Source organism: Aquarana catesbeiana, linkage group LG05 (assembly GCF_042186555.1).
Source record: "Aquarana catesbeiana isolate 2022-GZ linkage group LG05, ASM4218655v1, whole genome shotgun sequence".
In the NCBI taxonomy this organism is placed as follows: domain Eukaryota; kingdom Metazoa; phylum Chordata; class Amphibia; order Anura; family Ranidae; genus Aquarana; species Aquarana catesbeiana.
Window position 1 is genome coordinate 148,785,860 of NC_133328.1, and position 72,089 is coordinate 148,857,948.

At 43.6% G+C, this 72,089-nt stretch overlaps 1 protein-coding gene across 2 annotated transcripts; it reads right to left on the reverse strand.

Moving 5' to 3' along the window:
- Window positions 1–50,749: 50,749 nt before the first annotated feature.
- EOMES (eomesodermin) lies at window positions 50,750–58,770 on the reverse strand. 2 transcript variants are annotated; one of them, XM_073630276.1, is made up of 6 exons: window positions 57,717–58,770; window positions 56,614–56,768; window positions 54,906–55,027; window positions 54,041–54,199; window positions 53,858–53,919; window positions 50,750–52,744 (listed from the first exon to the last, which is right to left on the reverse strand). In XM_073630276.1, exons 1-6 carry the CDS (start codon window positions 58,493–58,495, stop codon window positions 52,063–52,065), a joined length of 1,959 nt encoding a protein of 652 aa, XP_073486377.1. In that variant the 5' UTR covers window positions 58,496–58,770; the 3' UTR covers window positions 50,750–52,062. The 2 variants fall into 2 exon arrangements, with proteins under 2 accessions (XP_073486377.1, XP_073486376.1); XM_073630275.1 differs by having other exon boundaries at window positions 50,750–52,801.
- Between the last annotated feature and the right edge of the window lie 13,319 nt (window positions 58,771–72,089).

The following is a 72,089-nucleotide window of genomic DNA, read 5'->3' on the forward strand; positions in this document are numbered from 1 at the left end:
TCCATAAGTAGGAAGAAATTATAGGCAGGGAGTATCGCGTCCGTCGTTGGTAGTTATCTTATGTGGGATACATGCAGGATAGAGAATCAGTTTTACAACTCTTGGATCCCGGACCGTACGTGATATGCATTTGATATCGGATGAAGAAGAGAGCCCATCTGGCTTGTCTGGTCTGAGACGTTTGGCTGTACGGAGACATTCCAAATTCCTATGATCAGTGTAGATAAGTATAGAGTGCAGGGCTCCTTCCAATAGATATTCACCATTCTTCCTGGGCCAGTTTAATAGGAAGGAGTTCCCCGTCCCCTACATCATAGTTCCTTTCAGCTGGGGACAACTTCCTGGAAAAGAAAGCAACAGGATGCAACATGGCTGTGGTTTCGTGGCACTGAGAAAGGACTGCTCCAACCGCAGTCTGTGAAGAATCGACCTACAACACATAAAGGCAGGGCTGGGTCGTGATGACGAAGGACCGGGGCAGAGGTGAATTGCTTCTCGAGTTTGTCGAAAGCCGTTTGTGCTGAGGGGGAACACAGAAAACAGCTGTTTTGCTTGGTGAGTTGTGTGATAGGTGAAATTATTGACGTGAAGCCTTTGATGAACCTTCTATAAAAATTGCCGAATCCCACAAACCTCTGGATGCTCTTACTGTCCGAAGGTACTGGCCATTCAAGAACTGCAGTTACCTGGTGGTCCATGGATATGCCAGAAGACGAAATAATAAGGCCAAGGAATTGTATGGTATCTTTCTCAAACTCGAATTTTTCAAGCTTGAAGTAGACTTTATGGGCTCGGAGGCGAAAAAGGACTTCTTGCATGTGGATGTGATGTGCCTCGAGGGAAGGTGAAAAAACAAGGATGTCATCTAAGTACACTATCATGAAGATGTCAAGAAAATCCCGAAAGATGTCATTCACCAAGTTGAAAAGTTGCTGGGGTGTTACACAGCCCAAATGGCATGACCAAATACTCAAAATGGCCAAACCTGATACGAAAGGCCGTTTTCCATTCATTGCCCTCTCTTATCCGTATTAAATTGTAGGCCTCCCGTATGTCCAATTTTGAGAAGACCTTGGCGGTTCGGAACCTCTGAACGAGCTCAGGGACTAAAGGCAACAGGTATCGATTCTTGATTGTGATACTGTTCAATTCTCTGTAGTCGATACATGGTCTTAAAGAATAGTCTTGGTATGGTAAATAAATGGTAAATAAAGCAGCTGCAAGCCCCAGAGTCAATAATGGCTGCTACTCAGATTATCCTTCCCGGTATCTGCAAAGGGAGGCAGAGAGTGAGATGCGAGGATTTAACAACGTACGGTGAAACAGATGGGGGTCCGATCCACTTACTCGGCCTAATGGGACATCCCTGAAGAAAGTGACCTGCTCCACCACAATACAGGCGTAGATTGTTCAGGCGACGACGTTGTTGCTCTTTGGGTGTGAGGGGTACATGAACTTAGACGAGTTGCATCGGTTCTGCATCATGAATTGGGGTTGATGCGTGGGTCTCAGGGGTTCTCAGGTGTGGAGCCATGGGTACTCGTGGGAGCATCCATGTGGGACGGGACATACTGGATTGTTCCCTGTGACATTCTCTGAGTCCGCGATCAAGCTGGATAGCCAAATGAATTGTAGGTTCCAATGTATCAGGGAGCCCCACTCCGGCTAATTCGTCTTTGAGGGGCTCGGACATGCCCAAGCGAAACTGATGGCGCAAGGCAGCGTCGTTCCATGCAGTGTCTGCAGCCCACTTGCGGAATCCTGAAATCCCGGAACTTGTGGTGAACCCCTGAAAAATGTTCCGGCATAGGAACCTATGGTTCAGGAGCTGGAGTAGAGATGTGCTGCTCCATAGCCATAACAGGTGGCTCAGACCTGAGGTATTGGCCATTGCAGTCAGCCGACCTTCCAGTTGAAGGTACTCCTCTTGTACAGACGCCAGGGCCTGAGACACAGAGGTCACTTGTTGGCACAGGGCCTCAAAGACGGAAGCACTCCCCTCAGTCTCAGACATGGCTGGATTATTCTGTCATGAGGGCCACGTACCTGATGTGAGACCAAAGTAGTGGGAAGGCCTCCCTTGCACCTCAGGTCTTTGAAGCTTCTGGAGATGGAGACAGAGACTTGGTGGACACCGAGTGGCAGGGGTGCCAGGGGTGCGGAGCATTGTGCAAACCTTAGTCAGAGATCCGAACCGAGGTCAAGTCCAGTTTGGCAATGAAGTATAAAAGGGTTAATCAGAAGAAGAATGGTTGAGATCCAAGCCGGGGTCGGTTCCAATCTGGCAGCTGAGTACAAAAAGGGCAAAGAAGTAGAATGGTTAAGGTACAAATCCGAGGTAAATGGAAGGCAGCAATCAAGAAGAGTAGTCAAATAGGTTTCCAGGTCACAACAAGTTCAAACAGATCACACATTAGCACAGGAACAAGGGGGAATGAAGATAAACCAGTAATTTGGCAGTGTCTGGGCTGGGCTTATATAGGTAAGTTTGAGGTCACTTCCTGTGCGCCTCCTGGGAGGTGCAGGTGCAGGTGTGGGTTGGCACACTGAGGCGTCTTTGGCGCATGCTCAGTTGGCACAGATTTCCTCTTGCGGCAACGCCTTATTAGTGCATGCGTAGTAAGCCATGGACTCTTACACAATCACTTTAAGCCTTGCAGTGCAGGGGGCCCAACTGCAAGAGTACATTATTTTTCTAATTCCTGGAGCTTTAAAAGTCCTGTACCTTTACTGCAAACTAGCATTCTGTCCCATGGATGAAGGTCAAAGTCTGACCTTTCCAACTCTCCTTCCGCCACCCATGACCGGTCTTTAACTAACTGTTGGACTTCAGATAAGCATAATTTTCACTCCTGAATCCAGTATGTTGGAGTGTGTTCAAGGTCTCAGGGTGGGCAAAGTGTGGGCACTGTGGCTCATACTGTAGGTCTGTGGGTCCTCCGAAAGTATGGCCAAAAATAAAGTGGTAGGGTGAGCAGCCTGTCAGGGAATGAACTTTATGGTTGTATTTCCAGACCACTTCAGCTAAGGAATGGGTAATTTTTGGTTGTTTCTTATCAGTTATCCTCTTAAGCAGTTGTATCTGGGTGTGATGAAGCCTCTCATATGCCCCATTGACTTGTGGATGGTACATGGTAATGTACACCTTCTTAATGCTTAATGAGTGGCACCATTCACTTTCACATCAAGGTCCCTGGTCTAAATATGTCTTCTGTGAACAAAAAGGAAAGTGGCTCCACAATATTTAGGTGGTGGTCTTTTTAGTCTGGTCATGGGTCGGTACTGCTACTGCATACTTGGTACAGTGGTCCACCATGACTCTGACATATCAAGTGCAGACGTATTGCCAAGTCAGAGGTGGAATTCTGGCCTTAGTGCAATTTGACAGTGAACAGACTACACGGTGTTGGTAGATTTGTTCAACCAAGTGGAACTGACCCACAGGCGTTACTTGTCTCCAACCAGGTGAACATTTTGTGGACACCCCAGTGTCTCATTTACACATGGACTCTCTCTGTTATAGAGAGGCCCTTACCCTTGACAGTACAACCTGTCAGGTCACTAATAAGTCATGGGGAGCATTTGTGGTATAGTATACCATCCCTCAGGAAGAGATAGGACCTCTCACTCAGAAGTTTTTTGGTTTCTGGCAGTAGCATGGATCTCTTTCTAGGACTGGACCACTGTCATAACTATATTGCCACTATTAAGGGACAACCCTCTCTTTGCATCTCTGCCTAGTTATACTCATTTAATACATGGAAGAGGTTCACCTGAGGCCTTTTCAGGCCTTCCTCCACTCAAGTCAGGGAGTTCAATTTCTCCCCTTCTTGCCCCTCGAAAGAGTATTTTTCTCTGAGCTTCAATGCTGATAACTCTTTCTGGAACTGCTCCATTCCTTCTGTCAGTTATTGGATGACCACCTCCCATGGAGCTGTCTGGTTGCAGATGGTTCCATCAGTTTCCTTTACAATACAGCCATGGGTGCATCTAAACCCATACATGTCTGCTCATGCTATGACTGCTTCTAACAGTTTGTGGAACTTCAAACTGGGGTTGCCTCTGTATTTTCTTTTACAAGGTTTCTCTGATATTGTAGGACAGCAGTACATCTACAAATTGTTCCTTCAGCCACCACTTCTCATCTGAGTCGGCTTTCCTTACTCAGTACCTTTTACTATGACTTATTACTGCTGCTATGTCTTGCAGTTCCAGTGAGTGTTGCAGAATGGATTTTCTCATGCTCTGCTTTCTGCTGAAGGAGTGGACCCTAAGGTTCCCTAATGTTGCAACTTGGATATTGCTTCTAAGTGGTTAATTATCTTGCCAAGGGAATTCTGATCTTTCTTCCTCCTCTAAGGCAATAATGCCCATTTCTGCCTCCTGAGTGTGTGGGATTCTATAGAATTATATCAGGTCCCACAATCTCTTGAAACAGTTACCCAAAATCCTGACCTGGGCCTGTGTACTTAGGCAATTGTTGCACCAAGAAACTTTCCTGCTTCCCTTTCATGCTACTCCTATCACCATTGTCAAGTGTAATGATCAGACAGAGAATAACTGGAGTTTGCTCCCAGTGAAGTCCAGGATAGCTCTGGTGACACAGGTGTACAACTTGAGGGATCCAAGGCACAAGGACAAAACAAATATTGTGATAAAGAAGGCGCCAACCTAATAGCAATTAATAAATAAATTAATACATTAATAAAGTGCAGGTGCCCCCTTAAGTGTGAATCAAACTAAAATCTCATATATAGTGTAAAGGTAAGTGCTACTCCTCAAATGATAATATTGATTATATCATATCTTCACATTTCCACAAGTACAATAATAAATAATGAACAATTTTCATATCAGATATAGAAAACTTCTAATCCATATCAATAACATCCCAAACACTGTCTTTATTAGTCTTGTGAAATTAATTTTCAATCAAATCCCATAGGGTGCTCCACCACATGCAGAAAAATGTGCACTCACCCACCGCATAGGGTCACTCAGGACCTACATTGCTTTTCAAATGAGTACAGGTAGGAGGCTGCAATAAATCCACAATCACCAAGAACTTTATTAAGAATCAAGGAATTAAAATTCTGAAATTTAGACACACACATTTGTAAGGTGCTTTGAGAAGCAGAGTATTGCAGAGCCAGCGTGCATTCCAAAGGACTGGAGGTCAGGGCCAGATCTAGCCTGTCTGATGTGGGGGTGCATTAAAAATGTCAGGGGGGCAGAGGATGGGAGGTCAGCAGGGCAGTGTACAGGGGGTCAGCAGGGCAGAGAATAGGGGCAACAGTTTGTAGGACAGTGTACAGCGGCCATTAGTTTGTATGGCAGTGTACATGGGTCAACAGGGCAGAGGATAGGGGCCAGAAGGGCATTGTAGGGGGTCAACAGAGTGGAGGACAGGGGTCAGCAGTAAGTGAGGCAGAGTTCGGAGGTCAGTAGTAGGTGAGGCAGAGTTCAGAGATCAGTAAAAAAGTGACACAGAGGATAGAGTTTGCCTAACAAAGGGAGAGGCTTAAAGAGGGATAATTAAAAAGAATCTGTGCCTAGTCGCTGTTTACACTGCACAGTCCTTGTACCCACAAAATACTGCTACCTACTATTTCACAAGTTACAGTCTCATAGATCATTTTTAAAAATGTAACCGTTTCTGCCACATATACTTTTCTGCACACAAAAAGTGATAATTTTGTCTGTCTGAGCCTACCTTAAAGGAGAACTTCAATCAAACCAGCAACTGTTGGGACAATGAACACCTTGGTCAGGAGTAATGTAATGTACAACATGATGTATAGAGTGCAGGGTTCAGGTGGTAAATAACATGCAAAACAACATATAGGGGTTGATTTACTAAATGCAAATAGACTGTGCACTTTGCAAAGTGCAATTGCACTCTGAAAGTGCAGTTGCTCCAGAGTTTAGTAAATGGGGTAAAGATTCCCTTTGCAAAGAATACCCAAACACATGTAAGGAAAGTTAAAAAAAACAGCATTTTTGCTTGCACGTGATTGGATGCTGGAAGTTATCAGAGCTCCTGCTCATTTACTAAGCTTTAGAGCAACTGCTGTTACATAGTTGGTAAGATGGAAAAAAGACACAAGTCTATCAAGTCCAACCTGTGTGTGTGTTGTGCTTTTATGTCTATATTATATTGTATATTCCTGTATGTTGTGGTCGTTTAGGTGCCTATCTAATAGTTTTTTTAAATTATCTATACTCCAAGGCACATGCGCGGAGGCTGCCAAGATGGTCACGACCACCTGAAGCTCCGCGCCGTCCCGGTCTATTATCACCTGCCACAGCCAACTGAACGCTCGTTCCGGGCCCACTCCACGAGCGACAGAGACGGGAACACCCCATGATCACCCTGATGTCAGCAGGCTCTCCAGGTGGGACTTATCCCGATCACTGAACTCTGCCCCTGAACCTCACAGCAATTCCAAGATGGCGGCTGCGATCACACAAGGCAGAGGGACAGAGGAGGAAGACTCCATTGTGGACCAAGACACTCCTGGAACCGTGGCTCGCATACCACAACTGAACACAGTGAGTGCAGCCCACAGGATGACACCCTCCCCTGCATCCACTGAATCCCTAATTTGGAGAACGCTTCAATGGTCTTCTCCTGATTCCAATGTCTGACCCCATGACACCACTAGAGGCCTGTGAGGTTGCACTACAGGGCCTTCCACCCACACCTATGGACTTTCTTTCCATGATGTCGGCATCCTCCAAAATGCTGTCTAGGGGACTAGCTCACAACGCTGCTCAGATAACCTCATCTATCCATGCTGATTTACAACAACTGGGTATGCGGATAGAGCACATTGAAAGAAAAGTTGATCAATCAGTAACTAGAATTAACCAAAACTCTGCAAGAATCCAGGATGTACAGGACCAACTAGAGGCTGCATTATCAAAAATTGATGACTTGGAAAACAGATCCAGGCATTACAACTTTAGGGTTCGGGGACTCCCTGAAACAGTGAAAGAAGTCCAGTCGGCAATCTGGGCACTCATCAAGGACTTAATCCCTGACATCCCAGAACATCGCCTGGAATTTGACAGGGCCCACAGAGCTTTGCAACCTCACGCTCGGACGGTCTCCCAAGGGACATCATTGTAAAACCGCATTTCTACACAGTGAAAGAGGTAAAGAAAAGGTCACAAGCAGCAGAAAACCTGATGTTCCAAGGTCAACCTATACAAATCTTTGCAGACCTCTCACCCTACACTGTACAGAAATGGAGAGCCTTAAAAACCCTGCTCCAAGTCTTGACGCAAAATGAAGTTACCTACAGATGGTCCTTTCCATTAAGCTTAAATTTCTCATTTCGCAACAAAAGTTATGGTTTCTCATCATTTGCTGAAGGATTTATTATTCCAAGATCTGCAGCCCTCAGTGGCCTGCAAAGCGGCCTGCAAAGGCACAACATCCTCAGCGAAACACCCTCCCCCTGCAAGCCCTCTCAAGCTGGCGTGGCAAAAGCACAAAAGTTCTCTCTAGGGGGAACTCTAAAAGGACTCTCTACCACCCTGAGGACTGTCGGACGGATGCAGCTATAATCAATTTGATCTGAACACCCTACTTTGTTCCTCCGATTGTTGTTGACCCCATCCAAATCGAACTTTACTCATCTTGCGTTATTGAGGGGTTGATCCTTTGGGAAAATTTGAGGGGGGGGAAAGGGACACCCTTAATGGTTCCTCTCTGCTATCTGATGCACTACTTAACATTCTACTTTAGTTACAGTAGCGAGTTATGGCCGCTTTCTAGTGTCTCTCTCCTTTAAATATGTTCCGGTTATGAATTCTACATGTTCCTGAAGTGTAATAAGGCCCAGCTCTTCCCTTTAGGGGGGATACTCCAGAAATGTACTAATTCTTCCCATTATACAGTTCCTTTATGTTATGTTAAGCCTGTTGGTCCTATTATCTAATTCATGTGAGGTATGGGAAAGTGGCTGCTTTGTGGGTCAAGGCCCTCACAGGGGGTACCCATGTCCTAGAGGTGCTCCTGGCGGGGGGGTCTGGGCTGGCTGAGAGAGAGATAACGAGACTCTGTTCATTTGCAATTAATATTATTTGTTTAATGGCGGTTAGACCGTGGAGGATGCAATAATGCACCTCCACCAGCCTTTGAGGGGTGTTTATTTTCTCTTGGAGGCTGACAGAGCCTCCCCTACCCAGGGGACCTCCGACCTTATGGTTATGGGACAGGAAGAGGCTGGCCCTTTCCTGACCTGGGGGGGGTTTGGGGAATATAGCCTGCGCTATAATGCTATTGTTCAGTTTGTCCTTCTCATATTTTCTCTTTTCCCTTTGCTTTTTATACCCTACATTTTTCTCTATCCATCTGTCTTTTTCTGTAGGAGTCCTGGGAGGTCCCATGTCATTTACTCCCCAGTCCAGACTACAGCACCCATCGACAGTACCCATTGCCACCGATTGACCCGTCTATGTTGGGTAAGGTACAGTATGTATCCGAGATACCCCACACTCTGATCCATTACTAGCATGACCCTTACCAACTCAACCTTGCGCATAATCTCTCATAACACACAAGGGCTAAACTTGTCGGTCAAAAGGTGGAAACTGTTCCGACTGTATCAATCTATGAAATCAGATATATTACTCTTGCAAGAAACCCACTTCCCCATCTCCTACCAACCCACCTTCCTACACCAACGATACCCCCAATTCTTTCTCGCCAAAGTGGACAACAAAACCAAAGGAGTAGCAATTTGCTTTTCAAAACATCTAAATTTCTCACCATCCAAGGTTCTTAAGGACCCTGCATGGCACTATGTGCTAGTGGCAGGCACCATTGACTGAGAGACCTGCACTTTTGTCTCCTACTAAACCCCTAACAAAGGGCAGGCAAAATTTTTTGACTCCCTGACACACACAATATGGAAATACTGTCAGGGCACAGTTCTCGTGGGGGTGACTCAAATATAGCCTTTGACCTCTCTTAAGACAAAATGGTGACTGGGAAACCTAGATCCAAACGCCCCTTTAGACGAAGTTTAAAAATCGCCCAGCTACTATATTCAGCTGGATTGGTGAACATCTGGAGGGAACTCAACCCACATATAAGAGATTATACACACTTTTCCGCACTACATAACACCCATGCCAGGATTGACCACATCTTTATGCGATCAAACTCTATTCCATTAGCCCTTTTCGCCAAAATTACAGACACATCTCTCTCAGACCACTCTATAGTGGTACTTGGGACCCAGCGCCCTTTAAGAACATCGGACCCTTTTAAATGGCGACTTAATGAAGCCTTACTAAGTGATCCGGTGCGGTGCATGATACTAGAAAAGGCATTGAAAGACTACTTCAATGAGAATGATAATAACACAGTTAAACCCAAAACCCTATGGGAAGCCCACAAATCAGTGATTAGAGGGAAACTCATTCAGATAGCGTCCGAACTGAAACGCGAACATGGAACAGATATCCAAAAACACACACTGAGCAAGATCCACAAACTAAAACCCCACGCATGATACCCTGTCCTGCTTAGACACAGCCCGAATTAATCTTAATTTAGCTTTAACAACCAAAGCTGAGAAGCATCTTCAATGGACAGGAGAGAAATTCTACTTTCAAAAAGATAGACCTGGCTCCAAGTTAGAAGCCAAATTAACTCCCAAACCCCGCACCCTAGCCTTTCCCAAAATTTGCACCCCATCAGGCGACCTGACCCAAAACCCGATTTGGATTATGAAATAGTTTCAACTGTTTTACTTGCAACTTTATAAAGTGGACTCTCCTTCTTCACCTACTGCGATTGATTCTTTCCTTAAAGACCTCCCCATTCCCATTATCTCGAAGAGTCATAGAGACCTGCTAGAAGACACTATATCCACTGCAGAGGTACTGGAGACAATCAAATCCCTTAAAACTGGCACCTCCCCAGGCCCAGAAAAAAATTTCAATTTGCTACTAGAAAAAATGTGGCCCCTCCTTAGCCCCCTATATGGCCCGGTTTTTTAATTCGCTCAGGAATGGAGCCCCATTAGATAAGGACCTAAACCAGTGGCGGCTGGTGCTCAAAATTTTTGGGGGGGCGCAGACAAACTGAAAAATTCTGAAAAAAAACCATCATCAATTGCAGTCTCACTGTACCATCAATTGCAGCCACTGTACCATTGATCGCAGCCACTGTACCATCAATCGCAGCCACTGTGCCCATCAATTGCTGCCACTGTACCATCAAAGGCAGCCACTGTGCCATCAAACGCAGCCACTGTGCCCATCAATTGCCGCCACTGTACTATCAAACACAGCCACTGTGCCTATCAATTGCAGCCACTGTGCCCATCAAACGCAGCCACTGTGCCCATCAAACGCAGCCACTGTGCCCATCAAACGCAGCCACTGTGCCCATCAATTGCCGCCACTGTGCCCATCAATTGCTGCCACTGTGCCCATCAATTGCCGCCACTGTGCCCTTCAATTGCCGCCACTGTGCCCATCAATTGGTTTTTTAATTCGCTCAGGAATGGAGCCCCATTAGATAAGGACCTAAACCAGTGGCGGCTGGTGCTCAAAATTTTTGGGGGGGCGCAGACAAACTGAAAAATTCTGAAAAAAAACCATCATCAATTGCAGTCTCACTGTACCATCAATTGCAGCCACTGTACCATTGATCGCAGCCACTGTGCCATCAAACGCAGCCACTGTGCCCATCAATTGCCGCCACTGTACTATCAAACACAGCCACTGTGCCTATCAATTGCAGCCACTGTGCCCATCAAACGCAGCCACTGTGCCCATCAAACGCAGCCACTGTGCCCATCAAACGCAGCCACTGTGCCCATCAATTGCCGCCACTGTGCCCATCAATTGCCGCCACTGTGCCCATCAATTGCCGCCACTGTGCCCATCAATTGCCGCCACTGTGCCCTTCAATTGCCGCCACTGTGCCCATCAATTGCCGCCACTGTGCCCATTAAACGCAGCCACTGTGCCCATTAAACGCAGCCACTGTGCCCATCAAACGCAGCCACTATGCTATCAAACGCAGCCACTGTAACATCAAACGCAGCCACTGTGCCCATCAATTGCCGCCACTGTGCCATTAAATGCAGCCACTGTGCCCATCAATTGCCACCACTGTGCCATCAAACGCAGCCACTGTGCCCATCAATTGCCGCCACTGTACCATCAAATATAGCCTCTGTGCCATCAAACGTAGCCACTGTGCTCATCAATTGCCACCACTGTGCCCATCAAACGCAGCCACTGTGCCCATCAAACGCAGCCACTTTGCCATATCAAATGCTCCCACTGTGCCATCAAATGCTGCCACTGTGCCATCAAATGCACCCACTGTGTCATATCAAATCCTGCCAGTGTGCCCCCCGCCCGCCGTCTGCACTTACCCTGTCTCGGTGGGACAGCTCCTTGATGTCTTCTCCCGTCCTCGCTTCCCATCCTCTGCTATGATTGGAAGCCTGATAGGCGTACAATCACAGCGTCTGTCGTTTCAGCCAATCAGGTGAAGGGTAACAGATCCGAGCACCTGATTGGTGGAGAGGCAGTTTAGTGTTAGGAAAGCGAATATTCTTTGGCTTTTCTGACACAGCTGAGGTCACCTTTTTTGATGCCTACGGTATTAGAGCCTATGGCTCTAATCAGGTGCTTCAAAAACACCCCCCCGCCGCTGTAATTCAAATGCCCGGTGCCCGAAAAGGGGCCGGGCGCCTAAATAGGGGGTGGCAGTGGCGGCCATAGATAGATTGATGCAATGCATGAATCTATCTAACGGTGCTAGAGGGGGTGGCAGGAGAGAGGGGGCGGCGCCCGTGCGCCCTTATGGATGCACTGCCACTGACCTAAACACTGCATACATTTCTGCTATCCCCAAACCAGGGAAATGCACGACTGACGTTAGCAGCTACCGTCCGATATCCCTTATCAATAATGACCTCAAAATCATGACGAAAATCGTTACATCCATAAAGACCAGGTAGGCTTCATCCCTGGAAGACAGGGCCTGGACCAAATCAGGAGAGCCATAGATATAATTCTTCATACTTAACTCCCAATCAGATGGGGGCTCCCCACAAAAAGGATTCCTGCTCTCTATAGACCCGTAGAAGACATTTGACTCGGTGTCATGGCCCTACCTTTTTGAGATCATGGAAAGATGGGGCTTCGGTCCCATCGGAGGTATAGTTACCTCTCCCTACTGAACTCCCAGTGCACAGGTTCACTTGATATGCAAATACTCAGAATCCCTCGAGATTAGAATAGGGACAAGACAAGGGTGCCCCCTTTAATATTTGCCATTGCTATAGAGACCCTAGCCATTGCAATCAGATCTCACCCTGACATTAAAGGGGTCCTCTGTGGCATTCAGGAACATAAATGTGCCTTGTCTGTGAACAATTTGCTTCTATTCCTCAAGTTCCCTTTCCACTCCAAATTTTTACAAACTGCTACAAGAGTTTGGTAACATTTCGGGCCTTAAAGTCAATGTCTCCAAATCTATTGCTCTAAATGTGTCTGTCCTACCCCAATCGGTAGAGCAATTGAAGCAGCATTTCTCATTCACTTGGGCATCCGACTCCATACCGTACCTCGGGATTAAGCTTACACAGAATATAGGCAAACTGTACGGAGCTAACTGCCCTCCCATATTCCATAAGTGTGGGGAGGACCTGAAGATTTGGTCAAAGGTTGGTCTATCATGGCTGGGCAGAATAAATGCGGTCAAAATGACATTATTGCCACGTTTACTTTACCTCTCTAGGTCCCTCCCGATATCTATTTTAAAAAAAGCCCTCCTTGAGGTCCAATCTCGAATTACGCGTTTTATATGGGGTAAAAAAGGTTACAGATTCTCCAAAGACACTCTTTTCCATTTAAAACGCAGGGGGGTCCTGGGTCTCCCTAATATTTGGTGGCAGGGGCGTAACTAGAATTCATAGGGCCCCATAGCAAAATGTTGTATGAGCCCCCCCCCCCAAAAAAAATGAACTAATGCCATTGAACAACAGATTACCACACCCATGTAGCACAGTACCCAACTTATATTAATTTCGAACAACAAAATATGCCGTATACTGTACAGACACCCCCTACCTCAGTGCAGACCCCCCAGCAGTACAGACACCCCAGCAATGCAGACACCCCCCTTGGTACAGACCCCCCAGCATTACAGACCCCCCTTCAGTGCCGACAGCCCCCTCAGTGCAGGACCCCCCCAGCAGTACAGACACCCCCCTCAGTACAGGCACCCCCAGCATTACAGACCCCCCTCAGTGCAGACCCCCCCAGCAGTGCAGACACCCCCCCCTTAGAACAGACACTCCCCCTAGTGCAGACCCTCCAGCATTACATACCCCCCTCAGTGCAGGACCCCCACAGGCAGTACAGACCCCCCCTCAGTGCAGACACCCTCCTCACTGCAGACCCCCCTCAGTACAGACACACCCCAGCAGTGCAGACCCCCCTCAGTGCAGACACCCCCCCTCAGTGCAGGACCCCCCCAGCAGTACAGACACCCCCCTAGTGCAGACACCCCCCCAGTGCAGACCACCTCCCCCAGCGCAGACCCCCCCAGCATTACAGACCCCCCTCAGTGCAGACACCCCCCTCACTGCAGACCCCTCCCCCTTAGTGTAGACCCCCCTAAGTAGTACAAACACCCCCCAGCAGTGCAGAAACCCCCTTAGTACAGACACCCCCCCAGTGCAAACCCCCCAGCATTACAGACCCCCCTCAGTGCAGACACCCCCCCAGTGCCGACCACCACCTCAGTACAGACACCCCCCCAGTGCAGACCCCCCAGCATTACAGACCCCCGTCAGTGCAGACACCCCCCTCACTGCAGACTGCCCCCTCACTGCAGACCTGCCTCAGTAGTACAGATCCCCCTCAGTACAGACACCCCCCAGCATTGCAGACACCCCCCTCAGTGCAGGACCCCCCAAGCAGTACAGACACCCCCCAGTGCAGACCACCCCCCTCAGTACAGATACCCCTCAGCATTACAGACCCCACTCAGTGCAGACACCCTCCCTCAGTGCAGACCCCCCTTAGTAGTACAGACCCCCCTCAGTACAGACACCCCCCAGCAATGCAGACACCCCCCTCAGTGCAGGACCCCCCAAGCAATACAGACACCCCCCAGTGCAGACCACCCCCCTCAGTACAGACACCCCTCAGCATTACAGACCCCGCTCAGTGCAGACACCCTCCCTCAGTGCAGACCCCCCTTAGTAGTACAGACCCCCCTCAGTACAGACACCCCCCAGCAGTGCAGACACCCCCCTTAGTACAGACACCCCCTAGTGCAGACCCCCCTCAGTACAGACACCCCCCAGCAGTGCAGACACCCCCCTTAGTACAGACACCCCCCAGTGCAAACCCCCCAGCATTACAGACCCCCCTCAGTGCAGACACCCCCCCAGTGCCGACCACCACCTCAGTACAGACACCCCCCCAGTGCAGACCCCCCAGCATTACAGACCCCCCTCAGTGCAGACACCCCCCTCACTGCAGACTGCCCCCTCACTGCAGACCTGCCTCAGTAGTACAGATCCCCCTCAGTACAGACACCCCCCAGCATTGCAGACACCCCCCTCAGTGCAGGACCCCCCAAGCAGTACAGACACCCCCCAGTGCAGACCACCCCCCTCAGTACAGATACCCCTCAGCATTACAGACCCCGCTCAGTGCAGACACCCTCCCTCAGTGCAGACCCCCCTTAGTAGTACAGACCCCCCTCAGTACAGACACCCCCCAGCAATGCAGACACCCCCCTCAGTGCAGGACCCCCCAAGCAGTACAGACACCCCCCAGTGCAGACCACCCCCCTCAGTACAGACACCCCTCAGCATTACAGACCCCGCTCAGTGCAGACACCCTCCCTCAGTGCAGACCCTCCCTTAGTAGTACAGACCCCCCTCAGTACAGACACCCCCCAGCAGTGCAGACACCCCCCTTAGTACAGACACCCCCTAGTGCAGACCCCACAGCATTACAGACCCCCCTCAGTGCAGACACCCCCCTCAGTGCAGGACCTCCCAGCAGTACAGACACCCCCCAGTGCAGACCACCCCCAGCATTACAAACCCCCCTCAGTGCAGACACCCCCCTTAGTACAGACACCCCTTAGTGCAGACCCCACAGCATTACAGACCCCCCTCAGTGCAGACACCCCCCTCAGTGCAGGACCTCCCAGCAGTACAGACACCCCCCAGTGCAGACCACCCCCAGCATTACAAACCCCCCTCAGTGCAGACACCCCCCCTCAGTGCAGACCCCCCTCAGTACAGACACCCCCCCAGCAGTGCAGACACCCCCTTTAGTACAGACACCCCCCTAGTGCAGACCCCCAGCATTGCAGACTTCCCCTCAGTAGTGCAGACCCCCCTCTGTGCAGACACCCCCCCTCTTACATACCTCAGAACCGCGCTCACAGTCTCCACTCTCCAGATACACACAGCGGTTTTTGTCCCTCGAGCGCAGGCTCCTCCTCCTCTGTGGATGTAAACAGAGAGGAGGGGAGGTGGCTTATGTCCGCTCCGCTGAGGGACACAGCGGCACGAGGCACAGCTAATCAGGGCAGCGAGCGGTGTTAGTGGTGCGGCTGCCGCTACCTAAGGGCGTCACCCCTCTGGCGGGCCACGGGTGTCACCCGGTGCGGCCCGCACCGCCTTGCAATGCCACTCACCGGGCCCCGCTCGGCTGCGGGCCCCATAGCGCCCGCATGGGTCGCTATGGTGGTAGTTCCGCCACTGTTTGGTGGTACTATCAGGCAGATCAGTTAGCACAAATATCAGCGGTATACTCCAGAAGACCCAAACCTGACTGGGTCGCTATAGAAAGGGGTGCAGTTCCCTGACACACAATTGACTACCTGCTGTAGTGTAGTCCGAAAGCAAGGCCCCCCATCTTATCGCCCACTCTTTCTCACTCAATGGCCCTATGCGATACCATACACAAACATCACAAGTTAATCTCTATTATGCGCCCATTGGCTCATTTATTCAATAACCCTGCCTTTCCCTCCCGGGATGAACATTCAAGCCTTTCGTTGGTGGCTGAACAAAGGCTTATTCCGAATAGGACATTTCCTCAATTCTACAGGCCCACTCTCCCTGAGCTACTGCACTAGCCAACTGGGAATTATAAAGTGAAAAAATATGTCACCTGGGGCAAAAATTATGTTTAAAATTAGAAAAAAATCCGCTGCAGTTAGAAATTTTCTACCATTGGTTAGAGGATAATTGATATTGTATAAAAAATGTAACTGCGCTGATCATAAAGTTTTTTTCTAGGCTCTGATGAGTGACCATTTCAGAAGGTGGCGGTGATGCACGAAGTGGTGAAAAGGCTTCCAAAATAGCACGGATGTGATTTTGAGCACACTACGCACATGGGATTTAAATGATAAAAGTGGACTTTGGGAAATATTGTTAAAAACCTGTGTCCTTCAGATTTGATAATTTTGCAATTTTGCACTTGATAATTTAATAATTTGCACTATAACTTTTCACTATAGAGCTATATAGTTTTGATGTTTGTGCACACTTCATCAATACCGCTTTAGTGGGAATATTATATAAGCACTTTATGATGAGCGCAGTTACATTTTTTTATACAAAGCCAACTGGAAATGCCCGCCTCTGAGAAGTTTAGGCTCACCCAAATTAGGCACTATCTAAACTCAATTTAAATCAAATAAATTGGAACCCCCAAATCTACTCTCTAGGAGCAAAGGTGTACTAATCTTAAGGATGTCGGGGGGTATCTCGATCATATACGCCTTGTTGGCATACAGAGATGACAAGCCTTCATATGTCCAGGAGTGGGAGCATGACATGGAGATTGGAGATTTCATGGGACAGCAATACATGGTTTCAGGCTTTACAGCACTCGCATAAAGGTATCCTCAATGTATCACTAATTGAAGCCAATGTTAAGCTCCTTACCAGTTGGTACCAGTGGCGTCACTAGGGTTGGTGTCACCTGGTGTGGTAAAATACCATGTTTTACCGCACCACCACAGCTCTCACTTCCTAGCCTGCCACAGTGCTCTGTCCTGTCACTGTGGAGTGACAGCAGAAGCAGGACAGAGCAGTAGGCTCTCTCCTGTCTAACCTGCCACAATGTACTTGATGGTGTCACCCAATGCTCAACCACGCCCCCACCACAACCCCCCCCCCCCCCCCACAGGGGGAGAGCACACCGCATTAAAGGGAAGGTGTGACCAAATTGCACTGTCAATGGGAGGGCAATACAAAGGCATTGTTAAATACCATGAGTGCATTATGCACAGGGTTCAGAAGTACACTACATACAGAGTACAGCGTTCAGGAATGTGATACAAACAGGGTGCAGAAGTTTGCTATGTACAGGGTGCAGGGCTCAGAAGTTTGCTATGTACAGGGTGCAGGTAGGGTGACCACATTTCCAAACTGCCATTCAGGGACACCCCCCCTCCCCCGCACCCACCCAAAAAAGATGGTTTTTGATACTTTTTTTTTTTGCCAATTTTTGGGAAAAAAAGCAAACAGTGGTAACCAGTTTAGACAGGTGGTATGGACAGCAGAACGGAGGGGGACAGCAGAACGGAGGGGGACATGGAGGAAGAACGGAGGGGGACAGCAGCAGAACGGAGTGGGACATGGAGGAAGAACGGAGGGGGACAGCAGAACAGAGGGGGACACGGAGGAAGAACAGAGGGGGACAGCAGCAGAACAGAGGGGGACACAGAGGAAGAATGGAGGGGGACAGCAGAACAGAGGGGGACAGCAGCAGAACGGAGGGGGATACAGAGGAAGAATGGAGGGGGACAGCAGCAGAACGGAGGGGGACACAGAGGAAGAACAGAGGGGGACAGCAGCAGAACGGAGGGGGACACAGAGGAAGAACAGAGGGGGACAGCAGAACAGAAGGGGACACGGAGGAAAACTGGAGGGGGACAGCAGGAGAACAGAGGGGGACAGCAGCAGAATGGAGGGGGACATGGAGGAAGAATGGAGGGGGACAGCAGAACGGAGGGGGACACGGAGGAAGAATGGAGGGGGACAGAGCAGAATGGAGGGGGACACAGGGGAAGAACAGAGGGGGGCAGCAGAACGGAGGGGGACATGGAGGAAGAATGGAGGGAGACAGCAGCAGAACGGATGGGGACACGGAGGAAGAATGGAGGGGGACAGCAGAACAGAGGGGGACACAGAGAAAGAACTGAGGGACACAGAGGAAGAACGGAGGGGGACACAGAGGAAGAACGGAGGGGGACACAGAGGAAGAACGGAGGGGGACACTGAGGAAGAATGGAGGGGGACAGCAGAACAGAGGGGGACACGGAGGAAAACTGGAGGGGGACAGCAGCAGAACGAAGGGGGAGCATGCTCACTATAACAAAGTATGAGTGTAACACAGTACACTAACCTGTCCTAGAAGTTTGTCAATGTCTGGCACTGCAGGTGGCAAACTTGCGGACCTCGTGGGCGGGAGCCTGGAGGAGGACTTGGAAGAGGCTCAGGCTGCTCAGGAGAGAAGTTGAACTGTTACTTCTCCGTGCGCTGCTGGCAAATGGCAATGTGCTGCAGAGCAGCGGAGAGCGGCTGCGGGCAGCGGTAGTAGTCGGCGGCGGCCCCGGCCGGGACTGGCACTGACTGGGCACAGGCTGGATGATCCTTACCAGCAGTAAGTGACTGTGGCTCTGTCTGGTCACTGGCGTGGTGTCACTCTGTGCTGGCTGGCTGCTCTCTCTCTCGGAGGCTCGCGCTGCTCTCAGCCGTAGGGTGCGGGTGCACTACCCACACTGACTGCCCACGTGTGAGCCCTCAGGCCTCAGCTGACGTCACTAGTTGCTAGACGCGGGGCAGCCCTAGCCTAGCAACCAGCCTATGATGTGTCATGTGTGAGACTGTGTAGTGTTTATAAGGGTGGCGGCGGAGTCGGCGGACTGGTCTGACTCTGGCGGTGTGGTTTTATTTTTCATTCCGGGACACTGAAATCAGGGACAATCCCGGGCAATCTGAAACACATGGGCACCCTAGGTGCAGGGCTTAGAAGTTTGCTACGTACAGGGCCCAGAAGTTTTCTATGTACAGGGTACAAGGATCGCTATGTACAGCCAGGGTGCAAGGATTGCTATGTACAGGGTGCAAGCATCGCTATGTACAGGGTGCAAGGATTGCTATGTACAGGGTGCAAAGATTGCTATGTACAGGGTGCAAGGATCGCTATGTACAGGGTGCAAGGAACGCTATACACAGGGTGCAAGGATTGCTATGTACAGGGTGCAAGGATTGCTATGTACAGGGTACAAGGATCGCTATGTACAGCCAGGGTGCAAGGATCGCTATGTACAGGGTGCAAGGATCGCTATGTACAGGGTGCAAGGATCACTATGTACAAGGCCCAGAAGTGCAAGGGCCCAGAAGTTTGCTATGTACAGGGTACAAGGATCGCTATGTACAGCCAGGGTGCAAGGATTGCTATGTACAGGGTGCAAATTGGGTGTCCAAATTGGAGACCCAATGGATCTATAAGGCCAGAACTTACAATCCTCACAGTATGAACTTGGAATGAGATGTTAATGCATTCATCAGTAATTCATGATGAATGGTATAATTGGTTGATGCTGAAACATCCCATACCTTTTAGGTAGTTTGCCATTAAATAATGTCTTTTATTTTTCCCATTCTTATATATTTTTAAGTATTATTTTAATGTTGTATGTGAAAATCCAATTTTATACATTGTATTCATGTGTTTGTATTTTTATATGGATGAATGTAATTTTTCCTCAAACCACAAGATGGCGCTGTGTCCGAGTATAATATTAGTTTTTTATAAAGATCCTTTACAATCTGTATATTATATACTAGCATTTTATTTTGCCATAGTGTGTTTATAGTACTTTTGGAACATTCCTTTTTGATTAAAGGAGGTGTTCTATTGTTAACAGAGGATGCAGACTTGGTTGCTCATATATCCGTCAGCAGTGTTGTCACATCCTGTATTTGGAGCACATCCCACTTCCGCATATCAATTACTGTGTCCAGCATATATAAACTACTCGAGCGTCCGTTTAGCTACACCCCTGACGACGTGACTCTCTCACGAAACGACATAGGGAGCATGCTACTGCATGGTGGGACACGGCGGCCATCTTTCTAGTGGGGAGAGGCTGTATACATACAAACAGAGCTTGCTTTTGTTTGTCAGCAATGTGAGTGCAATTTCAATTGTTTTTATCTGAATAAATACTGTTATGATATACTGCACAATGAGGATTATCTCATTTTGTCTGTATGGGATGACATATATTTGATGATACTGGAGGGTAATTTTTGAACAAGGAGATTCGCATCCAGGTTTGCTGCATTCATTATCCGGTCTGCTGCCACTAAGTGTGTGAAGATTAATGGGCTTCCTTCTTATCTGAGTTTACTTTACATAAGCTGATGTGACCTTTGTGATAAGGGTCCACCACATGGGGTAAGCAGCTGTATTATCGGGTGCTGGTGACGGGTCTCCCTATTTCCTGTTTATCGCAGATTGAACTACTATTGAACTTTTGTTCCCGGATTGTCCTTTTGGGATTTAAAGCGCTGCACACTTACCATATATATATCCGCCCAGTCTATGTCTGGGTAATTAAAATCCCCCATTATAATGACACTTCCCATCCTTGCCACCATTCCAAACTGTTATAGGAGGTTCGCCTCCCCCTCCTCCCTCAGGTTAGAGGGCCTATCGCATACTCCTAGTATTACTTTCTCCTTGGTTTACTTCCTTTGTAACCCTACCCATAAGGATTTCACCTCTTTCTTTGCTCCATTAGTGATGTCATCCCTCACATTCACCTGTATATCATTTTTGATATACAGGCATACCCCTCCCCCTTTTTTACCCTCCCTGTCCCTGTGATATAGGGAATACCCTGAATACATCTGAGTCCCTAGAGTCCCTCTACTCACATCAGGATCCCCAGAGCTGCTCCCCAACATTAAATCAAGGTCTGCAGAGTTTCCTTACCCCCCTTTGCAACACAGTTCACTGCTTTACATTCTCAGTGCAGCCAGCAGCTACACGAGAATACCGGGAGGTGGGCACTGGCCAAAGGTCTAGAGGAGGAAGTTCTGTTCTCCTCTCTGAATACTGGTGTGGAGCAAGCACTTGGTTGGGTGCTAGGTGATGGGCGGTCTTAGCAACCAATTACTATAGCTGACAGCACTGGCAGCGGGTGCCACGGGTGGTGGAGCCATGCCAGAAATTATGTCAGATGATACCCGGAAGTGACAACAGCAAAAAGCAGTGCCGCAGCCTTAATGCATTTTGCATGTAGTGCCTCCTCAGGAAGCCTTCAAGGGCAAGGACAAAACACCATACCACAGCAACTGCAATCCTTTAGTAGCAATAAGGGAGGTACCCCCCACAGTAGCTGGATCTTTTGGAGAAGCTGCTTAGTATTAGGCTGCTGTCCGGCTGCTCACATACCAGTTCTAACAGTGGAAGGCTTTCCACCTGCCTACCTCTTCTTCTTCAGGTGTAGCCTCTGTGAGTTGCTGAGGGAGTGAAGCAGAGAAACATATCCTCCCTGGGCATGTCCAAGGACCCAGGGAGCTGTTGGGAAATGAGGCAAAGGAGCCCGTGTCTGCATCTGAGCATGGTGAGTAAATGGGCATTCCACTACAGTAGGGACACTTCAAATCTTATGAGACTAGCATTCAGAGACAGAAGTGCCATAGATGATCTCACACTGCAGTTATACAGCAATTAGGCTACAGAACAGGAGTGCCCAGGCACAGTCACATTTCAGAAAGTGCACTGCTATTTTTCATGAGGAATTCAAGACAAAAGGTGGATGGGTGAATGGTGCGGCGATTGGTGGTGTGGTCTGTCGCTCAGACCGACCGCATCTCTGATCCCGGTAAAGAGCCTATGACGTATAATGATGATGATCAGTGCATTGATTATCAGTGCAGCCCCATCAGAGATGTCTGCTAATGCCCACCTGTGCCCACCAATGGTGCCCACCTATGCCCACCAGTGATGCCAATCAGTGCCCATCAGTGGTGCCAATCAGTACCAATCAGTGATGCCAATCAGCTCCACCCATCAGTGCCACCCATCAGTGCCCATAAAGGCTGCCCATCAGTGCTGCCTATCAGTGCTCATCAGTGCTTCCTATCAATGTCCATCAGTGCTGCATATCAATGCTGCCTATCAGTGACCATCAGTGCTGCATATTAGTGCCTCCTTAACAGTGCCCATCCATGCCACCTCATCAGTGCCACCTCATCAGTGCTGGACAGTGCAGCCTATCAGTGCCCCTCAGTACAGCCTCATCAGCACACATCAGTGAAGGAGAAAAATTACTAAAAAAAAACATATTTTTTCACATTTTCTGTCTTTTTTCATTTGTTTAGCAAAAAATAAAAACCTCAGTGGTGATTAAATACCACCAAAAGAAAGCTCTGTCACAAAAATGATTTTGCTTAGGTACAGCATTGCATGACTGCGCAATTGTCGTTCAAAGTGGGACAGCGCTGAAAGCTGAAAATTGGCCTGGGCAGGAAGGGAGTGAAAGTGCCCTGTATTGAAGTGGTTAGGCAACTTTGATTGTGGATACTGTTTAAAAGGAGGAGAGATAAGTCAGCAAGATCACAAAGTAGAGATGGAGCTGGAGGCAGTGGGACCAGATTGTGGGAGAGGTAAAGGAAAGAAGCAGTGAGAGTGAAGTGGAGGGGGAGAGAGAAATCAGTGGGTCTGTATAATGGAGTCATTGAGACAGTATTGTGATAAAATATAGTGAGGCTAATTTATTAATCTGCAGACAATAAATTGTGTAAATATTCACTTCAATTATCCAGATAACTGTTTATGTACAGTATTTCATCTGCACGTTTGGTTAATTGAACTGAACATATGTAGTAAATCTTCACTTTAGTGAAAACTGTAACCTAAAAGCTTCATTTTGATCCAGATATGTACAGTATCTGAAGATATATGGAAAAATTCACTTTTTCCCAAATAGGAAAAAGATTCCAAGACCTGCAGGATCGAATGTTTAAGGTCACCACATCCCAAAATTAATAGAGAAAACACCTTAGGTGGGTGGGACTTTTTAAGTGACCAAAAACAATACTAATAAGTTAAATTAGAATAAAATTGCATAAAACACAAGAAAATGAGCACCATAGGTCACGTACCAAATATGGGTTACTGATATTCTTTAGTACGTGACCTATGGTGCTCATTTTCTTGTGTTTTATGCAATTTTATTCTAATTTATCTTTGAGATATATATGTATTGTTTGTATGAATGCCTTTTTAATGACGTATATGCTTCTCTAATAGATACCTGGCTCTGTATGTTAAAAAAAAAACCCTGAAGAAGGGCATCAAGCCGGAAACATCGGGTTCATCCATTAAGCCTACATGTGTCTGTATATGTATCATAATCCATACAAATGTTCATGCACTTTTTTGTCCTTGATGACTTAAAGTCTTTTATTGAATATACTATTTTGTAATAAATTTCTGTTTTATATGGTAAAGTATTGTTTTTGGTCATTTAAAAAGTCCCACCCACCTAAGGGGGTTCCATATTTTCTCTTTTTCTCAAATAGGCCCACTTTAGGTTGTTAGGAAGTATGTGTGCGCAAGGGTGTATTGGCTTTCGAAAAATAATTCACCTCTAACGCTGGGTGTCCTACATGTGTGCATGTTGCTGTATTATGTAAAACTATTAGTTTTGTTTTTTACATTTTAGAATGGGGTACCTTGTAATTGTGCAGGATTTTAAAGGGTGCCTTGACAGAAGAAAGGTTGGGAAACACTGCCTTAACTATTTGCTGTTGATTTTCATCATTCTCGGGTTTGACCACTAGATGGTGCAGGGTATTCATCTTTTCTTTTTTGTAAAATTTAAGTAAACTGCAACTGCCAGTAGATGCAATTTTCTCAACCAAGGCTTGAAATTTTCTAACTAAATATAATATTTTAAAACATATAGGTATGTGCTATAGCATGTAAATAATGCTTTAAACTCTGAATTTTAAATCAATTACCTAAAAATACATGGTTGAAAATCTAAAATGATGTTTTACTAGTATAATATGAAAGGTTATAAATAGTAGTCATCTTTCCAAAAATACAGTCAGTAGAAAATACAGCCTTACAAACTCCAAATACATCTAGCAAAATAAAATAATAGAAATAGATTTTACCAAAATACTGTATTAGTAAAAATATAGTAAAAAAAAATGTGACAATACACATTACAAGCAAATTGTACAATATCTAAATATCTTATAGATTTAGAAAGTTTGAGGTAAAACATCAGCTCCTCCACATATGGATAAAATCAATATATTATTTAAGTCCTTAAAACATCATAGCTGTTGCATAAATACAAGCAGATAAATTACGCATTTTGACCTGATGGTCATTTTCAAAATAAATAATCAGCACCCCCACATATGGATAAACTCTAATTTTTATTTAAGTCCTTAAAAACATCATAGCCATTGCAAAAATACAGGCAACTAGATTACGCATTTTGACCTGAGGGTCATTTTCAAAATAAATTATTCAGCACTCCCACATATGGATAAAATCCACTTTTTATTCAAGTCCTTAAGTCCTAAAATAAAATGTGATTTTATTCTCGTGTGGAGGCACTGGTCATCTCTTGTTCAAAGCTTGCAATGTATTACATGTGGATTGTGTGCCCCACTGCATTCAACTTTCTTCCAATCAGGAAGGCCATTGCTCTTCAAAGCTGTTGTTACATCAAAAGGCTGTTGTGTAATTAGATTAGAATTGTGTGTGGTTGGCTTTAGGAGACTATTCCACTATAGATATACAGGGGCATTCAGTGTTTTTTTTTTAATGTACATCAGCTAATCTTGGAGATAACTGTATTAGTAAAGGGAAGTAAAGAACTTATACATATTTGCTGTTGTACACATCCTGAATCAGAGGTGTTTATTTATAGTTGTGACTGTTACAGCATGTAATGAATATTGACAAAGTTTGCATGTATGCAATAAAGACAATTAATGTAAAATAGTTTTAAAATGAACTGTCATGGATTGAGGTGGATCATTTGCGTCACTACTATCAGGCAGTAGAAGGTTCTCACTGATTTGAAGACTCTCGCTCCACCTAGTCCTCTCCTGGGGCTGCTGGTAGTCTGGATGTTGCACTGCAGGCAGTTTGGGCATCCTATGGGCAATCCCTATTTTTGCCTAGGTAGTGACAGCTGATGGTATCAAAACCAAGAACCCAATCATAAAGCAGTAATGTCAGGCTGTAGGTCACAGCTAACAGTAGGCAGTGAAAGGACATGCAAACATGAAGCAGATTTCAAACTGTACCACAGGCATCCAGAAATAGAAGATATCCAAATCTGGCCATACACAAGAAGAATTTTGTGGAGCAGGATGGAAATATTTTCTTCATTGAACAACATTGCAACTGTGAATGTAGTTTTTGTCTAGAAGAAAAAAATGTACATATTGTAGTGCACAAGCACATGTTCTAGGTACAAAAGAAACTTGTTTAACTACTTGGCTATTGGGCACTTTTACCCCCTTCCTGCCCAGGCTAGTTTTCAGCCTTCAGTGCTGTCGCACTTTGAATGACAATTGTGCAGCACTGCAACACTGTACCCAAACAAAAGTTTTACCATTATTGAGACAAATAGAGCTTTCTTTTGGTGGTATTTAATCACCATTGTGTATTTTATTATTTGCTAAAAAAATTAAAAAATACAGAAAATGATAAAAAAAAGTTTTTCTTAGTTTCTGTTATAAAATTTGGCTGCACTGATGGGCACTGATAGGTGGCACTGATGACACGGCACTAAAGGGCACTGATGAGGTGGCACTGATGAGGAGGCACTAATATGCAGCACTGATTGGCACTAATAAGCAGCACTGATGGGCACTGATAGGTGGCACTGATGTGCACTGATAGGCATCACGGATAGGCATCATTAATGAGCGGGCACTGATGGGCACCGAAAGGCAACACCGAATGACATCACTAATGGGCACTGGTTGGCATCACTGGTGGGCACTGACTGGCATCACTGGTGGGCACTGTTGGGACTGCACAGATAATCAGGGCACTGATAATCAGTGTCCTGATTATCTGTGTAGATCTCCCCTGTAAGGAAATGCTGCTGATCGGCTCTCCTCTGTCAGTGTGAGGAGATGAATGCAGATAACTGGCATTTCCTTGTTTACATGTGATTAGCTGTGATTGGACACAGATGATCACATGGGTAAAGAGCCTCATCATCGGCTCTTTACCGAGATCGGTGATGCACCGTGTCCCAGGGACAGAGCACACCACCAATCACCTGCATGCCCGGGGGGGGGGGGGGGGGGGGGCGGGGGGCGGGGTTGCAAGCAAGGCAAGAGTGGGACAATGTCATATGACATTGTCCCAGAATGAGAAAGCCGCCTCCCGCCTGTCATTTTACAATACGCCGGGCAGGGAGCGGTTATTATGTCTTGGATTCCATTCATGCAGCAGTTATGTATGAAATTTTAAAGACTCTTGAAATAAATTAGTTGACTCTCTATGATGGCAAGATCAAATGTTCTGACAACTGATTTTTCAGAATTTCCATCCAAACAAAATTGGTGTATGGTCAGCCTAAAGCCTAGTACGCGGGCTGAATGTCAGTCGGTTACTATTGAACCAGCCGATGTCACCCGAAATTCGTCCCGCATGTACTAGGCTTAAGATGAAAAAATTAAACCATTCATCAATTGATTCCTGGTCTGTTTATGCCTTATCTGTAACATTTCATATTTTACTTGATCATTTTATGTATTTTTTATATACTCTATTAATGATATGCATGACAATGATCCATTATAACCTTAGTTGTAAAGATAGATAGATGTATATTATGTTATCAAGTTATAGCACATCTTTACCCAGAATTCATGCTATCTATCAAGCTATTACAGTGCAATGAGGTTATTATATTGACTATATCATTCCCGGTATCCCTAATCTCGGATTAACATCTTACTCCCCTTAGGGGTTAATGGCACCATTATTAGTAGCACAATTGTTCCACTGCTATATTGGCCAAAAAGACCCACACAGATGTGATTTAAACATCGGCGATCTTAAACACACCTCCATGGTATGGATGAGTCATCAGGGCCGCCATTGGGGGGTACAGGCAGTACTCCTGTAAGGGGCCCCAGAGTCACAAGGGCCCAGCCGGCCAGCCCGCTCCTCCTTCGGCAATACTGAAAAGAAACTCTCATGTGCCGGCCGGGCCTGTGCGGCACCCACTATAGAGAAGGAGAGAGAAGCCTCACTATAGGGAAGGAGAAAGGAGCTTAGTAGTCTGAGCCACCGCCGGTTTTCACTAGCAGCAACCCTCCCCCTTCCACCAGTAAAACAGACTCTTTTCCTCAGCTCAGTCCACCCAGTGAACAAAAGCAGCGATGTTACAGGGGAGAGAGGCGAGCTGCGGGCTGTCAGTGTATCTCCCCCGCATGCCCCCTCCTTTCTCCTGTCAGCAGTGAAGAGAGAGTGACTCTCACCTGGTTTGCCACTTAGCTCGTTGCTTGGCCTGTTTCCCTCCCCATTGGCCACAGCAAATCCAATCTGTAGAAACTAGGGTCTAGGGGAGCATCATGGGACATGTAGTCCCAGAAGATTGACTGCCCCATTGTTGTGCACAGGCAGCAGACTTCAGCCCCCAGTATGCACTCTGCTGGGGGGAGAGAGAAAGCCTGGAACCCCAGAAGAATCTGAGGGAGTGATTGCTACAGGAGACAGGAAGAAGAGAGGACTGTGCTGGGGGAAGCCAGAGAGGGAGCCACACTATACCCGTGCCATTGAAGAGGGAGCCACGCTGTACAATTGCCATCAGAGAAGGAACCACGCTGTACCTATGCCATCAAAGAGGGAACCACGCTGTACCAATGCCATCAGAGAGGGAGCCACGCTGTACCCATTGCCATCAGAGAGGGAGCCACGCTGTACCCATTGCCATCAGAGAGGGAGCCACGCTGTACCCGCGCCATCAGAGAGGGGGCCACACTGAACCATTGCCATCAGAGAGGGAGCCACGCTGTACCATTACCATCAGAGAGGGAACCACGCTGTATCATTGCCATCAGAGAGGGAGCCACGCTGTACCCATTGCCATCAGAGAGGGAGCCACGCTGTACCCGCGCCATCAGAGGGGGGCCACACTGAACCATTGCCATCAGAGAGGGAGCCACACTGTACCATTACCATTAGAGAGGGAACCACGTTGTATCATTGCCATCAGAGAGGGAGCCACTCTATACCATTGCCATCTGAGAGGGAACCACGCTGTAACATTGCCATCAGAGAGGGAGCCACACTGTACCATTGCCATCAGAGAGGGAGCCACGCTGTACCATTGCCATCAGAAAGGGAGCCACACTACCCAGCACCACCAGAGAGGGAGAAAGACCGAGCCACTGCCATGATACAGACATGCTACACTACTGACCAGAGTCAGTCTGGGCAACCCAGAGTGAGCAAACATCCAGCCGGAGGGATCACTGCTGCAGTTTCGCTGGGACTGGTAAGGGGGCCTGTTGGCCATTATCCATTACTGCTCCTGGAGACTGAGCCATTAGGAATTGCCTAACCTGCTATCCTCTAGGCCTTATTGACCGATGTGGAGCGCGCCAACGAGCTCCAATGTAGGACTGCCATGCCGAAAATATGGGGGGTGACACCATGTTTTGCTACACCAGGCGACACCAACTCCAGTAATGCCACTACCCCCTGTACTTTATATTTGGACTTTATTTATTTCTCCTTCTCCTTGGATGGGACACCTGAGGCTGCCAAGCTGGCATGATGGAGTTGCATTGTGAAAATGGATGAGGATGACTCTGGGTGGAGATGAGAGTTACATAGTGAAGAATCTCTTCACTGTGTAACTCTCATCCCTACCCAGAGTCATCCTCATCCATTTTCACAATGCAACTCCATTATCTTCATCCTTACCCAGCATCACCCATCCCTCCCTCCACAATGTATCCCCATCCACGTCCAGCATCACCTATCCCTCCAGTCTCCACAATGTATCCTCATCCACGCCCAGCATCACCCATCCCTCTCCAGGATGCTGGCCATGGATGGAGATAAAGGTATTGTGCTTTAGTCAGTCAAAAGTTGTTATATTGATTGATTCATGTATCACACCGCACCGAAAGGACTCAATGGGATGGCCAGTGTGCGGATCCGGTGGGACAGTCAGTGGCAGGCCCTGGGGAATGTTGATGGTCAGGCCCTGGGGGGCCAGGCCTAAAGCTCTGTAAGGGGCCCCAAAATTTCTGATGGCTGCCCTGTGAGTCATTTGCATACGTAAAGACTACATGAAAATGGCTGCCACGGGAATAATATCATAGACAAAATGGCAATGACATAAGTAATCTCTGGGCTACTAGAAAATGGCTGCCGTCACAGACAATCAAGTATAGCTATATAAGTACAACATCAATGCCCGCTGCTATCCCTGAAGAAGTCACGTGGGCGTAATGTAATATGTAGGGCGTGAGCAGAGTGACATCAGCGTTTGTAATGAGTTTGGCACTCGTGGATTACTTGTGTTTTTTTGTTGTTTCAAATGTGAGTAAAAGCTGTTTTTAGTCTAAATACATCTTTTAAAACTGTAATAAACTATGGTAAGTCTTTTTCACATATTTATCTAATTAGGGATGATACTGAGAGTGGATACCCAGGATTACCTTAGAGGAGATCACACTTACCATAGAGACTCAATGTAGGCTTAAGATGAGCTGTAAATAGAAACATGTGACATAAATTTGCAATGCAACCTACAGCTGGCCATAAATAGATCAAAATTTAGCCAGTTCAGCAGGAAGCCTCCCCGCTGCACTATTGTATTCTGACAGCGGGGAGACACAAATTAGCGCTGCAGCCTATTGCCTAGCTGATAGAGCAGCTTTTATCCAACAGAAATTGATTGGTAGATCGACTTCTGTTCAACCGCAGTGGCCACACTTGGATCAAAATTTGGCCAGTCCCTGCTGAACCAGCCATATTTTAATCATGTAAGGCCAGCTTTACACAAGCCAATAATTTGACAGCTTCAATACAGTTTTTTGTAAGATCGAATAAAAAAAAAACACACAGCAATTTTGACAAAAATGGTAACATTTTACCACTAGGTTTAATCCCTGAAATTTTGACCCCACATCCTTTCGGTCGATTGAAACCAAACCACCTTTTTGGGTTCTAATTGCTTTTTTCTAATAAAAAAGTTAAACGATCAATCGCTCTCTTAGATTACCACATGAATGGCTAGCTTAAGCCCTCATTCACACCTGAATGTTTTGTGGTGTGTTACCCTACGCCCTATGCTCATCAGATTGTAATGTGATGTAAATGAGATATTTTTGAGTGTAATCAGGTCATTTTTGGCCCCATAGACTTCAATGGCGGTGACATCACATGCATTTTTGTGTGTTTTTGAGCCTGAAGAACTGATTTCCTAACACCAGAAATGCCCAGCCCAACAAACAAACACCCAAAGCTTGATATAGTGCAAAACACTGGCACAAGGCTTGTAACATACTTGTTAAAAGCTTTCAAAAATGCCCAAATAACACACCAAGCATATGCTCTGCTCAGGTGTAAATGCAGGTTGATAACAGTGTTCTTATGTTGCTCTGGAGCATCCATTAAAAGGTACAGAATATGAAACTGTTGCACTAACTGTCCTCTAATAGATTTCTTCATAGGAATTTATTTACCAATTTAAGTTGGTGACAATAGCTTAAGTGAAACATAATGGGATTGATTTACTAAAACTGGAAAGTGCAAAATCTGGTGCAGCTGTGCATGGTAGCCAATCAGCTTCTAACTTCAGCTTGTTCAGTTAAGCTTTGACAAGAAAATCTGGGAAGTGATTGGGTTCTATGCAGAACTGCACCAGATGTTGCACACAGTTTTAGTAAATCAACCCCAATATATAGGAATATACTTATGGCCTTGTCATAATTAGGTTGACTACTAAAGGAGTTGAGACTCTTCACTCAATACATTGTGTGGCTATTCTCTTCAATTATGCAATCATGTGAAAAGCACATTTTCAATTACCTATTTCATCTGTATATAACTTGAATGACAGGAATTTGTTTTTCAAATAATTAGATACTTGACATAAATATCTACATAATTGGTGGCAATTCTCAACTCAGTTCAGACCATTTAAAGGAGATCTTCACCCTCAAATACATTATCCCTCCTCTTCACCCCTCTTCACCCATACTTCGGTCCTCTGTATGAATAGCATTTTCTTTTTATTAATTTACCTTTTTTGTGATTAAATTGTCCAGGCACGCCTTGCACGTCATTCACCTATCTTCCCTTTGCCTTCTGGGATATGCACATTACATACCCCAGGAGGCAAAGTCTTTAATTCAGTAAAGGAGGAGGGGCATCATTGGGAGGAGCTCCACGCAATAATGTACGTTGCGATAGGCAAGTCATTTGCTGCCTAACACACCAAAATGCACAGACAACACAGTGCACCACAATGCATGGTAGTGTGTGTTGAAGTGCCTTAGAGGTTACTGCCACAGGTTACTACAACACAACAGTGTGAATCTGGCCTAAATCTTTGTGGCTCACTGTAATACTTGGACACCTCCATTCACTCTTGTAGATCTGACCCAGTGACTAGCACAAACAAATGACAAAGCTCCTGATGTTCAGGAAGATATTAAACTTTCTGAATTCATCAAACAGCAACAATACCACCTTTCATTTCTGCTGGATTGCTACAAGGTCTGAGATCTGATTGAGAGCTACTGAGAAATCTCAGTGAGGGGCAGGTAAGCCAAGTATTTTGACAATTTTGGCAATTTATGACTATGTGACAATTTTGACCATAAATGACTATGGTATGAAAAAGTGGGCATAACTGTTTTAGTAACTTACATAGGTCGTTAACCAATCTATGTCACATGTTGGTAGAGTGACTCTTCTTCTCTAGACTGAGTAAGGCCGGCCATACACGGTTTGAATCTTGGCCGGTTCAGCAGAAACTGGCCAAGATTAAAACAGTCAATGGGCAGACTTGGGTACAACCAGCCTGTCATATTCTGTTACGATTATCGCTAGCGCCTGCTACAGCTACTAAAGATAATCACTGTCTTCTCCTGAGGAGATTTCCCTTCCTGTTCCATAGCCACAACAGAAAGTGAGAGGAAATTCCTCCAAATTTAGGGAAATCACCTGTAGTGGCCAGGGTCACCAGAACTAGTGTCCACATTGGAAGATTTCCCATCTGTTCCTGTTCTGATGATTGCTTAAAAATCTTTTACTTTCACTTTAGGTGATAAGGGTCACCAAGACAAATAAAGAAGGTGACTTTCCCTAAGGCCGGCCATAGATTGTTCGAATCTCGGCCGGTGGGCACTGACTTGGTGTATTTGATGAAGATCCACAGCTGATGAAAACTCTGCAACATCTGATCCACTTGCTGATATGTTAGATGCCTGGGCTCCCATTGTGTGCTTTGGTTTGATCTGCCAGCCCCTATGTCACTAAGGCTGGTTCAAATTTCAGACGGTTTAGCAGGAACCAGCTGGTATTCCAACTGTGTGTGGGTAGGCTGAATGTACCAAGTTGATTGATCGATCAACTTGGGTACAACCATCTTGCTGTTTCACTTTCGATTATCACTAGTAGCTGCTAGCGATAATCACTGTCTTCTCCCGGTCCGGGTGGGGACAGCTTCCCCTCCCCCCCCCACCCCCACCGGGAGCAGACAATTGCTCGGCAGGAGGGATTCCCCTATCAGCGTTGATGGGGAAATTGTGTGAATTTCTTTCCTGCAACCAATTTGCACCATGTGTGGCCAGCCTAACTCTATAGTACCTCTTTTTCTTTCTTCTTCAGTTTCACTGCAGGTAAATAATGGATCCCAAGCACAGACTAGTCTATTTTTCCAGCAAGTTCAAAGGCACGTTGCTATTGAACAAAACATATTTATGGAAAAGAAAAACACTTCAAGAAAGCATTTCAAAAAACTTGATTTTTTTAGCTTTTTTTTGGTAAAATACAGAGTGCAATTCTGATCAAAGAATTTCTCTATAAAGGTTCACACTTAAAGAGGAATTTTAGATGATTTGCAAAGAATTGGGAGGAGGTAGAGTTTTTTTTTTTTTCAGAAGAGACTTTGCATGTCTCTTCTTCTTCTAAAAAAAAAAATAGCAAATTTAAAAATAGTGCACACTGCCTTGCAGTGCATGAGTTATGCAGTGTATTCACTGGCTTTTCCCTGGTCTTTGTAATAACCAATGCATTAACAAGGAAAACATTGTAACCAGAATAGACCCAGTTGAATGATTAAGTTATTAGCATTACCAGCATGATAACTGGATTATGGGAATCTTCCAGGACCCCACAGGTCAATTTACTATTACTAAGTATCTGTCAACACTGGGTTTATCCAGGTGGGGCTTGAAGCTTATGTTTAGAGGCTTGGGTAGTGTTGCTACTCGGCAATAGGTTTTTCATAGAAATGGAGACAAACCCTGAAAACTCTAAAGATTCCTTGGCTTGTTTTGTTTACTTACTTTAAACACTAGTAAATGTGTGATGGAGGAGACATATTCCCTATAATCTGATATCAATGTTTTCTTTTAACTTTTGCCCTGTTAGAAGATGGGGAAACTCTTCATCAGTTTTTGTAGAAGTTAGAAATTTGCCAGCTGAACATATTTTTGGTTATGCATTAATCTTAAATTATAGACTTACAAAACACAGATTTTATTACGTATAACAGATGCCTGCAAATCCTCAGTTGTTATTCTAGGGTTCTATATACAATATAACTTTGGACTCATAGAGGCTCCATTTATAGAACCTAATTTTCCAGTTTAATGAACTTCAATAATAATTATTCTTAGATCTTAAAAAAAACTATTTTAATCAGGCCATATTGCACAGAATTGTTTTGCATAGAGCATATTACCTATATCTCCCAACTGGGCCACCCTACAATGTCAACCAAACCCTGGAATTTCATACATCTGGGCTGCAATGCCAAAGCCCAGTCCCGAAACAAGTTCCACCAGATGACTTTACTAGTTCACCTTGCTGTGGTGGGCTAGCGCTGAGCACCCATGCACGTACTCCACACCTCCTGTGGGTTGCCCTGGGTCCCCAACACTGCTTTTACCCACTCCACAGCAGCAATCATCTCTCTCTGCCAGCTGTCTATTGCAGAAATACACTTCAGAGCAAAGGAAAGCTTTTCCTGGGCATCTCCTCATTTCTAATGTGTATTATTCATGAGAGGAGAAGGGGCCTGTAAGGAGTGACATCCCGGTGCATTGAGCCACACTGATCTGAGGTCTGTCAAATCCAAGGAACAGAGAATTGCATGGTAGTGGGGTCAAAACAATGATTTGTGCTGGTGATGGAAGATTTATGCTGGGAGGAGTGATGTGGGGAGTAGGAGGATTTTTGCTGGGGGGCTATTTGAATTTTAAGTTAAAAGTGGGTGCATGGGGGGAGCATTTGTGCTAAAAGGGGGGGGGGGAGAATTTATGATAGAACAGGGGTGAGAGATTTGTGCCAGGAGGGTGAATTTGTGCTAGAATGGGGGGGAAATTTGTGAGGAAAGGGGGAAGGGGAGGACTAAAAGGGGAGGACTAAAAAGGGGGGATTTGCAGGGGACCTGAGAGGATTTGTGCTGGGAGGGCAAGAGGATTTGTGCTGGGAGTGTGGATTTGGGGGGGGGTTAGTGCTGGGAGGGGTGATTGGGGGGATATGATTTGTGCTGCCCTGGGGTACCTCAAAAGATGAGGATAAAAAAAGAGACAGAGGCCTTGGGAGAGTTGCTTATGGTGTAATAGCTTAACAGATAATTGAATGAAATATATGAAATATATTCTGAGCTCCCTAATGGGGGATCACACAGTCTGGAGTGACTTCTTACTAGGATTTGTGCTGGGAGGGGGGTTTGGGGGATGCAAAGATTTGTGCTGTCAGGGGATTTGGGAGAAGAAGAGAATTGGTGCTAGAAGGTGCTAGGAGGGGGAATTGGAGCAAAGGAGGATTTCTGCTGGGGGAGATTTGAAAGGGAAAGGGATGTGTAATAGAGGGGGGGTTGGGGGAGGGGGATTTGTGCTAGAAATATGGATTTGGAGGAGGAGTTGTGCTGGGGGATGATTGGGGGGGGGATGAAGAATTTGTGCTAGGGTGGGTGTTGGGGGGACAAAGATTTGTGCTGTCAGAGGGGATTTGGGTGGAAAAGAGAACTGGTATTAGAAGAGGGATTTGTAGGGGAAAAAAATTGTGTTGGGAGGAGGGATTGGAGGTAAGGAGGATTTGTACTGGGGGAGATTTAAAAGGTAGGAGGATTTGTAGTTGAAGGGAGATAGAGGGTTAAGATTCGTGCAGGGAAAGGAAGAGATTTGTGTTGGGAGTGGGAATTGGGGGGTTGTGTTTGGAGGGGGGAAGGGGGGATTTGTGCTTGGCGGGGAGATTTAGTGGGTGAAGGAGTATTTGTGCTGGGAGGGGGGATGGGAGAGGGGGATTTTGCTGGGAGGGGAGATTGGAGGGAGTGTGTAGCAGAAAGGGGGAGAGAATTGGGCTGGGGGGAGAAAATCAGAGGGGAGAGATTAGTGCTAAGAGGAGGTTTTCTTATGGGAGGGGGAATTGGAGTGAAAGAGAATTTGTGCGGGGGGAGTTAGCAGGGGAGGGGAATTTTACTAGCAGGGAAGTACAGCTGGGAGGGGAAGAGGATTTGTGTTGGGAGGGGGGACTGGGGGGAGACAATTTGCATTGGGAGGGGGGATGAGGGGGATTTATGCTACGAGGGATGGATGGGGGGGGGCAAAGATTTGTATTTGGAGGGGTGAACAGATTAGTGCTGGATTTTTTTTGAAGGAAGAGTGGGGTTTGTTTGCTAAAATGTAAAATGGGAGCAAATATTGCTTGTGGAGAGAATTTTGTACTCTCGTGGCCACTGCATTGTACATTACACACCCCTGACCCCTGCACTCTTTTCATTTTGTACTCCTAATCTCTACTCTCTGTATGATATTTTACTCCTAAACCTGGCACTGACTGTAAGCACTCTGTTACATACTCCTGACCCTTGAGCTTTTTGCATTACACTCAACATGCCCCTGTACTCTGCATTACATAGTCTGGACCTCTGCACACTAGACTATGGATAAGGTTGTTTTCACACTGCTTTTGCTCTGGGGACACCTGCCACAAGTATTATGGACTATTGCCAGAGACTTTTATGGACTCAGTTATAATATAATATACACTATATTACCAGAAGTATTGGGATGCCTGCCTTTACTTGCATGTGAACTTTAATGGAATCCCAGTCCTAGTCCATAGGGTTCAATATTGAGTTGGCCCACCCTTTGCATTTACAACAGCTTCAACGCTTCTGGGAAGGCTGTCCACAAGATGGGAGTGTGTCTATTGGAATGCTTGACCATTCTTCCAGAAGTGCATTTGTGAGGTCAGGCACTGATGTTGGATGAGAAGGCCTGGTTCGCAGTCTCTGCAGTTTCTTGCAGTCTCCTTCCCTTGTATAAGCAAAATTAGTGTGCAAAAAGGAAAATCCTGAGCACCCCCCCCCCCCCCCCCCCAGAGTAGTACAGTGTTGTTTTAATAACACTGTGTTGCTATCATCATAGTACTCAAAAAAAAAGAAAAAACTTTAATTTTTTTTTTTACATACTGTCCCCAGTCAGTGTCCCGATCACTGCCACACCAGTTATATGATATGATCATGCTGCACTGTACTGGTGACAGTATGTATAAAAAAAATATTATTTTTTTTTTCCGTTCTGTGATGAGTAAAAAAATTGTGAAAAAAACTATTTCTTAATTTTCCAGAAAATTGTGACGAAAAATTACAGCTTTGAAAAACTCGCCATGCCTCCTACTAAATGCCTTGGACTGTCTACTTTTCAAAAAGGGGTTGTTTGGGGGATATTTGTACTGTCTTGGCATTTTCAGCCCTCAAGAAATTAGATGGGAAGGGTGATTAGAAGAGTGTCAGTACATCAGGGTTGATCGATTTTCATATATATATATATATATATATATATATATATATATATATATATATATATATATATATATATATATACCATAGTTTGCGTTTCCAACAGACTAAATAATATACACTGATTTGGGTTATTTTCACCAAAGAAATGTTGCAGAATACATTTTGGCCTAAATTGTTGAAGAACGATTATTTGCAAAATTTTATAACATTTTCTGTATTTTTTCATTTATTTAGCAAAAAAATGAAAAACCCAGCGGTGACTTAAATACCACCAAAAGAAAGCTCTATTTGTGTGAACAAAACAATAAAAATTTCATATGGGTACAAGTGTTCGTTTATGAAGCAGTGAAATCTATTCACTGCTTCATTCTCCGGCACTCACAGTGAAGATCTTTCTCCTCTGTGTGCCTGTTTATGAAGCTTTGTAGATGCTTCACCTTTGGAAGAGTGAAGAGATCTACAAACGCTTCCAAAAGTGGGGAACGGCCCCTGATACTGGAATCTCGTGAGACTTTACGAGATTACAGTACCAGAAATTCACAGAAACACAGAGATGTCAGTTTATTAAGCAGTAATAAATTATCACTGCTCAATACATGGACAGACAGCGTGGATTAATGTTAATGAAATAACGAGTCCCCCTATATTATATACATATGTATACACACACACATTATATATACATGTATATACACACATTATATATATATATATATACATATACACAATATATATATATATATATACATTAACACAATATATATATATATATATATATATATATATATATATATATATATATATACACATAAATATGACAGGGGGACATGGTTACAGTGTTGGGGGGTCTGAACGAGGCATAAAGAAGTTAAAAATCTTCCTCCTTCCCCCTCAGATCCCCCGGGATTCTCTCTTCACTCCCCGATTCACCAGCTCTGAGCTGGTGAATCGGGGAGTGTGAATTCTGACACAGATCGCTAGTGAAGCGGTGAGATCACCGCTTCATAAACTGGCCGTTACTGTGTCTTTCAATGAGGATTCTCCATGTGTAGAGATAATCGGCGGGAGAACAAGTTCAAACACTTCTCCCCCCGATTATCACTGTTTCATAAACTGTTTATGGACTGTGATCAGCGCTGATCACTGCTTCATAAACGGACACCAGAGTGTTGTATGACTGCACAATTGTCATTCAAATGCGAGAGCGCTGAAAGCTGAAAATTGGCCTGGTCAGGAAGAAGGTGAAAGTGCCCTGCATTGAAGTGGTTGAAAAGGAGTCAAAGTCTTTATTGAGTAACTATAGACCTGTTAGTTTAGCTTATATAGTCAGGAAGATACTGGAGAGTTTAAAAAAGACCACATAGATGGTTTTTGTTAGACAAAAATATATTAAGCCATAGTCAGCATGGATTCATGAAAGACAGAAGGTGTAAAACAAACCTGATTTCTTTTTATGAGGAAGTAAGCAAAATGTTAGACGGGGACAGGGGGGGGGGGGGGGGGGGTGGACGTAGTATACCTGGATTTTACAAAAGTGTTTGACACAGTTCCCCACACATGACTTATGTGTAGGGTAAAGTCTAATGGATTGAAATTAAATGGATAAAAAAACTGGCTAAAAGATAGAATTCAGAGAGTATAGGCTAGCCTCCCTGGCGGTATGATTATTTCGGATTTTAGGTGCTGAAAGCGGTACAATTATTTTGCATGGAAATTTGGCGTTTTATATTGTAGGTCTGTAAATCTTAACAATAACACACTTAAATCTGTCCAAACCAGAGTCTAGTAGATATCCCGGGTATGATAAAGTTTGAAACACAAAAACATAAATTATAATATAATAAATAAAAATAAATAATTAAAAAAAATTTAAAAAAATAGTAATAAAATAAATTTCCCCACAATTCACTATCACTCAATTCTGCAAGTGTTCTAATTTACTATCGCTGTTTTCTAGCTGGTCTAAAGCCACTTTTGACGTAAAGGGACACTTTTTGGTTGCTATGGACAATCTCCAGTTTCCAGGCAGAAAGAACAGTGTATATCATGTAAAACTGCATGCAGGGCATGGGCCAGAGCACTGGGGACAAAAGGGATGTGAAATCATTTCATACAGTACTGTAATCTGTAAGATTACAGTACTGTATGTGTTATGATTTTGACATTTTTTTGAATTTGCCGCCAGGCTCCGCCCCCGTGCGTCGCGCCGCTCGCAGGGAACGGAGCCTGGCACGGAGAGGCTTCGGAGGAGGACGGAGTCCTCGGACACTGCGGGTGACATCGCAGGATCCCGGGGACAAGGTAAGTAACGCCGCCCCAGGATCCTGCAATGTGATCCCGAGTGTGGCTCGGGGTTACCGCTAATGGTACTGAATTTTAACCCCGAGCCACACTCGGGAAAACCGCCAGGGAGGTTAATGATTCTTACTTTGAATGGTCTAAGGTTATCAGTGGTGTACCGCAAGGTTCAGTGTTGGGACCCTTACTTTTTAATATCTCTAAAAATGATATAGGGTCTGGGATTACAAGTATCATTTCAGTGTTTGCAGATGACACCCAGCTATGCAGTGGAATAGCGTCCTTACAGGATGTCTGCAACTTCATTACACTGTTTAATTGGGCAACTATGTGGCAGATGAGGTTTATTGCACTTGGGGGGTAAGAATATGCATGCATCATAAGCTTAATAATATCATGCAATGCCAAGCTGTGGTTTCCAAAGCGAGCAAAAGTCCTTTCTTGTATTAAAAGAGGTATGGACTCCAGAGAGAGAGAGATAGATATCATTTTGCCCCTGTACAAATCATTAGTAAGACCTTATCTGGAATATGCAGATAAACTATAACTAGATAAAATGCAGAGAAGGCCAACCAAACTGATAAGAGGTATGGAAGGTGCTCAGCTATATGGACTGATTTGAGGAACTGAATTTATTCTCTTTTGAGAAGAGATAAGGGGGGGATATGATCAACATGTACAAATATATAAGGGGTCCATATAGTTAACTTGGTTTTGAGTTATTCAATTTAAGGTCATCACAGAGGACAAGGGGGCATTCTTTACACCTGAAGGAGAAGAGATTTAATCTCCAAATGCGGAAAGGCTTCTTCATAGTAAGTGCTGTGAAAATGTGGAATAGACTCCCTCAAGAGGTGGTTCTGGCCAGCTCAGTAGATTACTTTAACCTCCCTGGCGGTATGATTATTTCAGATTTTTGATGCTGAAAGCGGTACAATTATTTTGCATGGAAATTTGGCGTTTTATATTGTAGGCCTGTAATTCTTAGGAATAACCAAACCAGAGTCTAGTAGACGTCCTGGGTATGTTAAAGTTTGAAAAACGAAACCAAAAATTATAATATAATAAATAACTATAAATAATTATAACAAATAATAATATAATAATGATAAAAATGATTCAATAATGTAATCAAATCAAAAACACTGAAATTTGCTCAGTTACAGAATTATAGCTTTCATTACTTTCAGTGTTTGATGACGAATTTCTCCACAAATCACTATTGCTCAATTCTGCAAGTGATTCTAATTTATTATCGCTGTTTTCTAGCTGGTCTAAAAGCACTTGTGACGTAAACGGACACTTTTTGGTTGCTATGGACAATCTCCAGTTTCCTGGCAGAAAGAACAGTATTTACGATATAAAACTGCATGCAGGACACTGGACAAACCACTAAGGACAAAAGGGATGTGTCATTATTTGATACAGTACTTACAGATTACAGTATACTGTATCTATACTGTGTTTTTTACTTTTTGAACAGAGCTCGGCACTGTGAATCGAGCGAGACACGGCGGCTCGCCGATCACAGCGGGGAGACATCGCAGGATCCAGGGGACAAGGTAAGTAACATCTACATAGATCCTGCGATGCGATCCCGAGTCTGGCTCGGGGTTACCACTTTTGGTATTGAAAATCCACCCCGAGCCAGACTCGGGAATACCGCCAGGGGGGTTAAAAAAGGATTAGATTGTTTCCTAAATTTACATAATATAACTGGATACTAATGTTTATTGGTAAGGTTGATCCTAGGAAAATCTGAATGCCTCTTGGGGGATCAGGAAGGAATTTTTTTTTCCCACTGGAGCAAATTTGATGATGCTTTTTTTTTTTTTTTTTGCCTTCCTCTGGATCAACTGTGGGCATTGGATAGTGTATATGGAGGTTTTCGATTTGTGTGTTTTATTTTTTTCTCAGTTGGTTGAAATGAATGGACCTGTGTCTTTTTTCAACCAGATTAACTATGTAACTAAAGCGTTAAGCACAAACTAGGTATAGGAGGAAAGACTTTTGCATATATTGACTTTTGAAACAGAACACCCCAAGTTTCTTTTATAGAAAGCGTAAGAGATTATAATAATTAATAATTATTATTATTATTATTATGATAAGTAGCCTCACTAAGCTAGGTTTGAATCTCCCTTATGTCAGAGGTTGGGCTTGCCTTGAAAATATTATAATGTGATGCCTATATCAAGTCCTGTGTGCCATATACCCCCTGCCCGTTGTCAGCACTTCCTGTTACAAAGACTCTGTGATCTACAGTATATATGTAGTTGGGGGCTGCCCCTCCTTGGAATGCCAGATGTTCCCACACACACCTGCACTATCCTGTTCTCTATAGTCATACACTTGCTGTTTGTCCCTGTTGCTTTCCTGCAAGAAGGCTGGATAATGTGCTTGCATGCAGTGAACTTGCAAACACAGCTAGTCAGGGTGATATCTGTGGAAGGAAAATATGAATAAAGGAAAGCTTTATACATGCTGGAGGAAGGAGTGGCTGCATTCTTTGCAGAATTTAGTCATGAAAGGTTTGAGCAAGCACTTAGGCAGCCTACAATAGCACCTGACAGTCAGGGCTGCTGTTAGAAATCACAGGGCCCCAGACAGCCTACCTGCTAGGGCCCCTCTTCCTGGCCAAAAGTGACTGAGGACCTAGATTTATCAGCCCCTTTCTTTGCAGCCTCAGCAGGACAGATTAATGAATAGGAAATGCTCTGAGGCTTCCTGGTCATTCACAAACTGAAGCATAGTAAACAATGAAAGATGGACATAGGAGTGATGGGAACCAATCGCTCTCTGTGTTTATTCAGGAAAGGAAGGGGCCAGTAAATTACATATTTACCGGCCCCTTTTGCCGCTCTCTATCCTAAAACCTCTCTCTTTGTGCCCATAGTAGCTGCCGGTAAGAGAGGAGAGTAGGGAAGCCGGAAGGGCTGCGGGGAAAAGGGCAAACAAGGGGCCCGGACAGCAGGTGGGGGGAATGTGCTATGAGGGGCGTCTCCAGCTTTCATATTTAGGGGGGGCACATGGGGGGACAGGGACAAAAGTAGGGGGGCCAACTATAAAACGCAATAATATATATATATATATATATATATATATATATATATATATATATATATATATATTATATATTATATATATTTTATTTTTTCCCAAGAATAGAATGCACTCAAGAGGTCTTGTTAGAAAGAGAGACGTTAGCCGAAGATTGCAGCTGCAGGCGGACACTTTTAAAGATTATTTAAAGTGTGTAATTGTTCTTTTAATGTTGGGCTAACATACATGCTCATCAATGCCGCCTATCAGTGCAGCTTATCAGTGCCCATTGATGCTGCCTATTAGTGATCAGTGCTCATCAGTGCCACCTATCAGTGCTCATCAAAGTAGCCTATCAGTGCCTATTAGTGCAGCATATCAGTGCTTATCAATGCCACCTATCAGTGCCTCCTCATCAGTGCTCAATCCCACCAATCAGTTTCCCTCTATTGCCTCCTATCATTGCCCATTAGTGCCTCCTATCAGTGCCCATTAGGGCATGCAGAGAACACCCAACAGTGGGAGTGGCTCAAGAGAAATAGGTAAATTGAATCTGATAAATGTGCATAGAAACTAAAGTGCTTAGTGGTAATTCACTAAAATATTTTAAAAAACGATAACATGGAGAAAACAGCACACTGCAGTGTGAATAAACAAACACTTAGAGAAATACCTAAATATTAAATAGATGTGCAAATTCATGCCGATTTCATGCTGTGCAAAATAAATTAAAGTGCTGAGTGCAAACCAAGTGATACATACATAACTAGAATAAGTGAATAAAGTTGAAGCCATCAGATTAAATTCATTTATGAATTATGAACAAAAGCGGATCTCCTGATGGCTATTAACCACCATTTCATTGTTCCTCCACCGAAAATAAAGTGATGTGCAATAAAACAAGAGTTCATCTGGATATTTGAGATCTTTACACCCACTTTGGTGCACCGCCACCGCCACTAGCCACTACTGTGAGCATACAGGGCGCTACCAGAGGCTGCAGCCACAATACATAGGCCCAAACACACTTCATTGTAATCCGGCAGCACAATCCCACTCTGACTGGCTCCAAATGAATAACCTGCATTGCGATTTTCAAAGGCTCGCCAACTGACATCATCACATGGTAGCTGCAGTCATAATATATGCATGAAAAATAAAATCTACTATGGTGCATAAACCCTTTCAAAGATTATTTATTTGAAAGTGCAAGTATTGCACTTTCAAGTTTCAGTACAAACAAATGGCCACCTATAACTGGCCTTTGCAGCAAGGAGCACATGGAAGGGCAACGCATGCAAATCAAAACCAAAAGACATTCCCAGATCAACTTACTGACCAGCCTGCAACCAACCAAATGATCCTGTCTAACAGTGTGCATTTTGTTGATTGCTAAATGTTGATTGCTCTTCAGAGGGCAAAACTAGTGTGCATGAGCCAAAAGGGTTAAAGATGGAGCTAGCAGAGACAGGAAAGGGACAGAGCACACAGACCTGATGGATTCCTTTCTTCCTGTCACAGAAGTCTCTGTAATAAACATTATTTTTGCTGACATAAATCAGTGTATGAGGTCTGTGTGTTCTGTCTTCTGATGCTGAGGATCTAACAGGCTGATAATTACAACATATATAAGAGCATGTTTTCCCCTTGTCCTGTCCCTCTATGGAGAACACTGCCTGCACTAAACCTCACACCTATCACTCTGCAAGCTGCTGCACTGTGCACACCCTTCTTCTCCCCTCCATGAAGAATGCATAAAAAGAGGCTCACATGGGAGTTACAGAGCTGAGGGTTCTGGCTTCCTCTGGAGCTGCCTGAAATCAAAACACGGCGGCAGGGGAAGTGGGAGGGGTTGTAGCACAGGCACAGCCTGATTGGATAATAGTGATCATGTGCTTAAAAGGATCCCTCCCTCCTTATGCTGCATGGGGCACAGGAATGAGATACTTTAGCCCTGCAACTAACATGTTGTTTGCCACCTCCATACACACAGGGGCGGGCTGAGGGTCGGGAGTGTCACTGGTAGCAGCACACCCAGGCTACACTAAATCTCTTCCCAAGGCAGCTGCTGATGGGGGTGCTATATGCAGGGCTGTGTTTTGGCCTAGGCCAACAAGGCCTAGGCCTAGGGCGGCACTTTGCGGGGGGCGGCAAAAAAAGCCGCCCCCCGCATGAGAGAAAGTCCCCCCACCCGATTCCCAGCTCCCGCGGCCGCCCCCCGCACACATGCAGCCCATGGCGGCCGCCTTGCTGTAGCGGCGCTGTTGTGTATGGGCGTGCTTGGCAGAGAGTGGAGGGGCGTGTGTATGGGCGTGCTTAGCAGAGCTCACGCCCCTCCACCCTCTGACAAGCACGCCCATACACAGCAGCGCCGCCCGCTACAGCAAGGCGGCTGCTGTGGGCTGGGGGCGGGCGCGGGAGCCGGGAATCAGGAAGACGGGTGGGGGGACTTTCTCTCATGCGGGGGGCGGCGTGTGACTCATGCCCCCATAAGCGGCCGATGACTGGTGGAGGTGGAGCCTTATGCTCCGCCTACCCTCCTCCACACTGCTTGACCCTTCTCCTCGGCACAGCAGGTAAAGTTATTGAAAAAAATTATAAGAGTTTTATGGGAACAGTGTTGGTATTTGATGGCACAGTGGCTACAATTGATGGGGCACAGTGACAGCGTTTGATGGGGCACAGTGGCTGCAAATGATGGGCACAGTGACACGTTTGATGGGGCACAGTGACAGCGTTTGATGGGGCACAGTGGCTGCAAATGATGGGCACAGTGACACGTTTGATGGGGCACAATGACTGCGTTTAAAGGCACAGTGGCTGCAATTGGTGGGGCACAGTGACAGCGTTTGATGGGGCACAATAGCTGCGTTTAAAGGCACAGTGGCTGCAAATGATGGGGCACAGTGACAGCGTTTGATGGGGCACAATGGCTGCGTTTAAAGGCACAGTGGCTGCAATTGATGGGGCACAGTGACAGCGTTTGATGGGGCACAGTGACAGCGTTTAAAGGCACAGTGGCTGCAAATGATGGGGCACAGTGACAGCGTTTGATGGGGCACAATGGCTGCGTTTAAAGGCACAGTGGCTGCAAATGATGGGCACAGTGACAGCATTTGATGGGGCACAATGGCTGTGTTTAAAGGCACAGTGGCTGCAATTGATGGGGCACAGTGACAGCGTTTGATGGGGCACAATGGCTGCATTTGATGGCACAGTGGCTGCAAATGATGGGCACAGTGGCTGCATTTGGTGGGCACAGTGGCTGTGTTTGGTGGGCACAGTGGCTGCGTTTGGTGGGCACAGTGGCTGCGTTTGGTGGGCACAGTGGCTGCAATTGATGGGCACAGTGGCTGTGTTTGGTGGGCACAGTGGCTGCGTTTGATGGCACAGTGGCTGCGTTTGATGGCACAGTGGCTGCAATTGATGGGCACAGTGGCTGCGTTTGGTGGGGCACAGTGGCTGCGTTTGGTGGGCACAGTGGTTGCGTTTGGTGGGCACAGTGGTTGCGTTTGGTGGGCACAGTGGCTGCGTTTGGTGGGCACAGTGGCTGCGTTTGGTGGAACAGTGGCTGCATTTGATGGGGCACAGTGAGGCTGCAATTGATGTCTTTTTTTCTGAATTTCTTAGTTTGTTTGCACCCCCCCAAAAATTTTGAGCACCAGCCGCCACTGGCATGTGCAAAGTGCTCCATGCATGCTAAAATCAATGCAAACCCTTTAAACAGTCCACATTTAGTTGCAGTCTCCAGGGAGTGGGGAAGGGTACCTGTTCCCCCCTCCCCCCTGAAAGGTGCCAAATGAGCCTAAAGAGGAAGGGGTGTGGTTTACAGATGATAGAGCGGGCCTTAAACAGGAAGGGGTGTGGCCTCGGCAGGAAGGGGTGTGGCCTCGGCAGCAAGGGGTGGGTCGTATTTAAATTAGGGGGGGTGCATGAGTTTAGTCAGGCCTAGGGCAGCACAAAACCTAAATACACCACTGGCTATATGTGAAATTATGGGGGAGTTAAAGCACCCACCTGACACCACCCCTGTATCAGTGTTCCCAACAGCTCAGAGCCCCAGAGCCGGCATTGACAGTTCTCTCTCCCCTCCTTCCTCTCTCACACGGAATGATGAGAGAGGAGACACACAGCCGATCTGCTCCTTCTCCCCTCTCCTGTGTGTGTACCGTGGGAAGTGTGAGCTCATTGGCTTCACACTTGACTTCCCTGGAAGCACACACAAGAGGGGAGAAGGAGCAGATCGGCTGTGTGTCTCCTCTCTCATCATTCCGTGTGAGAGAGGAAGGAGGGGAGAGAGAACTGTCAATGCCGGCTCTGACGTCACTGGTTGCTAGATGCGAGGCAGCTCTAGTAACCAGTGGCTGGGAGTAGACTCAGGAGGTGGAGGAGGAGTCGGAACCAGCAATACGGCAGCTAAGTCTATACCTGTCCCCTGCATTCCCAGTGTCCATTTTTTTTAATGGGGGGGGGCACATAGGGGGGCACAGTATAATGTTGGGGGGGCCATGGCCCCCTCTAGCCCCCCCTAGTGACGCCACTATGACCGATCCCCCTGCAGCGCAGCCAGAGGGAGAAAGAGGAAGAGAAGCTGGCAGCGCTGCAGGGGAAGGCCGAAGAGGATTGGTGGCTGCAATAAGACAGTATGCCTGGGCCCCCCTTTTAAACTGATGGTGCCTGGGCCCAGTACAGGAGGGCTGGCTGTATTGCCTTATCAGCAGCCCTGCTGACAGTCACAGGGACCACAGGATCAACTTGTAACATGGGTCAAAAGTATGCTTTATGAAGCCCAATTGAAATCACCCAGCCCACCCAGCTAAAATCACCCAGCCCAACTTGGGGAGTAGCACTAGGACAGATCTACAAACTTAACATAATTAATTACTCAAGAGGGAGCCATTTGTTCCATTTGTAGAGTGATCAGTTGCCACTTTTAGCAATTAATCGCTAACGTTTTTAGCAGTGCGATTAAGGTACTAAAAATTTCCTTGGGTTGGTGGTTTTAATACATCACAGTACAACTAAAGACTCCTGCATGACAATCTAAACAAGTCCCAGATCTAGTAACTATGGGACAACTATGGTGTAACTATGGGGTTGATTTACTAAAAAAGGAGAGTGCAAAATCTGGAGCAGCTCTGCATAGAATCCAGCTTTTTTGTCAAAGATTAATTGCACAAGCTGATGTTAGAAGCTGATTGGCTACCCTGCACATCTGCACCCGATTTTGCACCCGTTTTAGTAAATCAACCCCTATGTGAGCCTCAAGCCTATATATTCAAAAAATCTCCTTTTTTTCTTTCCCTGATTGAGCCAAATCCTCCTTCATTTGTCACTCAAATGCTGCTCTTCCCAGGCACTGAGGCTCTTTGTGGGAGGGTTTCAGCGGCACAGGGAGTTCTACTAATCCAGAAAGCATTTTTATCCCACTATAGTATGAGTATGCACAGCTTACATGAAAGTGGAAACTCTGCGGTGAATTCAGATGCAGTGCAGCATTGTTGCCACACCATCACAGGAAGCTGTATTTGGCAGACTTCACTGGCAGGATTATTTGTAGGACTTTGCAGAGAGAATAGGAAAAATTGTAAGTGCAAATGTACTCATAATTGGGTGCTGCATCACATATTTTTAATAAGAGGCCATAGTTACTCTAAGAAAAATCGAATTGGTGCTGGCAAGTTGTAGGTAGACTGGTCATGGCCCTACAAAATTCTCCCGCCTATGGGTTTATTCCTTACCAGAAGTTAAGCAGGAAGGCCTCTAGTGGAACAATACTTACAATAATTTGTATTTATAGCCTGACAGTAAAATAATAAAAAAAATCTTAAGACTAAATCTTTGCATCTTCTACACCGAGTTTACCATGTTATTACAAAGTCTCTGACCAACAAACAGATGCTTTGAAAGTGCTATTTGTTCTGGTTAAATGTACTTTCCTGCTATGTTTTTCACTTTTGCAATCTGATAAAACAGGAGCTTTGCTGTGTTGAGCGCCCTGCTAGAAACCAAGTGCACAACATTATGCTGTGTGTAGACCACTGGGTAAAACCTAAAAATATGCTGCTGCTATTGCCCTGCACAAATACCACTTCCCAACCACTAAAATATTTCTGAAGAATGGTGCCACTTTAGTTAACAGAAGTACATATACTATAGAACCTAAGAAATGTCCTTGTTCTTAAAGGAAATCTGTACTGAAGAATTATAGGGGCTGCTGTGTTCTCCTTCTAAAGATGCTAGTTGCTTGGCTATGAAGCTGACTAAATGTCCAGGCATTTAGCATTTTCAGGGGAAGGTATGAAATGACAGATACCATATTTCTACTATGACAAGTTGTCTTAATGTTTTTTTAAAATGTCAAACAGTGAAACTGAAATATTGAATGTAGGAAAAAAAAATTGTAGCGATGTATATGTATGTGTGTGTATATGTTTACATATGTATAACACACACATATATATCATATGTGTGTGTGTGTGTGTGTGTATATATATATATATATATATATATATATATATATATATATATATATTTATAATTTTTTCAACTCACTATATTTTTTCCTTTTTAAATATATATATATATATATATATATATATATATATATACTTTTTTGTTTGTTTATTTATTTATTTAAGGGAGTGTGTTGCACTCTAAACGTTTTGAATTTCAGTATAAAGCTCTGCCATCATTTTTTGTTTTATGACTTAACCAACCATAAAAAGTTATGATCTCATTAATAGAAGAACATTTTATTTTGATACATCGGATGTATCTAATTAGTGCTGGATTAATAGAAGCTATCCTCCCTCTATAATCTGCTTTCAAATCAGAGGGAAAAAAACAATATCAAAACAAATAAAGCAAGATAAAATATAATACAAATCTGGAACTCTGCCGCCTACATGTTTGAATCCTTGTTCGTTGGACTAGTGCATTTCAGTGCTAGAATTAAATGCATATTAATAATCTGATACATGGAATTTTCTCCAGAGCATAAATGAGTTGAAAACCAAATAACAGGAGTGTCATGCGTGGGGACAGTAAGATATAAGTGAATGCGGTGACGTCACTACTTAAAGTATAGACGTTAATACAAGGGACAGATGTGTGCTCTGGATACAGGTCGCCCTTGTCCTAGCAAGTCTTCAGGGTCTTGCTGTGTAGCCCCCTCGCAGAGTTTAGGCACCTTGTTAAATCACATTACATCCTCTATAAAGAGGGTGGAAAACTAGGCTACTTAACCTCCCCTGATAGGAACTGTAAACAAGCACTCAAGATTCAGACCCTTGATCCTGCTTTAAATATAGACTTGTTTATCAGTGTCATCCTAGGAGGATTAATTAGATACATTTATTCACAATTTGGTGTCTGACACCACAGCTTAGGAATGCCTTATAATCACAAGGTGTTAATTGGGGCCAGGCAGGCACTTATGTTTCTATTAAGTGTGAGAGCTCCTCCAGAATACATTTCTGCTCCTGTGTCCTGCCTTTTATTGTACTTCACTCTATACACAGAAAGACCGAATTATTTCAACTTGCTCAGATAAATGTTTTTAATAACGAATTTTTGATTATTCTAGGTAAATAGGATAGTTACTAATATACAAACAAAAAAATATAATAGGGAACGTGAAAAAGAAAAATAATGAATTGTATCTTTTTTTTTTAAACTAAATATCCTTTTTAACTTCTTCTTTTATGTCACTCGCAGTTTAATCTTATTAACTTCTTCATTTCCTCCAAAGGAAACAAATTGTACCTTTCTATGTATGCAAAGACCTTTAACTTAATTCCACCCTCCACCAATTAAACATTCTGAAAAAGGCTCTTTTATCTCTAATCTAGATGTGTGAAGCTGTAGAAAGATAGAAAGATTATTTAGAAAAGGTTTACAATATATATATATATATATATATATATATATATATATATATATATATATATATATATATATATATATATATATAGTATATGGCAGTGAGCATTGAAGTCATTAACTATTTTAAATGAGTATTTAAGTGAACACAACTGTATGTGAAAAACAAATATTAACCTAGTAAATATAGTCTAAGTACCTTTACTAAATGGATTGTAATGTCACGTTGAACTTCATTAACATTCCTTATTCCTGCTGTGAACAGTTCACATAGATCACTACATACTTGCTGAAATGTATTTCTTATGAAGTTGCCATTATTTCGAAATATCAAATTATTAATAATATCCCGTTGTTATTATCTATCATTTTATTATTTACTATCCATTATTATTTGTTTCCACACGATCTAAAACGTGATTAAAACAATAGCGTAATTGGAGATGTTAGAGATGATCCTAGAAAAACTTTGGCTATATATGCCTGCAATGTAATAAACGCTATTCTATACAATGAAAGCTTAAACTACTACATTGGAAATGTTGAATCGATTAGTTGGTGCTTTATTCAGTGATGACACATATAAAAATATTTTGGATTATTAGATTTAGAATTGTAACATTTGTTACACTAAAAAGTGATAAACAATATATCAGTTTGCCCGATTTTACACACTTTTTTCCTTTTCTTTTTTAACTTTTTTTTTTTTTTTTTGCAATATAAAGTTATATTGTTGAGTAAAATATAAAATACCCCGTGTTACACATTATACTCTAACTTCACGTTGTTACACTTTGTATTTTGTATAACTTATCTTTTTTTACTCTTTTTGATCAAGCTCTATTGTTCTGGGCAAGAATCTATATTTTGTCTTTCAATTGATTATATCCCTCCTTCACCCCTGCGTGGGTGTTTTTCTGCACTATTGTTGCACTCTTTGTTTGAAATAAAGCTTTTTTGAAAAAAAAAAAAAAAAAACAAAAACAAAAAATAAAAATAAAAAGTGGATGAAATAAATACTTTTTCCAACCGATCTGCTTCAGAGCTGAAACTTCCCGAAGGCAACACATTTATTAAAAAGGACCAAGCATTATATACATAAAAAGGTTTACTCACAATTTCATTTCAGATCAATAACGAATTCTACATTTTTACAAATGTCTTGTATAAGTGGCATTTTTTCTTATGTTCATTGTTGTTTTTTGATGTTTTTTTTCTCGGAAACACAACAGAAAAGTACATTCTGACATGGCAGTCTAAAGTCTCTAGATAGAATTTCTTGTGTACTAGTCATTACACAGTTGTACAACAAACCAGTTCAGAAATTGTCTTGTAGAACAAGAGTAACACACATACAATGCATACAATATATTAAACTCCACAATAGTCATCAGAATATCTACACAATATTTACAATATTGTTGGTTTATAAATAAATCACATACAAAAAAATAAGCAACTGAAACAAAGCAGATATTATCCACTTGAAATACTAATTACTGTCACATTTAGGACAGATTGTGACAAGTTAGAACTTGCAGCACTCAGAGCTCTGGCCTTTCAGTCTGGAGAACTACAAATCAGTTTTCTTTTTATATTCCCTTTTGTTCTCCAGATGAAAGGCTAAACCACACTTTTTTGGCATTTAATGCTAAGGTCCACCCTGTGCTCAAAGTGTTAAGGTAATATCTATACATATATAAATACATATATAAATATATTATAATTCTTTAAGAACTAGAGTAGAAGGAATAATAGCCTAGGCTTTTGGAGGCATCTTTAAAGTCTTCATTTGCAATGTCCTCACATTTAATGGGAGGGGAGTTTTCATTGCTTGAAGTGCTAGGTGAAAGCCGTCTTCTCTTGCAGGCTCCTGTGTAGACACCAGAGTCATTTGAGTCTAATGATTTAATGGAAGGAGGTGTCTCCACCCATGATGAGTTCAACTCTTCTTTGACCTTGTCTTTAGGTAGAAGGTCTTCAGCAAAACCTGAGGGGCTTGACCTGGAGGACCAAGGTAAACCAGTTGCCATTTTCCTTGGATATGGAGAACTTCTGCTGCTCCAGCCTGTCATGGAAGCAAAGGCCGCATCTGGATAGTATGCCATGGGATGAGAGGTCTGGATGGGCAGAGACTTAATGCCATAGGTGAGAAGTGAACTAGAAGAATAGTCTGTATCATAAGGGCCCATGTCCAGTTTGTTGGCTGCTGCTTGTTGGACAGGGGTCACAAACCACCTCTGGGGGGGAATGTTGGCCACTTCTTCATTAGACTGGGGTGACAGAAGACCATTGGTCTGGGGTACAGTCCTCTCCCCACTGTAGTACCTTGTAGGGGGCAGGTTGTTGACAAATTGCTCCTGGAAGAATGGCTGGACACTGTAGCGGGCACCCGGCACTATTTGATGGGATCTAGGAGAATCCGCAGGAGATGGAGTTAATCGGTCATTTTCTGATGCCGTGTACATGCTACAAAAAAAAAAAGGTTGCTGTGACTATGGCAAGCATGATCATAAATGGGTCAGCTATGGGTAAAGCAAGTTCTAGGAGTTGATTCCCTAAGCAAGAATCTTGACAAAGTGACTAAATCAAATCAGGTGGGTTGGGAGTTAGAAAAAAAAATAATTTTGCCCTGCACTTTGCCAGTAGTTGAGGTGAACACAATTTTACTTTATTCACTAAGTTAGGCATTCATTCACTTCCACTTTATGAAATTAAATAAATACCCTCACAGAATAATACAGCAGAAGCCATGACTTATCAATTTTTTTTCCTAGCTACTATAATTTGGTATTAATATTGACTCTACTGTCCTTAAGTCAATGAAACTGAAAATAGGGCCAGTTCACACTAGATGCAAGTGCATTGTCTATGCATCAAAAACCCAAGGAAAATAGATTACATGGGTTCCAGTGGCATAGTTCACACTAGTGCTGTCAGTTCCAGTGAGGTTCAGTACCAGAAAAAAAAAGTAGAACATACCGAACCGCAGTAAAACACATAAAAAATGCACTGGAATGCATTACAGCAAAAAAATTAAAATAATAAAAAATAAAAAAAACAAGAGGGGGGAAAAGGCACTGGAACTTATTAAAAACGCAAACACTTCAAAACACACATACAGAGAGTGATTTTTTGTGGTGTGAACTGTAAGCAAAAATGTATCTGGAACGCATGCAGAATGCATTTTTTGTGTAAACCTGCCCCATATCAATTATTCCCACATCAAGCACAATATACCATCACAAAGAAGGTCACCTTGGCTAAACTATATGAGCTCTGTATTTATGCTTTAGGCTCTTGTAGGTTTAGCTGTATTATTAGAGTGGAGCCTATATGTAAAGCTGGCTGGTATTGTTATGCTATTTAGTCATCTATTGTTATGATGGCTTTTAGGTATGCTCTATTTGTTTGTTTGTTTTATTTTTTTATGTATTTTGTTTAATTGGTTTATTTCTCTATGTCTTTAAAACTTTTTCAAATAAAATAAAATTTGACATAAAAAAACAAAGAAAATATACTTACGAGTCATAGTTGTCTCTGAAGCCTTTTGCAAATGGGTTGTGGTCAATTTTCAGTTGAGTGATCTAAAAGAAAACAAAAGCAATAAATACTGATATACAGCCTTATCAATATAGATAATTCACCCCCTTTACATATAGCTCCCACTCCTTCTCATCCTATAGAAGACAATGGTGGGGCACTTACATCTGTATTCTGGTATGCAGTGACAGCAATGAACTGATTCTCTGGGAAGGTGAAGGTCTGGGTCTTGGCAGAGTCATTCAGGTCCTCCACTCCATCTTCACTGACTTCCACAATGTGCAGACGTGGCTGGTACTTATGTAGAGACTGCAGGACAATCATCTAAGGAGGGAGAGATCACTTTTAGTAAATCAGACTTAGAATAAGTAAGATATGGTAAGTTTCAGCTAGACTTTTTAAAGATTTGAAAGCTATTTGTGGGGAGAGGTGGAGGCATTGAGTAGGTGATTGAGGTGGGCTGCTTGTGTGTTATGTGGGTAAGTGCAGAAGTAGGTTGGTTGGGGTGTAGGCAGGTGTGAGGAAGAATTGGTAAGTGGGGGAAGAGAAGAAGGTAAGCTGAGAGGACAGATCTAATGGAGGGTAGTGACTGGAGGGTGGGTGACTCTAATAAGAGTGTGTTTGAGCTGGGGCACAAAGCCCATTAAATATGTGTACAGTAAGGGCTGACTCACAGGTAGGCAGGAGTGTGGGGAAGGTGTTGAATGTAATGCAGATGTGAGAACAGAGTGAGAAAAGCCAACATTTCTTAAAACGAATCATCTGAGAAAAGGAAAAAAACCCGATGAAAAGAAGTTGACCTCCCAGCTGTTCTGACACAAGCTTTCATTTCCTGTAGGCTGTAGCATCATAAGAACGCGATGCATTATCTTGGCTCTACTATGATTTATCAATGTTATGTTATTTACTAATGTGCGACACTTTAATAACTTTTTCCAGTGTATGGAGAGTGCGCCGCTTCCAGTAGCAGCACTATAGTGTACAGCTCCATAGACTGGACCAGGATCGCTGTCCATGGTATCAGTCTTACCTGAGTATTGTTATTATTGGCTCCCTTGTTATTAGTCAGCTTCAGCTTCCCGAAGGAGATCTCCTGCCTCATCCAGTGGGCTCCAGTATTGGGGGACTCGGGGTGTACATACACCTTATTACCTGGACAGAGGTGAGGGGACTTCATTAGATGGAGAGAAAGGGGGGATCGCCTTATAGTAAGAGGAGTTCTACAAGTCTCTACACTTACCAGGGATGTACTAAAATTGGAGCACTCGGAATCTGGTGCAGCTGTGCATGGTAGCCAATCAGCTTCTTATTTCAGCTTGTTCAATTAAACCTTGGCAATAAAACCTGGAAGCTATACAGAGAGGCACCAGATTTTGCACTCTGCAGTTTTAGTAAATCTCCCCCAATGTGTACATATATAGCTACTTCTGTGATAACTCACCTGTCCTTTTAGTTATCATTTGAGTAGTTATAGTCTTTACCATCGTTCTTCATTTCCTATATTAACTATCATTATATGTATTATGTGTCCACACCTTATACTGGTTTTATGACATATTGGGGGTTATTCATGAAAGTCAAATCTACTTTGCACTACAAGTACACTTGGAAGTGCAGTCGCTGTAAATCTGAGGGGAAGATCTGAAAAGAGGGGAAGGTCTGCTGTTTTTGTCATCCAATCATGTGCAAGCTAAAATGCTGTTTTTTTATTTTCCTTGCTTGTCCCCCTCAGATTTACAGCAACTGCACTTCCAAGTGCACTAGTAGTGCAAAGTGGATTTGTCTTTAGTAAATAAACCCCATTGTCTATCTGTTAAAATATATGTCATAATGTATGTATCATCCATTTGCCAATATATTGCCAATCAGTGTATGTATTATATATTCCTAATAATGATCTCATTACTTGATGTATTGTCTGTCCATCTATTAAGAAATCTAGTATATGTCTGTTTGCCAAAGCACTAACAGTCCTCTAATTGCTATGTACTATCTGGTTGTATTAATGTATTCTCATATCAATCTACTTAATTGTATACTTTTCAAGGTATTCAGAATTCATCTCCCCTTATTCTGTCAATCAATTTATATATGTCTGTCCTATTAAAATCTTCCCTTTAATTAATACATTTTCTACGTATAATATACTTGTCAGTTTAAATTATATCTACCTATAATCTAACTACTATCTATCTATCTATCTATCTATCTATCTATCTATCTATCTATCTATCTATCTACCTAACACACACACACACACACACACACACACACACATATATATATATATATCCTTCTTATAACTTACTATTTATAATCAACCTATCACCTTTATTGATGAATCTCCCTGATTACCAGTCCATTAAATGATGTATCATTGACAAATCTACCAATCAATGCATATATAAATTTCCTTTTTATTAGTTAATATTCCCGATTAGCGATCTATCAAGTTATCATTGATTAATCTACCAATCATATATTTCTGTGTAACTAATTATTTATTTATCTATCTATCTATCTATCTATCTATCTATCTATCTATCTATCTATCTATCTATCTATCTATTGATACAATCATTGATACCTTATGTTGGAAATAAAACAACATTCAAGTGACCTATTACAATTTTTAGTTTATATTCACACATGTTAGGGCATCCCTCATTGTGAATATACAAGCCGCCTGTGCTGAAACTTGTAACCCCACAGCCCCTCATTGCTCTGTAGGCACCTACCTTGCATATTATTGTCCGCCTTGCCGCAGGTCACCCATTTGCCGCCTTGGAATCGCCAGTGGTTGGGATCGGCCAGAACCACCTCCACAAACACGTTGTAATGGGCTGTCGGATTTAAGCCGGTGATATTGAAGCTGAGAAAGGGGAACATCCTCCTAGAGAAGGGTACAAAAACTCATCATACACTTGTCCCCATGTCTGGACTACTCCGGAGTTTATAATGGGGACACACCTACACATGTCCTGCCTAAATCACACTCACCCTATGTGCTGCATTAGAAAAATATTTCAATAAAACATTAAAACTAAAAATCTATAGGGAGGGATCAATTCCTGGGAGGAATATTAGTACATGCAATATGTATAGCAATGTCATAATTGTCAGACAAGAAAATAAGTCAAAACTGTGATTTCCAATGTAAACTGGGCTAATATAGGGATGCCCTCCATAGGACAATGGTAATGACATTGTAGCCGTGTTGTACTGTAAGCTAAACAAGGATAAGGATCGTTATTTAAGGATCATTATATTTAGCCATTTTCAAATCTACTAACTTAAAATAGTTGCCACCTTTTTTAAATAAAGGATCCTTACCTCAGTATAAAAAAAGAATATATATATATATATATATATATATATATATATATATACACACACAGCAAACTTTCGGCATGCTCTTGAAGCTTGTTATAGTCAATTAAAATGTATGTGTGTGTGTATATATATATATATATATATATATATATATATATATATATATATATGTTATACACACACACAAACAAACTTTCTGCATACACTATAAACTTTATACAATGTAATATATATATGGAGAGAGAGAGAGAGAGAGAGAGAGAGAGAGAGAGAGAGAGAGAGAGAGATTTATATATATATGCATGCAATGAAACCTTATTGTGTGGCTGGCCCATCCGTGCCACCCTGTGCCCCGGACTCGCCTGCCCTGTTTGGTTTTATACATATATATATACACGCAAACATACTTTCTGCATATTTTATAAACTTATATATATACTTGTGCAAGCAATGTAACCTTCTGTGGATGGCAGTTGCCCATCCATGCCACCCTGTGCCCCGGACTCACCTGCCCTGTTTCGTGATGATCATCTCGGTCTGGTGTCGGTGAAATTTGAGCCATAGAGGGCGGTTGCAGAGGTAGACTTGTGCCCGGACTCCAGTCCCGCTGCCTGGCAGCCCCAGGGCGCTAAGCCCACTGGCAGAGCCGGCCGTTGGGTAGGGGCTGTACATGGTGCCGGGCGCCTGGCTGTACTGATAGCCGGTGGTGTACTGTGGGCGAGAGGGGCACACCGGAGGGGAGAAGCCGGCTGGAGGTAGCATGCTGCTGTAAGGGGGGTATCTGGCCGCTCCACCCGCTTGGTAAACGGCGCTGTGCTGCGGTGGGGCATAGGGGAAGATGGAGCAGGGGGAGCCCAGCTCTGCCCCAGTCTGTTGGTGCTGCTGCCCTTGGGCTGGCAGGTAGTAGCGCTCAGTAGTCGCCTGCATAGTGTTGTCCAGGTACCGAGGTGCTGAAGTTGGGGGGACAGAAGTCAGGTCCTCTTCTACCACTGGAGAGCCTTTCCTGCTTGTGTCCTGGAGGTTCTTGGTGGCTTGGAAGCTCTCAGTGGCCTCGCTGAGCATAGTACTGGCGGCAGTGTTACTGGAAGCTGCTTCTCTTGGGCTGTCTAAGTGGGGGCCCCTGGGGTACTTCTTGTGCTGCTGCTGCTGCTGGTGGTTCTTGTGCTGTCCCACGTTGAATTCCAAGCCTGGGCTCTGGGCGGCGCTGTTGGGGTCTCCAGGCAAAGGGTAGAAGGTGTGGGGCAGGTTAGGAGCAGAACTGGTCAGGATCTGCTCTCCTAGCTGCATCCTCTGTCTGGATGGAGGTTAAGCCTGCCTCAAAATCTGTACCGGCTGGGCTGATGCAGACACCATGTACAGCAGACCCTCACAGGAGAAAAAAGGGGGGTCAGGGGGAGGATGAGTGCTGAGAGATGAAATGTCCTTTCAGTCTACAATCTCATCCATAGGTGTCTCCAAGGGTGGGTGAAGCTAAAGGGGAGGGGGAAGCAGACCACCACTCACAGTCACAGGACTCCTCTCTTTGAAAGGGAAAATCAAATGTGTCAAAAAAGCTGCCTGTGTCACTTTATATACGGTCGCCTCCTTCACACCTCTATTAGGGCTAATGATTCCAGGGAGGGGCTTGCTGCCTCTTTCATGGCAAGACAGAGAGGAGGATAAGTACAGAAAAGTCTCATCTGACCATTGGTTGACATTAATTTAATTAGACAATTCCTAATTGGAACAAGTCACCTGTGCCCCACTCACTGGCTGCTAGGCACTGCACATGCATCGCTTGCAATTATTCGTAGCCAAATTCCCTGAAAGGGAGAGGATGGGCTATTTCCACTTTCATCCCAACCATTGCACTCTCCTTCTTTAAAGGAAACCTACTTTTTTTTCTTTGGATCAGACAGGCCTTTCTTATTGAGAGCTGGTGGAGGGCAGCGAAATCAAAGGGGGGCTTTGATTGAGCTGGAAAACCCAGAGCTTACTTTACTCTGTTTACTGAGAAGACCGCAGGAGACCTCCAATACACAAATGCAGGAACCTAGCTCACAATTCATAGAGGATGGGTGGAAGAGTCTAATGTATAGAGCTACACTATACAAACCAGAACATCAGTCTGGGCTTCACACATCTATCACATGGAGGCCTTGGATCACTCGGATTTCCTGCAAAGGATACATTTCACAACTCATAAAGGAGCTAATAGTTTGACAAAATGGCACTACTTGTTATGGAAATTCAGCCTATTTAAAAAATAAATGTATCAACGAAGGATCTTATTTCTTGCAGTACAATAAAGAAAAAGCTGAATAAATGTATTAATTGTACAAGAAAGTGAAAGACTGTAACACTGAGAAGATACTTCTAACCATAGTGTGTGCAGGAGGAAAGTTCAATGCTGAATTATGTAAATGTGTATTATACAGAGAAAGGGAGGGGGAGAGAGAGAGAGAGAGAGAGAGAGAGAGAGAGAGAGAGAGGGAGAGAGGGAGAGAGAGAGAGAGATCACCAACTGGTAAAACCTATTGTTAATTTTTTTTATATAAAATGTATAAAAATGTATATGCTTATACTGTAAATATAGAGAGAGGAGGGAGAAAGAGTGAGAAAGAAAGAGAGGTAGAGAGATCGCCAACTGGTGGCATTTATTATTGTTTCAGAAATATATACCAGTGAAATCCTGAATACAAAGAGAGATAAAAAAAGGAAAAGAGGGAAAGAGAGAAAAGGGAAATTCAGAGAGAGGGGGGCAGAAAGAGAGAGGGGGCATAAAAAGTGTGTGTGTGAGAGAGAGAGAGACAGAGACAGAGAGACAGAGAGAGATGTGGCAGAGAGACATAGAAAGTGAGTGTGTGAGAGAGAGATGAAAGAGAGAGACATAGAAAGTGAGAGAGAGAGAAGAGAGAGGAGAGAGGGAGAGGGAGAGAGAGAGAGAGAGAGAGAGAGAGAGAGAGAGAGAGAGAGAGAGAGAGAGAGAGAGAGAGATGGGAGAGAGACACATAAAAAGTGAGTAAGAGAGAGAAAGAGAGAGATCACCAACCGGCGTAATTTATTATTGTTTAGAAATATATACCAGTAAAATCCTGAAGAGAAGGCGAGAAAAAAGAAAAGAGGGAGAGGGAGAAAAGAGAGATGGAGAGAGAGAGCAGAGAGAATAGAAAGTGAGTTAGAGAGAGAAAGAGAGATCACCAACAGTGGAATCATATATACCTATTGTTATATATATCTATATCTATAGATATACTATATCTATAGATATATCTATAGATATAGATATCTATATATAGTGAAATCCTGTAATCCCATGTCCTTGTTTTAGCAGTGTTGAGGTTTTCTGCATTGTTCCAAGCTGTCTATAATAAAGATATATTGGTGTCAGTCTCCGAAGTGATCTGAGGACTCCCAGTCCCTGACCTGTTTGCTATCCCTCCTGAAATCCCGAGCTCTGCTGCCTCACCAAGAAATCTTCCCATTTTCAGTTTTCTAAACTCACTTTTGTATAGCTGATAAGATTGCAGACAAGAGGGAATAGCAGCAGTCTCGATGTGCGGCATACGGCTTGTGCAGAGTCTGTGCCAAAGAGCTCGGATACAGCAGTGGGGCTTATCAGGGTTTTTATTGTTTGGGGACCACAAGGAAAAGGTTTTGATAAATTATTTTCACAGACTTGCAGGTGAAAGTGGCTATCAGATATAAACCATCTGGCATCCTTCAGTACATTTCATGCCTTTTGTTAGCGGTAAAAAGATATTTCAGGCAGGCAGGATTCCCTGCTAGATGAAATGAAGGCATCCAATTCTCAGCTCCTGATCTGCTGCAGAGTCCTGTCCATGTCACTCCGGGGCATCCCATGTATGTGGCACTTCCTAGGAAGGTGAGATGGATTAGTGGCTGTGACTTTACAGACCAGGGCTATCCCTCATCTCCAGCACAGTCATGTCTTCCCGAATATCAGACTTATATTATAAATTGACATCCCAGATAGAAAATGACAAAGCCCCCTTTTTTTTGCCAGCTAAAGGGTGCAAATATTTTGTAAACCGCAGGATCCTTTTCTATTGGCCGCTTCTAATATGTGTTACTATGTGATAATGACATTATTTAAAACGAATTCTCAAAAAGTCTGCTTTCTATACAAGTGCTGCTAAGAACTTCATAAAAACTGTGAGAAGACTTTACAAAAGGAGTCATTTTCAGGATGACATGTGTCGTTTCAAACAGACAGTCAGCTTATCTGTTGTTTTTTATTTTCAAGAACCAAGTTGGGTCATTAAAGTATTAAAGTGACAAAAGATAAAGGATAATTAATACTTTTAATAAAATCCTATTATTTTAATTATTATTATTTTTATCTTTTATTATCCATACTTATTATTTTAATTACAGCCATACATTCGCAGCAATTCCTAGAAAATATCCTCATTCCCCTAACAGCAGTTTAAAAGATCCTGTGATTTTTATACATCATGAGTGGTAAAAAAAATTCCATTCATATCAATCACTTGTAATTGTTATATTTTCAGATACTTAGTGCATTGCTGCTTGCTATATTTTCTATTGATCCGTATGTATTTATCAGTTCCTTAGTCATGAAGCCTCATATGATGAGCCCGATACTTCTCTGTTACATCTGTATTCGCTCTTATTTGTACATTGGATGACGATTCGCAGTACTATGGAATACTTTCCTAATTATAGATGATATTTTATTATAGTACAGGAAGCCATTTGTCCCGCTGTCACCTGGCTGTTATTATCCCACTCTAGGATGTTCTTAGGATCTCCCAGCCATAAGGGGAAAATATTGGACTATTGACCCAGACACTAGGAAGTTCCATTGTATCCCAGATGTAAAGTAGACTATATCAGTGGGGTGCACAAGAGAGGGCGGAGGAACCAGCTTCCCCATATTATCTTTTCATGTCCTCTGCTTGTACAAGATCCAACTTCCCCTCTGCAAACCATCGGGGGGGACAGGCACATAACTACATCGATTAGAATGCAAACTGAGTCCTAATTAGCTCCCGACTTTGCTTTATTTATTCATTTTACTTTTATTAAGTTGTGTAAAGTGTGTGTGATCACAAGACGGACGAACTGATCCCTGCACTATATTAACCAGTGTGTGCCCGGAGAATAAATAGAGGTCTTTACTTACTGTAGTGACAAGTGACCACCGACCGCAGATATCATTTATACCGGGGTCACAAGTCTACATAGAGTGTGATATGTCACATACAAGTCAGCCTACTACTGGGGAAGTGACACCATCTCATGGTAATCACACTTCATATAAATTCTATACAGTAATAGATAAAATCTATCTATCTATCTATCTATCTATCTATCTATCTATCTATCTATCTATCTATCTATCTATCTATCTATATCTATCTATCTCCTCCGTCTAAAGAGCATTGTATGATAACGTAAATACATAACTTAATATACATGTATCTATATTTTAAAGATATATATCTCGTTCATGTATACATCTCATTTATCAATGTATCTAGTCTATCAGTTTGATGGGTGTCATTCAATTTATATTGGTGACGTATTTTTATCCAGTGTTCACTTATTGTTATTGCGTTTTTCACGGTCTCTATACATGTTTTAGTGATATATATATATATATATATATATATATATATATATATATATATATATATATATATATATATATATATATATTTCCTGTGGTATATCTTTGCAAGGAATAATATGCATATAAATAAAATATTTTTATTTAGATACCTTCATATATTATCTATCTATCTATCTATCTATCTATCTATCTATCTATCTATCTATCTATCTATCTATCTATCTATCTATCATCTATTTATCAATCATCTATCTACTTATTCTATTTTTCTATCTTATTTATATATCTCCTATATTATATGTATTGGGGAATCTATCTACCTATCTATTTATCTATCTATCTATCTATCTATCTATCTATCTATCTATCTATCTATCTATCTATCTATCTATCTATCTATCTATCTATCTATAATTCTCTACACTAGCGATTTTATCTAGATATCCATATATATTAATTTATATAATAAGTATATTGAGGGAAGCTATCAATCTATTTTCCTTTCTTTCTGTTATCCATAAGTATTCTTTGTACTATCTCTTTATATAGACGTCTCTATATTACACATATTGGGGGAAATAATATCTATCTATCTATCTATCTATCTATCTATCTATCTATCTATCTATCTATCTATCTATCTATCTATCTATCTATCTATTATCTTGTCCCGATCCTTTCTGTTAAGCACAGCAGTCCCAGTCCTGTCACCCCCCATCATGGCTCTATGGATTTAATGTACAGATCAGTGATGGGGCAATGAGTGTACTCACACCTCCTTCTATACACCAGGGAAGCATCTTCCAGAGACTTGCACTCATTAATTGCCATCATCACAGATCAATTGGTGCTGTACCCCTCATTGTCAGCTGGGAGCCTCATGGCTTCAGTCCAGCAACTCATCATTGGCTCCTGAAGGGGTTAAAAGATGACAAATGCATGTTTTAAAACAATTCATAAGCATTAACATCGATTGATCTGTTTGCTTTACTTTCCATTGCAGAAGGTATTTTCGGTACTGTACAGCAGCCGGTGACATAAAGACTTCTGCTTCCATAATCAATGCAAGATAAAAGATATCAACAGGTATTGTTAAGTGCTCTTCAATTAACCAATATTAAATTAATAGCCCAATATATTAACGTCGCAGCATATATTAATGACACATATTAATACAATACAATCATATAACCGATTAATATAATAGTGCAATTATTGGGACTACCTGAGTGTTTGTGAAAATCTGCATGCACTTATTGATCATCCGTGGTATGGAAAAAATCGGCAGTATATTAATCACAAATAAGTAATATCAACTTATTATTTATGGAATACTATTGAAAATCTCGCACAGCATACAGCTAAATCATTTACAAAATAAGGCCCAGATTGGGGATTTTTATGGCATACATATGTATATAGAGATGGGGGTTTTACTGAAATTGTATACAAATTATCTCAGGTTTTGGCTTTCTCCCAGCAGGCAAGATACAGTATGTATTACCTATAAACAATCCCTGACATCCTTCATCACTCGCTATATAAACTTGATTGAAGACTGCTGTTGCCAGTATACACAACTTTTTATATTTATTGAACCAGACCCATCCCTTGGAAACATATTGATTACATTCAACAATAATGCACTGAGAAGAATACACTGCAAAATACACACAGAACATCATTTATCAGTGTTACAGACTCATATGGAGAAATAAAGGGTTAAGATAGCCATGCAATACAATCTGATCACACATTTGGGTTGATTTACTAAAACTGGAGAGTGCAAAATCAGGTGCAGCTCTGCACAGAAACCCAACAGCTTCCTTTTATGTTTTGCCAAAGCTTATTTGAACAAGCTGAAGTTAGAAAATGATTGGCTACCATGCACAGCTGCAGCAGATGTTGTACTCTCCAGTTGTAGTAAATCAACCCCAATGTCTTACACTTTACTGAAACTGTAATATAATGGGGGAGGGGTTACTAAAACTAGAGCACAAAGACTCTAGTGCAGCTATGTAAAGTAAGCAGGCGGCTTCTAGGCTTTATTGTCAAAGCTAAAAAGCTGAAGTTGGATGATGATTGGTTACTATCAGGGCTTTTTTTCTCAGAGAATAGGTGCAGGAATTCCCCCATCTGAGCCACCCCCTGTCTCTGCCCCCTACCTACCTCTGACCACCCCCTTGATTCCACCCCCTACCCACCTACCAGTACTGCCCCTTTTAGAGAATATAGAACCAAGTATCGATTTGTGGTGCTAAATCATTTGTATGAAACAGGTTGATGATAAAAAGAAAAGCAGTAAATAGATCCCCTGCAGCCAGCAACAATAGAATCCCAGCAATAGATCCCCACACAACAATAGACTCCCCCAGCAACGATGCACTACCCACTACAAAATATAACGCCAAGTAACACAATATCCACCCAAGCAACATTAGACCCCCCCAGCAGCATCAACAGATCTCCCAGCAGCCAGCATCAATAGATCTTCCAGCAGCCAGTAAAAATAGACCTCTCCCTCAACAGTAGATCCCTTCCAGCAACATAAGACCCCCCCAGCAACAATAGATTCCCCATCAGCAACAATAGACCCTCACACAAAATCAGATCCCCACCATGACAATAGATCCCCCAGCAGCCAACATCAATAGACCCTCCAGCACACCCCACACCCCATGCTATTACATACATTCAGTGCTGGAGGTGCCGGAACTGCTTTCCCCCACGTTCCCACTGAAAAAAAGCCCTGGTTACTATACACAGCCACACCAGATTCTGTGTGCACCAGTTTTGCAGGTAGGCCATTATATTACATTGTAGATGGTAGAGGAGATTGTACAAACATATTGCCTAATGGTGGCCATACGCGCTTCGATTTTATTAACCAATCGATGTGTGATTCGATCAAAACAATAAAATGAGCAAATAAACAAATAGGCATAACATCACTTTCGATCGATTCATACTAAATGTAGATCAGATTCGATCAAACTGAGCCAATAGGCCAGGGCAGAAAATAATCAATTGTGTTGCATTGATTGGCAGCACTGAGATGCTTTGTTCATAAATTGCTTCATATTTTGATCACCCAGATTATGAGATGACATGGTAAATATAGAGATGCGATCAATAATCTGCAATCGTAGGTTAAGATCGGATGTTAACTATTGATTGAAATACAATTTCCTGCGTGTGACATATCGATTGAATGGGTTGACAGCTATGGGTTGATTATTCCTATTGGAAGAGATCAATCATAAAAGAAATTGAGCATTTATAGAAGCGTGTATGGCCACCATAAGGGTGGTGTTATAGGACCTATCACCTTGATTTTCCAAAAGAGTTTCCAAAACCTGGTCCAGCTCTGCACAGAAACCAGCCTCCAGTTTTTTGGTCAAAGCTTGAACAAGCTGACGTGAGAAGCTGATTGGCTACCATGCGGAGCTGCACCAGATTTTGCACTCTCCAGTTTTAGTAAGTGAACCCCTATATACTAGTCCTATTTTTAATTCTTATATAACTTCCCTGGGAGTACTCTCACTTGATTAGCATTCATAACACTTTGTAGACACTCATTTTATAAATTGTTACTACTTTTCCATTAGAGAACTCATATACATTATAAAAAATGACATTTGATGCATTTAGGGCGTTGACTGCCTAAAATCTAAACATTTGGCACCTATTTGTTATGCTAATGAGTTGCACTCAATGCTGGGAGGGATGGGCTGGAATAAGCACAATAAGGTCAGTGCTAATCTCTTCTATGAATAGACTGTCTGAATCAATCCACGTTCACTCACTATGGAAAGAGTCCAGGCTGATATACCTTTGTCCTGGCTAACAAATCAAATGATTGCTATAGCTTTTTGTATGGCTGTGAGGCTCAGGTCACTTGAGCAAGTCACTTGCTTTTTAGCACAACCCAGTCACCTAACCTTTATCTGTTTTGTAGGGAACTCCCAACTAGGGTTGCCATCTTTTCTTCAAGCCAAACTGGAACAATTTAGGGGCGCAGGGCAATTTTTTATGGGATTATAAAAGATCTGGGATACCTTTGGGTGCCCCAAGGATAGTAGTAATGCGGCATGTATAGCATGCAGTGGCGAACAATGGGTGTGGCCAAAGCGCTCTTGTTGACATCACTGCCCAGCCTCCTAGTGATGCTGAACCTGCCCCCAGACAGGCGCCTGCAGCTCCCGGATGGCAACAGATTTGTGTGTGACTTGGTTACTTGGGGAGCCATAGCCTGGTCTGAATAATGTGTCCGGGTTTCAGGTGGACTAAAACCTGGACGCATTATTTAAAACCCGGACTGTCTGGGTGAATCCTGGACAGGTGGCAACCTTAGTCCCAACCTACCTAAGTTGCTTGGCTGCAATGCTAATCTAGCCCTGATTTTGATACAGTCTGAGCCAATGACCTGGAACAAGCATGTAGTAAGTTAATTCAGAAGATTTTATGATTTGCATGCTTAATCCAGGTGAATGGTTCCTAAAGGTTTGAAGGTATTAGATTAGCTCTAGAGTCAGACAGCAAGCATTTTCACAATGGGAGGATATTAGTGACAATCCCCTCATTTCTTTTTTCACAGGTTATCCTTAACCCCCCTGACGGTATTCCCGAGTGTGACTCGGGGTGGATTTTCAGCACCAAAAGCGGTAACCACCGAGCCACATTCGGGATTGCATCGCAGGATCCAAGTACAGCTTACTTACTTTGTCCCCAGGATCCTGCGATGTCTCCCCGCTCTGTGTGTGAGCCATCCTCCGCTCGCTCTATCACGGAGCCAATCTCTGTTCCTTGCGAGCGTTGCGACGCATGGGGACGGAGAACGGCACCAAATTCAAAAAGTAAAACACACAATACATATATAGTACACTGTAATCTTACAGATTACATTGCTATATCAATTTATTTCACATCCCTTTTGTCCCTAGTGGTCTGTCCAGTGTCCTGCATGCAGTTTTATATTATATATACTGTTCTTTCTGCCTGGAAACTGGAGCTTGTCCATAGCAACCAAAACCGTCCCTTTACATCAAAAGTGGTTTTAGACCAGCTAGAAAACAGCGTTCATAAATTAGAATCACTTGCAGAATTGAGCGATAGTGATTTGTGGGGAAATCCGTCATCAAACACTGAAAGTAATGACAGCGACAATTCTGCAGCTGAGCAAATTTCAGTGTTTTTGATTTGATTACATTATTGAATAATTTTTATGATTATATTATTATTTGTTATAATTATTTATAGTTATTTATTATATTATAATTTATGATTTAATTTTTCAAACTTTATCATACCCAGGATGTCTACTAGACTCTTGGTGGACAGATTTAAGTGTGTTATTCCTAAGAATTACAGGCCTACAATATAAAACGCCAAATTTCCATGCAAAATAATTGTACCGCTTTCAGCATCAAAAATCTGAAATAATCATACTGCCAGGGAGGTTAAAGTTGAATTGGAGGGGTGGGGGGTCTGTAATTACTGCTAGCGGCTATAAGAATCGGTAGCAATAATTGCATATAAAATCCCACAGGCTGGTTGTGCCCAAGTTGATCAATCAATCGACTTGGGTACATTCAATCTTCCCATATGTGGTTTGAATCTTGTCCAGTTCAGCAGGGATTCCAACCATTTATGGCTGGCTTAAGTGTTACCCAACTGCAGCAGAGAAAAATCAGGTCTCCTGCCCTACCAGAATGGACTGTGATGTTTGGCAGAGCTGTGTTCATATCAGGATTGCATGGACATAAATGCAAATCCTTTGGCTTTAAATTAGGTGCCTTACATATATTCCATCTAGTGTATTTACCCTTTTGCCTGGAGTTCAGCTTTAAAATATATATACCCCATCACTAAAATCTCTTAACACGTTAGGCCGGCCATAGAAAGAGCAAATTTCTTTCCTGCAACCACAGGTTGGTTGCAGGGGAATCCATCCCACTGAGCCATTGGGTTCTCCTGACAGGGAAGATGGGCATGTAAAATCCGGCAGGCTGGTTGTACCCAAGTTGATCGATCAATCAACTTGGGTACATTGAGCCTGCCCATACATGGTTTGAATCTCGTCCAATTCCTGATGAACTGGCTGAGATTCGAACCATTTATGGCCGGCTTTTGTGAAATTTCCACAGTCATTTTCACTATTTTAAATCTGCAACTTTCATTGAAATAACACCTGGCGATTGTGCAATAGGTGTTTGTTCAGGCACTTCCTGCTATAGGGCGACAATGCCCTGTCTCTGTTTCCCCATTGTTCTCCTGTTTTGTCACCCTATCACACAGGCTTTCCAATGAGACTACAAGTGACTGTTTCATGCATTACACAGGCGTGATCCACTGTTGTCACCATCAGGAAACTCGCTCTTACAAATGCCATGTAGCTACTGCTGGAGTGCATGGGTATAGACAGGAAGTGACTTCAAGAGGTTGGAGGGGAATAGCAGCATTGGCATACAATAAAAGATGAAAACATTAAAGTGAGTATTTAATTAAAAAATGGAAATGTTGTATATTACTAACTGCGATTTAGTTAGGATTTACATCTACTTTATTTTAAAATCTGAAACCCTGTTTTAATTTTTTTTTCACAAAGCTGCTTCAAGCCTCCATGTATACAGCAAATTTCTGAGTGTGTTATGGTGTCTGTGGGTGGAGCACATACACATCCCTGGTGGAAGAGGCATTGTTAATACTACCCAAGTCAAGGCTGTGGCTCATCCCTCCTCTCTGCAGGGGTCCATTGCATCTCATTTGTCCTCATGGTCCCTACCCATGGCTAACACTTACATGTCTTTTACATAAATTACAGACTATTATTCTCACAAGTCCTTCTATCACTACATATACACCTTTTAATATGCTTATTATATTGGTCAGCCAGTGCTGGGGCAAAGCTCATTTTACACCAACAGGTCAAGATAACAAAACAACAAAGCCAGGCAGAGATCATCTCTGCAAAGCTATTAGCACCCGAACAAATCTGTTTACGGAGAGGACATAAAGAACAAGCTAACAGGAAAGACATAATATGATGTCATTTCAGTTTGATCATGTATTGTTTGATAAAAGACATTCAATTTCAAAATATCTTAAAGGTATAATTTTTTAAAATATTTTTGTAAACCATACCTTCTTAATCAGATTGTCCTAGGGCTTATTTGCACTTGTAGAAGTCAATGCCATCCCTCTGAAAAGTGGCACATGGTGGATCGCTTTTCAGAGCATTGAAAGGTGGCTTGGAGGTGATGTGTTGCTTTCTCGCTGCTTGTTTTAAAGCAGTAGTAAAGCTAACAAAAAAAAAAAAAGTCCCCCCTGCAGGTTTAAGCCACAATGTGCTAATATGCACTGAATACCAATATGTTATGTCAGACTTACCTTTAGAACGGATCCCTCCAGCAGAACTCTGTCACCGCTGTCACCGCTTCAACCGGTCTGCTTCTGGGTTTGTGGGCTCCAGCAGTCTGATTGGCCGAGCTGTGATGATGTCACTACCTCGCATGCAGGGCTGGTGCAAAGATTTTTGACACCCTAGGCGAAACCATCCCCTTTGCCCTGCCCATGTATACCCCACCTTATTAATGAAGTGCCCATTAAATGCAGTCTCACCAGCGCCCATCAATGCAGCCTACCAGCACCCATCAATGAATGTTTGCTTGCTACCATCCATTCAGGAGTCGGGACACAGACACAGTCCTGCACCTCTGACTTTATGTGCGAACGGAGCTGCCTGCTGATGCTGAGACTTAGTTGCTTGCTGCAGAGAGAAGAGAATAGGAACACCTAGCAGTGCACTCTAGGCGGCTGCCTAGTTTGCCTAGTGCTAACACAGGCCATGCGCGCATGTGTGTAGGAGACCCTGGGCTCAGCACAGAGATCTGAAGGGATGGCACGGGTATGCTGTTTCTTCAGAGCGCATGCACTTGACATCACCGGCTGCTGCTCACCTGAATATCTTGTAAATGGTGCCTAGTGGTAACACAGGCCATGCGCGCATGTGTGTAGGAGACCCTGGGCATGGCACAGAGATCTGAAGGGATGGCACGGGTATGCCGTGTCTTCAGAGCGCATGCGCTTGACATCACCGGCTGCTGCTCACTGGAATATCTTGTAAATGGTGCCTAGTGGTAACACAGACCATGCGCGCATGTGTGTAGGAGACCCTGGGCATGGCACAGAGATTTGAAGGGATGGCACGGGTATGCCGTTTCTTCAGAGCGCATGCGCTTGACATCACCGGCTGCTGCTCACTTGAATATCTTGTAAATGGTGCACATTTAGGAGATATTCATTTTACCTGCAGGTAAGCTTTATTGTAAGCTTACCTGTAGGTAAAAATGGCACAAAAGTGTTTACTACCACTTTAAGGCCCTATGTACACTGGACATTTTACTAAACTCCTTTCCTCCTGGCAGCAGTATTGTGGTAGAAATAAGCACTCGGCGCTTGTAAACTCATGTGATGCATTTAGGTGCATCAATCGCATTGGCTATAATAAAAATAATAATAATAATTTATTCTGGCCATTGAAATGAATTAATCTCAAGTGCTAAACTCGCCTAGAGCTTAGACACGTTTAGACGCTTTTACACGCGTTTAGGCATTTTTTTTTTTCTAACAAATCTCTGCTGCACCTGGACGCACTGGTAGTGTTTTTTTTTCTTTGCCTCTTAACACCCCTGCCCCTAAACTCCTCTAAACGCCTATGTGTGCATGCACATCAGAAAAAAACAACCAGTGTGCATGAAGCCTAATCCTTAAAAAGGCACCACTGGGCCACAACTGCATACATTACACATGGTTGCAACATTGCCCTATTTACTTGAATATAATTTTTGCCATGCAGCAAAAAGATAGAAAATAGCCCCATAGTGTAGTAAAAGGTAAATCACATGAAGTTTATTATTAAATTTGCACTCACATAAAAGATAAAATCACTTGTATATCCCATAAATAAGATTGGGATACCCTGAAGAAGTCTCGTGCTTCAGGGACTTCCGGGACTTCCGAGACTCACCGGGTTAAACCGGATCTCTCAATAAGGCTCACTCCACACCCCGTGTAGGGATAACACCCACAAGCTACGGAAGGAACTTCTCCTTGTTCCCCAGAAGGACGCCCTGCAGGGGGAGACTGGAGGATTGGGAAGATTTTCATTGAGCCAACACCCGGGGTCATTATATGCCGATGGGTGCTGGGGGACACCTCCCCGCTCCCTTCGCGCGGGAGGGGGGGTTCCTCGGGGCGACGGATAAGGAATGGAATATCTCA

Coding starts and splice junctions, on each gene's coding strand:
- EOMES (XM_073630275.1), bottom strand. CDS start 58,495: ATGCAGCTAGGAGAGCAGATCCTGACCAGTTCTGCTCCTAACCTGCCC. Junction 55,028..56,613: donor GGCGGACAATAATATGCAAG/GTAGGTGCCTAC, acceptor ACCTCTGTCCAG/GTAATAAGGTGTATGTACAC. Junction 53,920..54,040: donor CTGCATACCAGAATACAGAT/GTAAGTGCCCCA, acceptor GTTTTCTTTTAG/ATCACTCAACTGAAAATTGA.